A 72,089-nucleotide genomic window follows, 5' to 3' on the forward strand; every position below is an offset into this window, starting at 1 on the left:
ATTTTGCACAGGGAGTAGAATTAGCATTGTAGCTATGCGTGTCAAATTTGGTTGAAATCGGTTCAGATTTAGATATAGCTCCCATATATAGCTTTCGCCCGATTTACGCTCAAATGACCACAGAGGCCAATTTTTTGCTCCGATTTAGTTGAAATTTTGCACAGAAAGTATAATTAGCATTGTAGCTATGCGTGCCAAATTTGGTTGACATCGGTTCAGATTTAGATATAGCTCCCATATATAGCTTTCGTCCGATTTACACTCATATGACCACAGAGGCCAATTTTTTGCTCCGATTTAGTTGAAATTTTGCACAGAAAGTATAATTAGCATTGTAGCTATGCGTGCCAAATTTGGTTGATATCGGTTCAGATTTAGATATAGCTCCCATATAGAGCTTTCGTCCGATTTACACTCATATGACCACATAGGCCAAAGGCCAATTTTTTGCTCCGATTTAGTTGAAATTTTGCACAGGGAGTAGAATTAGCATTGTAGCTATGCGTGCCAAATTTGGTTGAAATCGGTTCAGATTTAGATATATCTCCCATATATAGCTTTCGCCCGATTTACTCTCATGTGACCGTAGAGGCCAATTTTTAACTCCGATTTAGTTGAAATTTTACACAGGGAGTAGAATTAGCATTGTAGCTATGCGTGCCAAATTTGGTTGAAATCGGTTCAGATTTATATATATATATATATATATATATATATATATATATATATATATATATATTATATATATATATATATATATATATATATATATATATATATATATATATATATATATATATATATATATATATATATATATATATATATATATATATATATATATATATATATATATATATATATATATATATATATATATATATATATATATATATATATAATATATATATATATATATATATATATATATATATATATATATATATATATATATATATATATATATATATATATATATATATATGTTTTTCTGATTTCGACAAAAATGGTCAAAATACCAACATTTTCCTTGTAAAATCGCCACTGCTTAGTCGAAAAGTTGTAAAAATGACTAATTTTCCTAAACTTCTAATGCATATATATCGAGCGATAAATCATAAATAAACTTTTGCGTAATTTTCTTAAAATTGCTCCAGATTTAAATGTTTCCCATATTTTTTTACTAACATTGTGTTCCATCCTAGTGCATTAGCCGACTTAAATTTTGAGTCTATAGATTTTGTAGAAGTCTATCAAATTCTGTCCAGATCGAGTGATATTTAAATGTATGTATTTGGTACAAACCTTTATATATAGCCCCAACACATTTGACGGATGTGATATGGTATCGAAAATTTAGATCTACAGAGTGGTGCAGGGTATAATATAGTCGGCCCCGCTCGACTTTAGACTTTCCTTACTTGTTATACCCACCACCATAGAATGGTGACGGGGGTATAATAAGTTTGTCATTCCGTTTGTAACACATCGAAATATCGATTTCCGACTATATAAAGTATATATATTCTTGATCAGGGAGAAATTCTAAGACGATATAACGATGTCCGTCTGTCCGTCTGTCTGTCTGTTGTAATCACGCTACAGTCTTCAATAATGAAGCAATCGTGCTGAAATTTTGCACAAACTCGTCTTTTGTCTGCAGGCAGGTCAAATTCGAAGATGGGCTATATCGTTCCAGGTTTTGATATAGTCCCCATATAAACCGACCTCCCGATTTGGGGTCTTGGGCTTATAGAAATCGTAGTTTTTATCCAATTTGCCTGAAATTGGACATCTAGAGGTATTTTATGACCATAAAGAGGTGTGCCAAAAATGGTGAGTATCGGTCCATGTTTTGGTATAGCCCCCATATAGACCGATCTCCCGATTTTACTTCTTGGGCTTATAGAAACCGCCGTTTTTATTCAATTTACCTGAAATTGGAAATCTAGAGGTATTGTAGGACCACAAATACGTGTGCCAAAAATTGTGAGTATCGGTCCATGTTTTGGTATGGTCCCCAAATAAAACGACCTCCCGATTTGGGGTCTTGGGCTTATAGAAACCGTAGTTTTTATCCAATTTGTCTGAAATTAAAAATCTAGAGGTATTTTAGAACCATAAAGAGGTGTGCCGAAAATTGTGAGTATCGGTCCATATTTTACTATAGCCCCAATATAGACCGATTTCCCGATTTTACTTCTTGGGCTTCTAGAATCCAAAGTTTTTATCCTATTTGCCTGAAATTGGAAATCTAGAGGTATTTTCGGGTCATAAAGAGATATGCCGAAAACGGTGAGTATCGGTCCATATTATAGTATAGCCCCCATAAGAACGATCTCCCGATTTAACTCCTTGGGTTTCTAGAAACCGTAGTTTTTATTTGATTTGCCTGAAATTGTAAATATTCTGGTATTTTAGGCTCACAAAAACGTGTATCGGATTAAGTTTTTATCGGTCCATTTGGTAATGTCTCCATATAGACCGACTTCATTTCTTGAGGGTGTAGGAGGCGCATTGATCATGAAAATTGCTTGAAACTCAATGTAAAATTTCCAGATTTTACTTCTACAGATTTAAGATTTTAAATCAAGACGTTATTTTATAATTTTCTTGTACATTTACAAGAGATGTTAATGATTCCTCTAAAACTCAACCAAAAATGGTTCTTATAAATCCAGAATCTGATATAGTCCTCATAGATGAAATCTTTAAATTTATCTTCGGGAAGTGTCCTCAAGTCCTCAAGCCCTTCTGAGATTTCAAAGGAAACCCTAATATTTTTCATGGTGGTGGGTATTTAAGGTTCGGCCCGGCCGAACTTACTGCTGTATATACTTGTTTTTTACTAACATTGTGTTCCACCCTAGTGCATTAGCCGACTTAAATTTTGAGTCTATAGATTTTGTAGAAGTATATCAAATTCTGTCCAGATCGAGTGATATTTAAATGTATGTATTTGGGACAAACCTTTATATATAGCCCCAACACATTTGACGGATGTGATATGGTATCGAAAATTTAGATCTACAAAGTGGTGCAGGGTATAATATAGTCGGCCCCGCCCGACTTTAGACTTTCCTTACTTGTTTTTATAGTACATTTTTTATTTCTATAGAAAGTTTTGTCAAAACTTCGTTTCTATATAGAACATTTTTGTCAAAATTGTGTTTTGTCAAATTTAGACGATTTGTAGACAAATTTCTCAAATTTTGTTTTCTATATTCATTCATAAAGACAAGGAATTCCAAACTCGCATATTCATGTCTCCAGCATTTGGAAGACGATCACCAGTCTCTTGGTGTTGTGGTTCGAAATCTGGATCGTATTGCAGCTTGCTGAATTATTATTACTGATTCTCTACAGCAAAGCCTTTTGCTTTATTTTTGTTTTCAAAATAATTTTCAAAAATGTATTGGGAATTTTTGTGAGGAATTTTAATTTAAATGTGGGACTTTTGGGGACGAAAACATCATAATTTGTTTTTTAATCATTAGGATCCATTTCAATACCATACCAATGTCGTAACCAAAAAAATATATTTTTTTTAGATGAAGATTAAACTACAATTGTATTTTGGATTTGATAAATATTCTGTTCTGGTTTATGAGTTTATATGCTCTGATCACTGATACCATTATATAATAGAAAAATATTTTTCCCATATTCCATAAATAAAATCTACACGTATGCATACCCACAAGAAATGCTATTTAATGCTCTTATCGGTAGTGCTGCATCCCAAATATTCTTAAAGGCAATTTCAGATAATAAAAACATGTTTGTTATTTAATAGACAAACACAAATACAATTTTGTATTAAAAATCATTTGAAACTTTCTTTGTGAAGATCAAGTGTTAAACTCATCCAAAGATAAGAATTTCATCAACATAAATTAGGAGAATTTAAAGATTTTTGATGAGAATAATAAATATGCTTTAAGTATTCTCAAAGAAAAGGTCACAACCTTTTCATATTTGTCATTAAGTCAATGACGATGAGCCCATACTGGTCTGTCTCATGTATTCGTACCATGTGCAATACGCGAAAAATAAAGTTTCCGATGGCAAAATATAAAATCTCCACATATTCTTGATCAAAATAAAGGGTGGTTAAAATTTCAAGGGCCGATGTTGATTTTGAATAAAACACAAACTATTTAGGAATTTATTGTAATTTTATTTTATTATGATATATTGGTATTACTCAATTATGTATGGAACAAAATATCGGCCAAATAGGCGCCGCGACCTCGGTGGCACACCTCCATCCGATGGTCAAAATTTTCGATGACGCTGAGGCATAATGGAGGTTCTATGCCATTAATGTGCCGAATTATCTCATCCTTTAGCTCTTAAATTGTTGCTGGCTTATCGACGTAACCTTTTCTTTCAAATAACCCCAAAGAAAAAAGTCCAACGGTGTCAAATCACATGATCTTGGTGGCCAATTGACATCGCCATTACGTGAGATAACACGGCCATTGAATTTGTTGCGCAAAAGAGCCATTGTTTCGTTAGCTGTGTGGCAAGTGGCACCGTCCTGCTGAAACCACATATCGTCCACATCCATATCTTCTAATTCGGGCCGTAAAAAGTTCGTTATCATCTCACGATAGCGAACACCATTCACAGTAACTGCCTGACCGGCCTCATTTTGGAAAAAATACGGCCCGATGATGCCGCCAGCCCATAAACCGCACCAAACAGTCACTCTTTGTGGGTGCATTGGTTTTTCGACAATCACTTTTGGATTCTCATTTGCCCAAATGCGACAATTCTGTTTATTGACGAATCCACTGAGGTGAAAATGTGCCTCATCACTGAAGATGATTTTCTTCGATAATTGATCATCCATATCATAATAAGTCTGGATAGCTTTAACACGTTGTTGGATTGTGTATCTCTCCATGGTTCAAATTGAGTAAGTCTGAAATAGAAAAATGTCAAATAAAATTCGGAAAAACAACTTGGCGTTTAGGTGTGGTTCACATTCAACATCGGCCCTTACAATTTAACCACCCTTATTGACAATTAAAAAATTTATTGAAGCTGAAAACTTCTTCAATTAAATAACTAATTGATACAATTAGCTTTTTAATCAAACTGGAAAAATTGAATCGATAAAGTCAATGATTGAAAATATTTAATAAAAGCAAGTATAAGCGGTCGTAAGTTCGGCCAGGTCTCCACCATGGATTGCGTAGAAACTTCTACCAATATTTTTCCAAAATTGGACCAAAATTCGTACCAGCGAAGCATTTTTCCAAATTAAATTAATATAATTTAAAAGTTTTTTCCAAAACTTTATTTCAATAGAAAATGTTGTCAAATTTTTATTTCTATTAATTTCTATAGAAAATTTTGTCGTAATTTAATTTCTATAGAAAATTTTGTCAAAATTTTATTTCTATAGAAAACTTTGTCAAAATTCTATTTCTATAGAAAATTTTGTCCAAATTTTATTTCTATAGACGATTTTGCCAAATTTTATTTCTGTAGAAAATTTTGTCATAATTTAATTTCTATAGAAAATTTGGTTTTTTTTTTGCAGATGAAATACGTATATAATTCAGTTCTTGACCGGTATGTATAGGGACCCAGCAAAAATTTTGGAAAATTGTGAAACCGGTCCCCTTTTATGCCAAAACACTATAAAGGCAAAAGAACATTATAACTAAGGACCTAAGAATTCAGGTAATGTTTAACAAAATCAACTTTTAATTGGACAAACATAAGTTCTAATTATTATGTTTACTTCAGGAAAACCAATTTAGCTTACCGTTTGCTGACTTATTGGAACTCTAGGCGCATCTACATATTAGAAGGAACATTCTGACATGGTTATTATGATAAGAAAGATAATTAATTATATAGTTTATTTCTTCATCCTTTAGTTGTTATTGATAGTAATTGTATGTGTAAGTTATATAAGAACAAAACACACAAATGACAAGATCCAAAATCTTCTGTCTACTGCAGAATTCACAAAAATAAAATATTGAATATGTTTTATAAGACAAGCATATTTTCTTTTATTTCAAATAAAACTAAATAAGATTTTGGAGCGCAATATATAAATTTTTGATTGAAATGTATTGCCAATTTCAATTAATTAGTTAATTGAATCAATCACATAGTTGATTGATTTTTGTCGCGAAATTAATTAAAATTTAAATTGATTCAATTAAAATATTGATTGAATTTTATGTCAAAAACCAATCACTGTTTTAATTGATTCAATCACACAATTAATTGATTCCGTGACAAAAGTCAATTAAATTTTTAATTGAAAATCGCGTTGGATTCCAATCAAAATGGGGGATTGATATTATCATTTTCGTGATTGAAATAAAGTAGAAAGTCGGGAGGGGCCAATTACATCATACCCTAAACCACCCCATCTGAATTAGTAAACATAAGCATTTGAGGGATAACATTGGTATAGATTTGAGAGATAAACCGCATTTCCACATTTAAAAACATTAAGGGGTACAGTTTTATGGGAGTTTCGTCACAATCTGAGCAGAAATGTCTGATATTATATATAGTTATACACACAAAAAATTATCACCAAAATTTTTTCAATTAAACACTTAATTGAATTTGGAAACGGATTCAATTAATATGTTTATTGATTCAATTAATTATTTAATTTATTTTCTATTTCCAGAACTTGCAAAGTATCATCAATATAATACCAAATATTACATTGCTTTCCCATTATTTTTATCTTTGATTGGTTCAAATTTTAATAGACGATTTTAATGTGTGGAAATTTTGGAAAGGAATTATTACTAAAATTAAATTACCGAGATCCTTAATACACCTTCTTATGCTAAAAGACTACAACTGCAAAAAAAAATTATAAATCTGCAACCTGGAACTAAGAATTGAACTTGATATTCTATGCAGGTAACGTTTAACAAAATTAACTTTTAATTGAACAAAATTAAATTCGAATTATTCTGTTTACTTTCAGAAAAACTAATTTAGCTTACAGGCTGCTGATTTATTGGAAATCTAGGCACATCAACATATTAGAAGGAACATGCTAACATGGTTATTATTATAAGGAAGATAATGATTTATATAATTTATTTTTTCACCCTATAGTTGTTATTGATAGTAGTTGTATTTGTAAGTTATGTTAGAACAAAACACAAATGACAAGAATCAAATTTATTTGTCTATTGCATAATTCAAAAAATAATAAAATATTAAATATGTTTTATAAGAAACACATATTTTCTTTTATTTCAAAAGAAAAAAAAAACTAAATACGATTTTGGGGTCGCAATATATATATTTTTGGATCGAAATTTATAGCCAATTTCAATTAATTATTTAATTGAATGAATCAAATAGTTGATTGAAATTAATTAAAATTTTAATTGATTCAATTAAAACTGTGATTGAATTTATGTTAAAAATCAATCACGTTTTTAATTGATTCAATCACACAATTAATTGATTCCGTGACAAAAGTCAATTAAATTTTTAATTGAAAATCGTGTTGGTTTTCAATCAAAATGGGTGATTGATACTATCATTTTCGTGATTGAAGACATTTCAATTAAAAAAATGATTGAATCCGCGATTTTCGTGATTGAAATCAAAAATTTTTTTTTTGTGTGTAGCTATAGTTGATTTTGCACCTACAGAGTTAGTATATAACTAATATTGAGTCCATTGTTAAAAAAGAGTAAATTGCTCAATTAATGTCAAAATTCGTAAAATACGGGCAATATTATTATGTAAGAGTTACATGTAAGTCTAAATATGATCGAATAATACATAAAAATTTGAAACTTGAGAAGCATTGTATAATAAATAAGAGTATTATGGCAAAATTTGGGAAATCGATCGATGTATATATATGGGAGCTATATATAAATCTGAACCGATTTGGATCATATTTTCCTGCTTTGGTTGAAACAGCTGAAGGTTACGTTGTGCTAAATTTGATTAAGATCAGTTAATAAATGAAGCCACTAAAAATTAAGATTATTAGGAACAAAATTTTCAAAATCGTGTGCTACATATATATGGGAGCTATATCTAAATCTGAACCGATGTGGATGATATTTCGCAGGTTTGGTTGAAGGTTACCGTTTGCTAAATTTGAGTAAGATCGATTAATAAATAAGGCTATTAAGACCAAATTTTCGAAAATCGGACGATACATATATATGAGAGCTATACTAAATCTGAACAGATTTCAATTTTACACACGTGAAGAGTGGTAAATTCGATTACTTTGTGGTAAATTTGACGCTGATCGCTTAGTAAATGAGCTCAATCTGACCCCATTTATCCAAATCGGGCGATAGATACACCCTCAAAAAAAATCGCTTCTTTAACATATGTTCCAAACATATTTTGCAGGAAGCACATATATTATTGGATACTGCCGAAACATTAATATGTTTGTTTTATGTGAACATATTATATGTTTGGAAGCATTTTGAGCCCAAAAATATTATATGCTTGGAAGAATTTTTCCCACAGACGATTGTTCTCATTGCCTAACATACCCGTAATTTTCACTTCCACGAAATATTTTAGTTCTTGGCACCTTTTTCTGTAATGTTGAAGAAATTATTCACTTTTATAATTTTTTTAAATTTTACCTTTCGCTTGCACGGAGAATCGAACCGAGGACCATACAGTTTGTAAGCCAACACACTATCCACTGGGCTACGTAGCTGTTATAGTCACCAGTATATAATTATCGTTATAAGTTACATTTATATAGCATAGTTTGCAGCGCCCACGAGCCCATGCAAACATAACATTATTTAACAGAAACATACATTTGTTTGCCACGTGGAGCAGTGGTTAGCATGTCTGCCTTGCATGCAAAGGGTCGTGGCTTCAATCCCTGCTCCGACCGAAACTTTTTTTTTTTTTTTTTTTTTAATTTGCACATTTATATTTATACTATATTAAATTTTTATAATGAAACTTCGATTTCATTCAAATTTTTGGTCTTATCATAAAACAGTTTTCCGAAACAACATACCAGCGGTTTCACAGAAATTGTTCTCTTTTGATTCTTTCGCTGTGTTATGTTGATATCTTTCGTCAAATCTCCCGGTTTCCATCTCTATTTCTTTCTCTATACTCTCTCTGTCGCTTTGGATAAAATATCACAACATATGTATGTTTAGTCGAAATTTGTATATTTATATATGTTTGCATTCACACATATGATTTTTATGAAACATTTATGCCCCAAACATAATATATTCCAACATATTAACATAGATGTCCCAAACATTTAGTGTTAGTTAAGAACATTACATGTTTGCACTTAAATATATTGTGTTTTAAAATAGTGCCCGAAACACACTTTGTTTATATCGGAACATATGAAAAACATATTTTTCTAAGAGTGTATACAGTGAATCCTCTGAAAGGTGCACACCCACAGTCCCCTAAATTTTGACCACCTTTGAGAGGTGTCCAAGTTTGAGAGGTTAATTTTAATGTGTTGATATAGCAAACGTCCCCAGACAACTGTCCATGTTTGGGGGGTTTCCGGTTTTCAGAGTGTCCAAGTTTTAAGAGGTTTCACTGTATATGGGAGCTATATCTAAATTTGATCCGATTTTTTGCAAATTCAATAGTTTTCGTTCTTGTGCCAAAAAAAACGCCATATACCAAATTTCGTCAAAATCGGTTAATAATTGCCCATGTTTAATTTATTTATGTTTCGATTAAGACTCAAACATCACAATATCTTTAAATCTAACATTGAAGTACAAATCTCATAAATAGTGCCCCCCCCACACTGCCCATTACATTCATTAAAAAATAACCATATTGGTAGTGAACATCGATTTTGTTAAGATAGATGGCATCATCGCAATCATTACCAATGGAGCAGTAGGCTTTTATTCTCTGCCCCCCACTGAGAGATAATTTTGATAAGAGTACCAAATAAAGCCGGTCTCAAAACAAAATTTCATGGCCGTTACTACACCGCCATAGCAACTCAACCGAGTACATTTTAATGCTACACAAATGATTTTTAGTCAGTCGTTAGGTGACCGTTAAACCGGCAAGATCGACTTTAATTCCTCCCTGTGGGAGAACGAGAACGGTTCGTAAGAAAAAGAAACGAAAATTCATACAAAAACAAAATCACGGGTTCGGCTGACGACAACAACAATAACAACAAATTTAGTGAACAACGAAAAATAAAGTTAATAAACAGCAGAGACATGAATCGTTCTACGATTTGTCTCTTGTTGGCCTTTATGCAAGTATTTGCATATGTTCGGGCAGAAGGGTAAGTTTTGTGCGTGCATGTAACAACAACAACAACAACACACTCCTCATTTACCTAGTAAACAATTAAGCTTAAATACTCAACGTCAATGCTTTGTTTGGGATTGGGATTTCCCCCACATTAAAAATTTCATGGAAAATCTGTAACAGATACTTTCACAAATACACATACAAATATAAATGTACTTACATATGTGTTTCTAAAAGACTACCAACCACAAAAATCCCCCACACCATTCTGAGACACTTAAGTGAATATTTAATTTCATTGAAAATTCTCTTGAGTCGTAGTAACTGATAAACACGGTAATTTATATAGTAAACAGTAAATTAAAATCACACCGTAATTGATTAATTAATTAATTAATATAGAAGTTGTCTTGAAAATGGCATCAATTATTCTATGGAAAACCAAATTTACCCAAGTGTCTTTTACGAATAAAAATGTGAAATTTACAATAATTTTTGCCTGCAATTTTAGTCAAATATAACATAAAATTTTTTGAAATCAAATGAAACGCTTTCATTAATGTGTGAATAAATTTAAAATTCATATACTAATAACAAATTGTTGAACAATTTAAACATATTGTGGTCAGGGTATAATAACTTTGATCTGCCAAAAAATGTGCCTACCAGAAATATTGATTTTAGACTCCATATATATATTTATACCGATCGACACTGAATCACCCCCTGAGTCGATCTAGCACTTGGTGACCGTCCGTCCGTCCGTTTGTCGATGTACTTGTTGTTTGCATGATTCCGGTCGCAATTATTCGCCGATTTTGATGAAATTTGGTATCATGAATTATTCAGCACGATTGCACTTTTGTCAAAATTTTATTTCTATACAAAATTTTCTCAAAATTTTACTTTTGTCAAAAATTTGTTTCTATAGAACATTTTCTCAAAATTGTATTTCTAGAAAAAATTTTCGCAAAATGTTATTTCTTTAGAAAATATTCTCAAAATTTTATTTCTATAGAAAATATTCTCAAAATTTTATTTCTATAGAAACTTTCCTCAAAATTATATATCTATTGAAAATTTTGTCTAAATTTTATTTCTATAGAAAATTTTGTCAAAATTTTATTTCTATAGAAAATTTTCTCAAAATTTTATTTCTATAGAAAACTTTATCAATATTTCATTGCTATAGAAAATTATTTCAAATTTTATTTCTATAGAAAATTATTTCAAATTTTATTTCTATAGAAAATTATGTCAAAATTTTATTTCGGTAGAAAATTTACCAAAATTGTATTACTATTGAAAATATTCTCAATATTTTATTTCTATAGAAAATTTTCTCAATATTTTATTTCTATAGAAAATATTCTCAAACTATTGTTACTATAGAATTTTTTTCAAAATTTTATTTTTATTGAAAAATTTTTCAAAATTTTATTTCTATATGAAATTTTATATCTATAGAAAATTTTGTCAAAATTTTATTTCTATAGGAAATTTTGTCAAAATTATATTTCTATAGATAATTTCGTCAAATTTTTATTACAGTAGAAAAATTTCTCAAAATTTTATTACTATAGAAAATTTTGCCAAAATTTTATTTCTATAGAAAATTTTATTAATATTTCATTACTATAGAAAACAATTTTTTTATTTTATTGCTATATAAAATTATTTCAAATTTTATTTCCACAGAAAAGTTTGCCAAAATTTTATTTCTGTAGAAAATTTACCAAAATTGTATTACTATTGAAAATTTTCTCAATATTTTATTTCTCTAGAAAATTTTCTCAATATTTTATATATATAGAAAATATTCTCAAAATATTATTAATATAGAAACTTGTTTCAAAATTTTAATTTTATTGAAAATTTTGTCAAAATTTTATTTCTATAGAAAATTTTGTCAAAATTTTATTTCGATAAAAAATTTTGTCATAATTTTATTTCTATAGAAAATGTTATCAAAATTTTATTTCTAAAGAAAATGTCCATAGAAAATTTTGTCAAAATTTTATTTCTCTAGAAATTTTTGTCAAATTTTTATTTCTGTAGAAAATTTTGTAACAAGTATAAACAGCCGTAAGTTCGGCCAGGCCGAATCTTATGTACCCTCCACCATGGATTGCGTAGAAACTTCTACGAAAGACTGTTATACACAATAGAATTACTTGGGTTGTGGTATCTTAAATCGTTTTCTAAATTGTGAGTTAGACCACACGTGGTATACATTAGACAAAAAGGTATGTAAGTCTACAAATAATTACGAATCGATATGGACTTTTGCACGGTGCGTATGGAGCCAGAATTGAAATATGGGGGTCGCTTTTATGGGGGCTATATACAATTATAAACTTGATATGGACCAATATTGTTTCTCTTAGAGGCTCCGCAAGCCAAATCTGGAGATCGGTTTATATGGGGGCTATATATAATTATGGACCGATGTGGACCAATTTTTGCGTGGTTGTTAAAGACCATATACTAACACAATGTACAAATTTCTGCCGGATCGGATGAAATTTGCTTCTCTTAGAGGCTCCGGAAGCCAAATCGGGGATCGGTTTATATGGGGGCTATATATAATTATAGAACGATGTGGACCAATTTTTGCATGGTTGTTAGAGACCATATACTAACACCCTGTACCAAATTTCAGCCTGATCGGATGAAATTTTCTTCTCTTAGAGGCTCCGCAAGCCAAATCTGGGGATCGGTTTATATGGGGGCTATATATAATTATGGACCGATGTGAACCAATTTTTGCATGGTTGTTAGAGACCACATACTAACACAATGTACCAAATTTCAGCAGGATCGGATGAAATTTGCTTCTCTTAGAGGCTTCGAAAGCCAAATCGGGGGATCGGTTTATATGGGGGCTATATATAATTATGGACCGATGTGGACCAATTTTTGCATGGTTGGTAGAGACCATATACTAACACCATGTACCAAATTTCAGCCGGATCGGATGAAATTTGCTTCTCTTAGAGGGTCTGCAAGCCAAATTTGGGGGTCCGTTTATATGGGGGCTATACGTAAAAGTGGACCGATATGACCCATTTACAATACCATCTGACCTACATCAATAACAACTACTTGTGCCAAGTTTCAAGTCGATAGCTTGTTTCGTTCGGAAGTTAGCGTGATTTCAACAGACGGACGGACGGACGGACGGACATGCTCAGATCGACTCCGAATTTCACCACGACCCAGAATATATATACTTTATGGGGTCTTAGAGCAATATTTCGACGTGTTACAAACGGAATGACAAATTTAATATACCCCCCATCCTATGGTGGAGGGTATACAAATGTTATTTCTATAGAAAATTATATAAAAATTTTATTTCTATAGAAAATATTATTTCTATAGAATTTTTTTTTAATTTTATTTTTATTGAATATTTTGTCAAAATTTTATTTCTATAGATAATTTTGTCAAAATTTTATTTCTATTGAAAATTTTGTCAAAATTTTATTTCTATTGAAAATTTTGTCAAAATTTTATTTCTATTGAAAATTTTGTCAAAATTTTATTTCTATAGAAAACTTTATCAATATTTCATTGCTATAGAAAATTATTTCAAATTTTAATAAATGTCAAAAGTTTTATTAACTCGATGCAATAGATAAAGTAGACGAGAGCAGTGATGCTCCATTAGAATAATAATTGTTTTGTGATCATTGGCTCATATATCAAATCGCCTCCGAAGAAGCAATTAAATGATAATTGCGAAATATTAGGAATGATGGATTAAAAATAAATAAAGGAAACTAAGATATCAAGCTTAATAAAATGATTGGCATTTATTAAAAAGAAAAAGATCGAATAAAACACCAAGAAACAAAAATTTCAAATTTTATTTCTACAGAAAATTATTTCAAATTTTATTTCTATAGAAAATTATGTCAAAATTTTATTTCTGTAGAAAATTTACCAAAATTGTGTTACTATTGAAAATGTTCTCAATATTTTATTTATACCGAAAATATTATCAAAATATTGTTACTAGAGAATTTTTTTTAAGTTTATTTTTATTGAAAATTTTTTCAAAATTTTATTTCTATATGAAATTTTATATCTATAGAAAATTTTGTCAAAATTTTATTTCTATAGAAAATTTTGTCAAAATTATATTTCTATAGAAATTTTAAAATTCAAAATTTTATTAATATAGAAAATTTTCTCAAAATTTTATTTCTTTTGAAAATTGTATCAATATTTCATTGCTATAGAAAATTATTTTTTTATTTTATTGCTATAGAAAATTTTTTCAATTTTTATTTCTATAGAAAATTTTGTCAAAATGTTATTTCTGTAGAAAATTTACCAAAATTGTATTACTATTGAAAATTTTGTCAAAATTTTATTTCGATAGAAAATTTTGTCATAATTTTATTTCTATAGAAAATGTTATCAAAATGTTATTTCTAAAGAAAATTTCCATAGAAAATTTTGTCAAAATTTTATTTCTCTAGAAATTTTGGTCAAATTTTTATTTCTATAGAAAATTTTGTAAAAATTTTATTTCTATAGAAAAGTATATAAAAATTTTATTTCTATAGAAAATTTTGTCAAAATATTATTTCTATAGAAAGTGTTTCAAAATTTTATTTTTATTGAATATTTTGTCAAAATTTTATTTCTATAAAAAATTTTGTCAAAATTTTATTTCTATAGAAAATTTTGTCAAAATATTATTTCAATAGAAAATTTTGTCAAAATTTTATTTGTATGGAAAATTTTGTCAAAATTTTATTTCCATAGAAAATTGTTTCTATAAAAGTTGGTGAAGTACCTCTTAGTTTGTTTGCAAAATCTACCAATCTACAGTAAAAAGTCTACCATTTTTATTAGAATTCTACCAATTGTGGCAACCGTGATTGTAACCCAAGTAATTCGATTGTGGATATCAGTCTTTAGTAGAAATTTCTAGGCAATCCATGGTGTACGGTACATAAGAGCCGGCCGTGTCGAACTTTACTTGCTTTGAATAAATATTTTGAATACAAATTAAAGTTATTTTTGTTTGTTTTGAAGTGGTTTTATTTTACAAGTTCATGGAAATTTGAACTAATGTTATTAAAAGTACTCAGGAAAAAACTATACATTAATTGCCTTATATTTTAATTTCTTAGAAACATAGAAAAATCTGAATAACAAAATTTAATATAAAATAATATATTTCCAAGAATTAGTTAATATTTTTCAGAATTTAGTTTTCTTTTAATTGCACAGTGTTTATGTAATGAAACTAAACCCACTTGAATTGTTTTTATCTTTTTCTAAATTTTTTAATTGTCTAAAATGTTTGTTCAAGTAAAAAAATAAGGAGTATAAAAAACTCTTTTTCATTGTAACATCACAAAAACCGGTAACCTTTTTTTAGCTGCCTGTCGGAAATCATATTTGTTTATTAAAAATACAAAACTTTTTTTTTCATTACCATAGAAGTTGTCTGTTAATTTATTTGTCAGTTTTAGTGACACAATCTGTGAGATGAGAGCCATATAACAACAAAAAATTTGCCAATAAAATAAACTGATAGGTGTGTCTGTATGTTTATAAGAAAAAAAAATACATTTTTGTTTTATTTAAATCAGGTTTTTATTTATATCATTAATTTTTTGATTTTGTGATACCTGCCGTTTATTTTGCCTCGAACATTTCATAAAAAATTTCATTATAACCGTTGGATAGCCTTCTGCGATATCATTTTTGTTTTATTTATCTGGACATCCACGTGAGTTTGCCACTTCAGATTGTCATTAATTATTTGACTTGTTGTTCTTTATTGACATTACTGGTACATGACTACCTATGAATATAGATATTCATATGAATTCTGTTAATTAGTAGTGAAATAAAAAGTGAAAATAAATAATAATTATAATTGGATTGGGGAAACCAAATTGCAATAAAAATTGCCATTGGGTAATAAATTTAAAACAAAAAACCCAGATTTAATTGAAGATATAGGCGTTGCAAGGCAAACTATCACGTTTTAATTTGAATATTGTTTCAAAGATATTAAACGTTTTTATACCCACCACCATAGGATGGGGGGTATATTAACTTTGTCATTCCGTTTGTAACACATCGAAATATTGCTCTAAGACCCCATAAAGTAAATATATTCTGGGTCGTGGTGAAATTCTGAGTCGATCTGAGCATGTCCGTCCGTCCGTCCGTCCGTCCGTCCGTCCGTCCGTCCGTCCGTCTGTTGAAATCACGCTAACTTCCGAACGAAACAAGCTATCGACTTGAAACTTGGCACAAGTAATTGTTATTGATGTAGGTCGGATGGTATTGCAAATGGGCCATATCGGTCCACTTTTACGTATAGCCCCCATATAAATGGACCCCAAAATTTGGCTTGCGAGGCCTCTAAGAGAAGCAAATTTCATCCGAACCGGCTGAAATTTGGTACATGGTGTAAGTATATGGTCTCTAACAACCATGCAAAAATTGGTCCACATCGGTCCATAATTATATATAGCCCCCATATAAACCGATCCCCCGATTTGGCTTGCGAGGCCCCTAAGAGAAGCAAATTTCATCCGATACGGCTGAAATTTGGTACATGGTGTTAGTATATGGTCTCGAACAACCATGCAAAAATTGATCCACATCGGTCCATAATTATATATAGCCCCCATATAAACCGATCCCCCGACTTGGCTTGCGAGGCCTCTAAGAGAAGCAAATTTCATCCGATCCGGCTGAAATTTGGTACATGGTGTCAGTATATGGTCTCTAACAACCATGCAAAAATTGGTCCACATCGGTCCATAATTATATATAGCCCCCATATAAACCGATCCCCCGATTTGGCTTGCGAGGCCTCTAAGAGAAGCAAATTTCATCCGATCCGGCTGAAATTTGGTACATGGTGTTAGTATATGGTCTCGAACAACCATGCAAAAATTGATCCACATCGGTCCATAATTATATATAGCCCCCATATAAACCGATCCCCCGACTTGGCTTGCGAGGCCTCTAAGAGAAGCAAATTTCATCCGATATGGCTTAAATTTGGTACGTGATGTTAGTATATGGTCTCTAACAACCATGCAAAAATTGGTCCATATCGGCTCATAATTATATATAGCCCCCATATAAACCGATCACCAGATTTGACCTCCGGAACCTCTTGGAAGACCAAAATTCATCTGATTCAGTTGAAATTTTGTACGTGGTGTTAATATATAGCCTCAAACTCCCATGCAAAAATTGGTCGATATCGGTCCATAATTATATATAGGCCCCATATAAACCGATCCCCAGATTTGACCTCCAGAGCCCCTTGGAAGAGCAAAATACTTCCCATTCGGTTGAAATTTGGTACGTGATGTTAGTATATGGTATTCAACAACCATGCAGGAATAAGAAGTTTTAAGATACCACAACCCAAGTAATTCGATTGTGGATGACAGTCTTTCGTAGAAGTTTCTACGCAATCCATGGTGGTGGGTACATAAGATTCGGCCTGGCCGAACTTGCGGCCGTATATACTTGTTATTAAGTAAAACGATATGTTTAACGGGGAAATCCGAACTCGGACTGTCATTGTTAAGAGTAAAATTTTTGTTTGATCGTCTAATGAATGTAGTGCAGTCTCAGTAGAAGGAGTGAATAAATATATTATTGTTTTGAGAGAAGCTAGATCTTAAGCTAGACCAGAGTCATAAAAAAAAATAACGGTAAGCTCCTTCGAAGAAGAGGATTTTCCCTTTTTAAATATAGTACTAATTTCGAGTGACTATTTTCGCGCGATAAACAACTTTTGTCCCCTTTTGTTTATCTGAAATACAGCACCACAAATTAGAGAAGGGTAGTATATAGGGTTGAGCTAAGATCTTTCTCCCTTTTTTTGAACTAGTTTCCCAAGTTTATTCTTAGATCCCCATTTTTACTTCTTGAACTTCTTTCTTTTTTTACTCAAATGTTTCGTATAAAACATTTTAAAATAATTGTAGTCATTAATTACTTCCAATATTCAAAGTGCCTGGGGATCATTTTATTGACGTCTTTGGCTAATCCTGATTTTCCAAAAATCAGTTAATTGCAGATTATCTTGAGACAATTAACTTTTGATAGACAAATCAGTCTTATACATGAAAAAAATAAATGCAAATGGTAAACAAAAAATGACTCGTGCCTACAATTAATATTGTATTTAGAATTCAGATGTTTGTCGTGACTGACTGATATTCACGTCTAATATGGTTGCCATACAACAAAACGTTCACATATTCTCACAAATTAATGGAGTTTAATTGTTATTTAATTTTATAATTTCTTTGAGAAGAAGAGTATTTTTTTTTAACTTGCATTTTATTACCATGAATTAAAATAATGGTAGGAAAAATTTTTGATTTTTTGTCGACTTTCTGTTATCCGTTATTTACTATAAAACTCGTATATACTTCGTAAATAAACTCAATATGCATCTTTCAACTCTACCAAATTCGTGGTTTGCATTCAGCTTACTTATTAATATAACTACACGCTTACAAAAAATCGCTTCTGTAACATATACTCCCAAACATATTTTGCTTCAAGCATATACATTTTTGGCTATTGCTCAAACATTTATATGTTTGATCTCTTCCAATATATAATATGTTTGAAAGCATATTGGTCTAAACAATATATGTTTGGGTAGTCAATTTCCAAACATTTTGTATTTTTGCATCCAAATTCAATAATGTTGTCTTCCAAAAAACAATATGTTATTATGTGAACATATAATATGGAAGCATTTTGCACCCAAAAATATTATATGCTTAAAAAAAATTCTCCCAAACAATATTGTGCTCAAAATTTTATTTATTTATTTATATATTTACAATCATAATGAATTATGAAAACAAACAGGTAATATAGGTGCTAACAACATAGGTTTTCGACCTGAATGCTCAAAATTTTGTTTCTGCCCAATTGTATATTCCCCCACATCTTTCTCACTTCCACGAGATTTTTTAGTTCTTAGCACCTTTTTCTGTAATACAAACATTGTAGAAGAAATTATTCAATTGTATGATTTTTTTTTTATTTTAATTTTACCTTTTGCCGGACGGGGATTCGAACAGCGGACCACACAGTTTGTAAGGATCAAAGAAGTAGCTGATCAATTGCCCAAGGAAAAATAAAATGTTAATTTTGTAATAACAAGCAACAACCACCAACTTAATTCAATATCGCTCCCTGTTAAATAGCGCTCCAAGCTACTAAACACATATATGTTAATAGGCTATTTCTAAATTAATATATGTTTGCATCTAAACATTTTATATTTACAAACATTTTATGTCCCAAACATAATATGTTCTAACATATTAACATATATGTCCCAAACATGTTATGCTAGTTTATGAACATTATATGCTTGCACTCAAAAATATTGTGTTTAAAAATTTGTGTTCCAAACATATAATGTTTATAGCCAAACATATGAAAAACAGTCTTTTTCATCCGTGTAGATACTACCAAATTTGTGTATAAAGGTTAGTTTTAGTAGATTTTAAAATATTACAAGTCATTGTGTCTAAATTAATTAATACCAAAATAAATAACTATGGGTGTAACAATACCATTTTATAGCGATCAAACAGACTATGATGAATTTGTTTACAAATACAATGCAGCACAAAAAAAAAAAAAACAAAACCTGAAATTCATTTAACAATTTCATAGAATTTTCAATATTAAATCTTGTAGTAATAAAATATACACAACAAAAGAGTAAAACAAAACCAAAAAACAAAACATTAAAAATAAACAATACTTGTCGCGAGTTGTGGTTGACGTTAGCGGGCATACGGCGCTTCATAACATATGTAAAGCCGCTAATAGCCAGACGAATAGTATTAGATGTTTAGATAAACCAAACAAAAAAGAAAAAAAAAACTCACACAAAAAGCAAAAGCCGCAAGCATTAAGAGCTACTGAGATTATTTTTCAAAACTTGTTGGTATACACTGAAAATAAAAATGGGATTTATCTTCTGAACTATGTTATTCTAGAAAAATATTTAATATCGCCGTCAGAAAAAAAGTCAACAAAATTGTCTATGGAAAATTAATTGATATGTTTCAAGAGCACCATGTTACGTTTTCACAGCGACCATGTAGCGTTTTTGTTGCAAAAATATTCTTTTTTCGTCAAACAACAAAAAAAAAACATGATTTCGACAAACATGCTACATGTTTTCTGTGAAAAAGTAACATTTTGCTCTTGGAACATGGTTGGTGTGATCATATTCCTTTTCTGCGTGTATATGTCTAACATCAGTGAATCTTACTTATGCTTTGTTCATGAGGTTCTAAAAACAGTGTCTAAAATGGTGTTTGTCTTCAATTTTATATACAACTAAAAACATTTTAACAATATTTTTACTTTCATGTTATTCCTTCAAAACATAAAATAGATAATAATGTATTAATAGTCATAAATTTTCTTCAATATGACAAAAAACATTAACTTGTATCATTTTATAAGTAGTAAAATATTTTAAAATAAAATTACATTTGTTATTGTGGTGGGTTCATGTGTTGTTTTTGTCTTTTATACCCACCACCATAGAATGGTGACGGGGGTATAATAAGTTTGTCATTCCGTTTGTAACACATCGAAATATCGTTTTCCGACTACACAAAGTATATATATTCCTGATCAGGGGAAATTCTAGTATGATATAACGATGTCCGTCTGTCTGGCTGTCTGTCTGTCTGTAATCACGCTACAGTCTTCAATAACGAAGCAATGCTGAAATTTTGTACAAACTCGTCTTTTGTCTGCAGGCAGGTCAAGTTCGAAGATGGGCTATATCGGTCCAGGGTTTGGTATAGTCCCCATATAAACCGACTTCCCGATTTGGGGTCTTGGACTTATAGAAATCGTAGTTTTTATCCAATTTGCCTAAAATTTGAAATCTAGAGGTATTTTATGACCATAAAGAGGTGTGCCGAAAATGGTCCGTATCGTTCCATGTTTTAGCCCCATATAGACCGATTTCCCGATTTTACATCTTGGGCTTCTAGAATCCGAAGTTTTTATCCAATTTGCCTGAAATTGGAAATCTAGAGGTATTTTCGGGCCATAAAGAGGTGTGCCGAAAACGGTGAGTATCGGTTCATATTTTAGTATAGCCCCCATAAGAGCGATCTCCCGATTTAACTCCTTAGGTTTCTAGAAACCGTAGTTTTTATCCGATTTGCCTGAAATTGTAAATATTCTCGTATTTAAGGCTCACAAAAACGTGTATCGGATTAAGTTTTTATCGGTCCATTTGGTAATGCCTCCATATAGACCAATTTCACTTCTTGTGAGTATAGAAGGCGCACTGATCATGAAAATTGCTTGAAACTCAATGTAATATTGCCAGATTTTACTTCTCGGGTTAAAATCTACAGATTTAAGATTTCAAATCAAGACGTTATTTTATAATTTTCTTGCACACTTACAAAAGATGTTAATGATTCATCTAAAACTCAAACAAAAATGGTTCTTATAAATCCAGAATCTGATATAGTCCTCATAGGTGAAATCTTTAAATTTATCTTCGGGAAGTGTCCTCAAGTCCTCAAGCCCTCCTGAAATTTCAAAGGAAGTCCTAATATTTGGTTCATGGTGGTGGGTATTTAAGATTCGGCCCGGCCGAACATACTGCTGTATATTTTTGTTTTTTTTTTTTTTTTTGGTGCGAAAATTAACTACAGCCATCAACGCGTAGTCGAGTATCATAAACCATGATTCATAGCCGATTGAAATTATTTTAATTTATTCTCTATATATATATTATAGTTAATTTTACTCATATAGTTTACATTGTATTTAGTTCAAGGTCAAATCTGGTTTCCAGCATAATTAATCAATGCTCTAATTTAATTTAAATGGCTCGCTTAACTAATTGAATAATTCAATACTTATATGATTAGCATTTAAAAATCTTAGAAAAAACAAGTGAAGAAAGTCTTAAGTCGGGCGGTGCCGACTATATTATACCCTGAACCACTTTGTAGATCCACATTTTCGTCATATCAAATCCGTCAAATGTGTTGGGTTGTATATATAAAGAATTCGGTTCCCCTATAAATGCATTCAAATCTGACTCGACCTGGACAAAATTTGTTAGACTTCCAAAAAACTGTAGACTTAAAATTTCAGTCTAATCCCCTGGGATGGAACACAATGTTAGTAAAAACAATTATATACGGCCGTAAGTTCGGTCAGGCCGAATATTATGTACCCTCCACCACGGATTGCGTAGAAACTTCTGCGAAAGACTGTCATCCACAATCGAATTACTTGGGTTGTGGTAATACTTACCAAGGCTCCAAAACAAAATCTCGGGATCGGTTTATATGGGGGCTATATATGATTATGGACTGATACGGACCATTTTCGGCATGGTTGTTAAATATCATATACTAACACCACGTACCAAATTTCAACCAGATCGGATGCATTTTGCTTCTCCAAAAGACACCGGAGGTGAAATCTGGGGATCGGTTTATATGGGAGCTATATATAATTATGGACTGATATGTACCAATTCCTGCATGGTTGTTGGATACCATATACTAACATCACGTACCAAATTTCAACCGAATCGGATGAATTTTGCTCTTCCAAGGGGCTCCGGAGGTCAAATCTGGGGATCGGTTTATATGGGGGCTATATATAATTATGGACCGATTTCGACCAATTTTTGCATGGGTGTTTGAGGCCATATATACACACCACGTACCAAATTTCAACTGATTCAGATGAATTTTGGTCTTCCAAGAGGCTCCGGAGGTCAAATCTGGGGATCGGACCAATTTTTTGCATAGTTGTTAGAGACCATATACTTACTCCATGTACCAAATTTCAGCCGGATCGGATGAAATTTGCTTCGATTAGAGGCTCCGCAAGCCAAATCTGGGGATCGGTTTATATGGGGGCTATATATAAATATGGACCGATGTGGACCAATTATGCTTGTTAGAGATCATATGCTAACACTATGTACCAAATTTCAGCCGGATCGGATGAAATATGCTTCTCTTAGACGCTTCGCAAGCCAAATCGGGGGATCGGTTTATATGGGGGCTATATATAAATATGGACCGATGTGGACCAATTTTTGCATGGTTGTTAGAGACCATATACTTATACCATGTACCAATTTTCAGCCGGATCGGATGAAATTTGCTTCTCTTAGAGGATTCGCAAGCCAAATCTGGGGGTCCGTTTATATGGGGGCTATACGTAAAAGTGGACCGATATGGCCCATTTGCAATACCATCTGACCTACATCAATAAGAATTACTTGTGCCAAGTTTCAAGTCGATAGCTTGTCGCATTCGGAAGTTAGCGTGATTTCAACAGACGGACGGACGGAAGGACATGCTTAGATCGACTCAGAATTTCACCACGACCCAGAATATATATAACTTATGGGGTCTTAGAGCAATATTTAGATGTGTTGGAAACGGAATGACAAATATAATATACCCCATCCTATGGTGGAGGGTATACAAATATGGAAAACATTTAAATCTGAAGCAATTTTTAGGCAACTTTGCAAAAGAGTATTTATGATTTCTCGGTCAATAGCTATGTAAAGGGTGGTTAAAATTTCAAGGGCCGATGTTGATTTTGAATAAAACACAAACTATTTAGGAAATTATTGTAATTTTATTTTATTATAATATATTAGTATTACTCAATTATGTATGAAACGAAATATCGGCCAAATGGGCGCCGCAACCTCGGTGGCACACCTTCATCCGATGGTCCAAATTTTCGATGACGCTGAGGCATAATGGAGGTTCCATGCCGTTAATGTGCCGAATTATCTCATCCTTTAGCTCTTGAATTGTTGCTGGCTTATCGACGTACACCTTTTCTTTCAAATAACCCCAAAGAAAAAAAGTCCAACGGTGCCAAATCACATGATCTTGGCGGCCAATTGACATCGCCATTACGTGAGATAACACGGCCATTGAATTTGTTGCGCAAAAGAGCCATTGTTTCGTTAGTTGTGTGGCAAGTGGCACCGTCCTGCTGAAACCACATATCGTCCACATCCATATCTTCCAATTCGGGCCATAAAAAGTTCGTTATCATCTCACGATAGCGAACCCCATTCACAGTAACTGCCTGACCTGCCTCATTTTGGAAAAAATACGGCCCGATGTTGCCGCCAGCCCATAAACTGCACCAAACAGTCACTCTTTGTGGGTGCATTGGTTTTTCGACAATCACTCTTGGATTCTCATTCGCCCAAATGCGGCAATTCTGTTTATTGACGAGTTTACTGAGGTGAAAATGTGCCTCATCACTGAAGATGATTTTCTTCGAAAATTGATCATCCACTGTTGCCATTTCTAGGAACCATACTGCCCATTCACGACGTCCATGGTTCAAATTGAGTAAGTCTGAAATAGAGAAATGTCAAATAAAATTCGGAAAAAAAACTTGGCGTTTAGGTGTGGTTCACATTCAACATCGGCCCTTAAAATTAACCAATTAAAATTTTAATTGAATTTTACCAAAAATGTCACTGGTTCTAACAATTTTTTCATCAATTGAAAAATTAATTACTTTTATTTATTGGATCAATTAATTTCGTGATTGAAGACAAAAACAATTTTTTTTTGTGTAGAACAAATTAAATTATATCTATTAAACACCATTTACACTAAAGGAACTTTTTGAAAATGAGATTAAATTGGATTAAATTAATTAATACTATATTAGCTTAATTTAATTACATAATAATTTATTATACTGAACTATCTTAAATTTTAAAAACTTTAGTTGCTAAATTTTATCTAAAATGCATTAATTAAGTTAATGTAAATTGTGTTGGACACAAATATTTATACTTAATTTATTTGATTAATTTCTTTACGACTAAAAAAAATTGGTTTATTTAGTAGACATTTAAATTAATTGTCTTAAATTATATTATTTTAAATGAGTATGATATAAATCTTATTTTAGTTTAAATAAACAAAATATTGCATATTTAAGGCAATGACTTAATTATTATTTTTATAATTTTGATTAATTAATTTATATAAAAATAGTATATAAAAATCAAAAAATAAATAAGTAATGTTAGATAAAATAAAATTAAATCAACTTTAATTCTAATTTTTAATTACGTATGGTAAATTAAATTATATATTATTTACTAAGCTCAGTTAAATTTCATTACTCAACATTATCTTATATTTTACATTAGTGGGGAAAATTTGTTTGACAAATTGTTTAAAAAATAATATAAAAAATTTATACTCTGATTAACGAAACATGTTGTGCTTGTGTTCATTTTGATTTTTCAAAAATTTTTCAAAGTGTAATTTGGACTTTTATGTTCACAAATAAGCTATATGATAGACATGTGTATTTTTTATAGTTTTTCAAAAATCAGCAATGCTTTTTGAACTCTGCCTTGAACTTGATGATGAGTACAAAAAAAAAAAAAAAACAAAACTGCAAAATTATTTATTACCGACTGATATTTTATGATTTTGGACAATGTTTTCATTGTTTGTTTTGAAAAAAAAACAGAAATTATGATATGAGCACCTCTCCTGTGTATCACATATAAAATAATTAGAACATAACGAATGAGCCATTCTTGTTTTTATGAATAATACATTAGCACACGGCCATCAATGAATGTCTGAATGGTAATTAAATTGAAAGCACTTGTTCTCCAATTGTTGCCATGAAACATCAAATAAAACAAAAAAATAAATTATATAATTTGTGATTTTGAATTAAAATCGTGTATGAATATTTTATATTGAAAACGTCCAAAATCCCCATTAGCCAGGAACAAAACAAAAACTGATACTCGTAGCATATGCCAAACGAATGTGCGTTTAATAGGCAAATATTAATTGACATTGGTGAAATTGCATTGCCTTGATTTAAGCACTTTTTTATGATGGGGCGAAAACTGATTGTGATAATTATTCAACGAAATCGTGATTTATAGATAATGGAATTAGTTTCTTTTTGTATGTTTTATTTGCAGCAATTTTGTATTCATAACTTGTTCATTCATTTTTAATGGGCTGTAATGAAAATAATTATTTGCAAATAATTATTATTTTAGTTGGTGATATTGAGAGTTATCATAAAATATGCAGTAAAATCTTACACTAAATAAAAATTACTTCAACAAAAAACGATAAATTATACATAAACATTTATTATTGAAAAAATACCAATCGCTGGAATAATATTAGGTGTAGTAAAAAGAAATCCATTACCCAGAAAAAAGAGTAGTTTGGATCTCCAACTTGCGATAGGGATGTAGGGCAAATTTGGATCATCTCCAATGAATTTTACACAAAAAAAGTAAACTATTTTATAGGAATAATGAACTAACTCCTGCGAAAATTCAAAATAAATTGCACTCCACATCTTGAGATTTCCACAAAGCGTTGTTAAAACCAGGAATGCTCTAATGCATTTTTAATCGGCAGTTCACGCAATGACACCCTCTCAAAGAAGAAAAAATTATCTAAATATAAAGAAACAAGTATATACAGCAGTAAGTTTGGCCTGGCCGAATCTTAAATACCCACCACCATGAATCAAATATAATAGTTTCCTTTGAAATGTCAGGGGGATTTGATGACAGATGTTCTCCCAAACAGAGCAGTTCAACTAGTACATTTCTCGAAGATAAATTTAAAGAATTTACCTATGAACACTATATCAGATTCTGAATTTATAAGAACCATTTTTGTTTGAGTTTTAGAAGAATCATTAACATCTTTTGTAAGTGTGCAAGAAAATGATGAAATAACGCCTTTATTTGAAATCTAGAATCTGTAGATTTTCAACCCCATTATTTAAATGATTACGAGAAGTAAAATGTGGAAATTTCACATTCAGTTTCAAACAATTTTCATGATCAGTGCGCCTTCTATACCCTCAAGAAGTGAAATCGCTCTATATGTAGACCTTACCAAAATCCTATACACGTTTTTGTGAGTCTAAAATTCCATTATATTTACAATTTCAGGCAAATCGGATAAAAACTACGGTTTCTAGGAGTAAAATTGGGAGTTGAGTCTGTGTAGGGGGCCTATACTAAAACATTGACCGATTTTTTCGGCGCACCTCTTTATGGTTCTAAAATAATTCTAGATTTCAAATTTTATGCAAATTGGATAAAAACTACGATGTTTATTAGCCCATGAATTTGGAGGTCCGTCTATATGGGGGATATACCAAAACATCGACCAATACTCACCGATACTCACCATTTTTGGCACACCTCTTTATGGTCCTAAAATACCTCTAGATTTCCAATTTCAGGCAAATTGGATAAAAGCGAATTCTTTAAGCCCAAGAACGATATTCCCCATTTGTGGCACACCTCTTTATGGTCCTAAAATACCTCTAGATTTTAAATTTCAGGCAAATTGGATAAAATCTACGGTTTCTATAAGCCCAAGAAGTAACATCAGCAGATCGGTCTATATGGGGGCTATACCAAAACATGGACCGATAGTCATCATTTTTGAAGCATCTCTGTATGGTTCTAAAATACCACTAGATTTCCAATTCCAGGCTAATTGCATAAAACATACTGATTTTAGAAGCTTAAGAAGTAAAATCGGGAGATCAGTCTATATAGGGGCTATACCAAAACATGGACCGATATTCACCATTTTTGACGCACCTCTTTTTATACCCTCCACCATAGGATGGGGGTATATTAACTTTGTCATTCCGTTTGTAACACATCGAAATATTGCTCTAAGACCCCATAAAGTATATATATTCTGGGTCGTGGTGAAATTCTGAGTCGATCTGAGCATGTCCGTCCGTCCGTCTGTTGAAATCACGCTAACTTCCGAACGAAACAAGCTATCGACTTGAAACTTGGCACAAGTAGTTGCTATTGATGTAGGTCAGATGGTATTGCAAATGGGCCATATCGGTCCACTTTTTCGTATAGCCCCCATATAAACGGACCCCCAAATTTGGCTTGCGAGGCCACTAAGAGAAGCAAATTTCATCCGATCCGGCTGAAATTTGGTACATGGTGTTAGTATATGGTCTCTAACAACCATGCAAAAATTGGTCCATATCGGTCCATAATTATATATAGCCCCCATATAAACCGATCCCCCGATTTGGCTTGCGGAGCCTCTAGGAGAAGCAAATTTCATCCGATCCGGCTGAAATTTGGTACATGGTGTTAGTATATGGTCTCTGACAACCATGCAAAAATTGGTTCACATCGGTCCATAATTATATATAGCCCCCATATAAACCGATCCCCCGATTTGGCTTGCGGAGACTCTTAGAAGACCAAAATTCATCTGATTCAGTTGAAATTTGGCACGTGATGTTAATATATGGCCTCAAACACCCATGCAAAAATTGGTCGATATCGGTCCATAATTATATATAGGCCTCATATAAACCGTTCCCCAGATTTGACCTCCGGAGCACCTTGGAAGAGCAAAATTCTTTCCATTCGGTTGAAATTTGGTACGTGATGTTAGTATAGGGTATCCAACAACCATGCAGGAATTGGTTCCTATCAGTCCATAATAATATATAGCTCCCATATAAACCGATCCCCAGATTTGACTTCCGGTGCCTTTTGGAGAATCAAAATTCATCCGATCTGGTTGAAATTTGGTACGTGGTGGTAGCATATGATATTTAACTACCATGTGAGTTGACAGTGACAGTCTTTCGTAGAAGTTTCTACGCAATCCATGGTGGAGGGTACATAAGATTCGGCCTGGCCGAACTTACGGCCGTATATACTTGTTGGTTCTAAAATACCACTAGATTTCCACTTACAGGCTAATTGGATAAGATCTACTACATTTCAATTTCAGGCAAATTGGATATAAGCGAATTCTATAAGCCCAAGAAGTAAAATCAGGAGATCTGTTTATATGGGGGCTATACCAAAACATGGACCGATACTCACCATTTTTGGCACACCTCTTTATGGTTCTAAAATACCATTAGACTTCCAATTTCAGGCTAATAGGATAAAACCTACTGATTTTAGAAGCCTAAGAAGTAAAATCGGGAGATCAGTCTATATATGGGCTATACCAAAACATGGACCGAATCGGAACATTTTCGACACATCTCTTTATGGTCCTAAGATACGTCTATATTTCTAATTTTCGGCAAATTGGATAAAAACTACGGATTCTAGAAGCCCAAGAAATAAAGTCGGGAGATCGGTCTATATTGGGGCTACACCCAAATATGGAGCAATAGGCACCATTTGCGACACACCTATTTGTGATCTTAAAATACCCCTAGATTTTTCAATTTCAAGCAAATCGGCAAGAAAATATAGTCTCTAAACGCCCAAGAAGTAAAATCGAGAGATCGGTCTATATGGGGGTTATACCAAAAAATGGACCGACACACATGGAGCGATTTGGGAGCCACCGTGGTGCAATGGTTAGCATGCCGGCCTTGCATACACAAGGTCGTGGGTTCGATTCCTGCTTCGACCGAACAACAAAAAGTTTTTCAGAGGTGGATTATCCAACCTCTGTAATGCTGGTGACATTTCTGAGGGTTTCAAAGCTTCTCTAAGTGGTTTCACTGCAATGTGGAACGCCGTTCGGACTCGGTTATAAAGAGGAGGTCCCTTGTCCTTGAGCTTAACATCGGGCAGCACTCAGTGATAAGAGAGAAGTTCACCAATGTGGTGTCACAATGGACTGAATAGTCTAAGTGAGCCTGATACATCGGGCTGCCACTTAACCTAACCTAACCATGGATCGATACGGATCATTTTCGACACACTACTTTATGGTCCTAAAATACCTCTAGATTTTCGATTTCAGGCAAATCGTAGAGAAAATACAGTTTCTAGACGCCCAAGAAGCAAAATCGGGACATCGGTCTATATGGGGGCTATACTAACACATGGACCGATTGGCACCATTTTTGGCACACCTTTTTATGGTCCTGAAGTACCTCTAGATTTTCAATTTCAGGCAAATTGGATAAAAACTAGGGTGTTTATGAGCCCTAGACCCCAAATCGGGAAATTGGTTTATATGGGGATTATATCCAAACTTGGATCGATATAGCCCATCTTCGAACTTGACTTGCCTGCAAACAAAAAACGAATCTGTGCCAAATTTCAGGACGATAGCTCCATTATTGAAGGCTGTAACGTGATTACAATAGACAGACAGACAGACGGACATGCTTATATCGTCTTAGAATTTCTTCCTGATCAAGAATATATATACTTTATATAGTCGGAAATCGATATTTCGATGCGTTACAAACGGAATGACAAACTTATTATACCCCCATCACCATTCTATGGTGGTGGGTATAAAAATCATTGGCGACAAATAAACTTACAAAAAGTACAATTTCATTAGGCTGTGAAAAAATTCGAAAAAAATAACAAAATTTACAAACAAAAAATATTTTTTTGCGTTAGTTTAACTACGGATTTTTTTCAGTATAGTGTTATAGAAAAAATGCATTGTAAACCCATGGAAAAAAAGTTTTTTTTTTGGTTTTTGAGGTTCAACGTTTATCACAAAAAATCTATCCGTTTGTTCCAAACTATCTGTATTACAGCGAAACGCAAAAGGTAAACGATGGTAGAGTGTCGAAAATTTCGTTTAAGATGAAAGATTTTGTTTTGCGTGGGCAATTTAAATTGAATTTTAATAAAATTTTATAGATCTAAGATTAAAAGCTAAATATCACCCTTAAAAAGTGTTCATTTAAAAAAGCCGTAGGTTACGTTAGGTATAATGGCAACCCGTTATTTTAGGCTAACTTCGACCATTTACAGGTCATATCTCTTTCCTGAAATCGAAGCCGACGGCTTGGTTCGTTAAGATGGTACCCTACTGGATGTGGCATGGTTTGGGCGGTTTACCTCTCTGCACATTATCAGTGGTTTGTGGTTGAGGAGAACGCAGTGTTGCCTCACTAACAACATTTTGGATTCATGTTGCAGTCTGTTCTGTATTTTGCACCGCCTGAAGATTTTTCCATTGGATATCACTAATATTAGGAGTCCAAACTGGAGCTCGGGTAATCGATAAGGGGACGACCAATAGACACATAGGCCTTTTGTAACGACTCTGTATCTTTTCCTCAAGTGCTACCAGCCTTCAGGATCAAGTTTCTACCCCAAACGTTTTTAGCTACGATTTGCGCATGCGGAACCAAAATGTTTTTGGGAAGACAGTTGTATTGGATTTCCACATCCTACCCAGTTCCCCAAATTGAACGATACAATAATTAGACTAACATTGGTAAAGCGTTCATTTGGATATCACTAATACTAAGAGTCCAAACTGGGACTCGGATAATCGATAAGGGGACGACCAATAGACACATAGGCCTTTTGTAACGACTCTGTATCTTTTCCTCAAGTGCTACCAGCCTTCAGGATCTTGTTTCTACTCCCAACGTTTTTAGCTACCATTTGCGCATGCGGAACCAAAATGTTTTGGGAAGACAGTTGCATTGGATTTCCACATCCTACCCAGTTCCCCAAATTGGACGATCCAATAATTAGACTAACATTGGTAAAGCGTTCATTTATTTGCTGAGGACAAGCTTAAAAAAAAAAAAAAAAAAAAAAAAACTGATCAAAAAATTCTTTCAGACAGGTTGGGTTTTTTAAAATCTCGTTCTTGGCAAATAAAATAACACTTTACCAATTTAGTTCAATAATTGAAATGAAGATTATGTACGTTTAATTAATGAAATTCGTCATTAATATTATGCAAATTGCTTGTCCTAAAATTCAGGTTGCATAGTTTTTATACCCTCCATCATAGGATGGGGGTATATTAACTTTGTCATTCCGTTTGTAACACATCGAAATATTGCTCTAAGACCCCATAAAGTATATATATATTCTGGGTCGGGGTGAAATTCTGAGTCGATCTAAGCATGTCCGTCCGTCCGTCTGTTGAAATCATGCTAACTTCCGAACGAAACAAGCTATCGACTTGAAACTTGGCACAAGTAGTTGCTATCGATGTAGGTCGGATGATATTGAAAATGGGTCTTATCGGTCCACTTTTACGTATAGCCCCCATATAAAGGGACCCTCAGATTTGGCTTGTGGAGCTTCTAACAGAAGCATATTTCCGGCTGAAATTTGGTACATGGTGTTGGTATATGGTCTCTAACAACCATGCAAAAATTGGTCCACATAGGATCATAATTATATATAGCCCCCATATAAACCGATCCCCAGATTTGGCTTGTGGAGCCTTTAAGAGAAGCATATTTCATCCGATCCGCCTGAAATTTGGTACATGATATTGGTATATGGTCTCTAACAACCATGCAAAAATTGGTCCACATCGGTCCATAATTATATATAGCCCCCATATAAACCGATCCCCAGATTTGGCTTGCGGAGTCTCAAAGAGAAGCAAATTTCATCCGATCCGGTTGAAATTTGGTACATGATGTTGGTATATGGTCTCTAACAACCATGCAAAAATTGGTCCACATCGGTCCATAATTATATATAGACCCCATATAAACCGATCTCCAGATTTGGCTATCGAAGCCTCAAAGAGAAGCAAATTGCATCCGATCCGGCTGAAATTTGGTACATGATGTTGGTATATGGTCTCTAACAACCATGCAAAAATTGGTCCACATCGGTCCATAATTATATATGGACCCCATATAAACCGATCTCCAGATTTGGCTTGCGAAGCCTCAAAGAGAAGCAAATTGCAGCCGAAATTTGGTACGTCGTGTTAATATATGGCCTCAAACACCCATGCAAAAATTGGTCGATATCGGTCCATAATTATATATAGGCCCCATATAAACCGATCCCCAGATTTGACCTCCGGAGCCCCTTGGAAGAGCAAAATTCATCCGATTCGGTTGAAATTTGGTACGCGATGTTAGTATATGGTCTCTAACAACCATGCAAACATTGGTCCACATCGGTTCATAAATACATATAGCCCCCATATAAACCGATCCCCCGATTTGGCTTGCGGAGCCTCTAAGAGAAGCAAGTTTCTTCCGATCCGGCTGAAATTTGGTACATGGTGTTAATATATGGTCTCACACAACCATGCAAAAATTGGTCCACATCGGTCCATAATTATATATAGCCCCCATATAAACCGATCCCCCGATTTGGCTTGCGGAGCCTCTAAGAGAAGCAAATTTCATCCGATCCAGCTGAAATTTGGTATATGGTATTAGTATATGTTCTCTAACAACTATGCAAAAATTGGTTCACATCGGTCCATAATTATATATAGCCCCCATATAAACCGATTACCAGATTTGACCTCCGGAGACTCTTGGAAGACCAAAATGCACCTGATTCAGTTGAAATTTGTTACGTCGTATTAATATATGGCATCAAACACCCATGCAAACATTGGTCGATATCGGTCCATAATTATATATAGGCCCCATATAAACCGATCCCCAGATTTGACCAACCATGTCAAAAGTGGTCCATATCAGTCCATAATCATATATAGCCCCCATATAAACCGATCCTATGGTGGAGGGTATATAAGATTCGGCCTGGCCGAACTTACGGCCGTATATACTTTTTCATATTAGCTCTGTATATTTTTGTCAGTATATATTGAAATATAATTTAATTGAAATCGGATGTCCCAGAACACATTTTTATGGCATCTTTAATTTTGAATTTGGATACAAACTAAAATGCTTATGTCAAATCAACATTTCGATATCAAATGACCACTATATATTAAAACAGATAAGTTTCATCAATAAATATAAAAGATTTCCATGCTTCACTTATACTATAAATCCTGAGGATTCTTCTATTTTCTCTTGAGAAAAGTGGAAGTAAATGAATACAAGCATTTTATCAAATTCGACCTAATAATCTAACTAAGCTCTTTTTTAATCACTCCCTCTCTCTCTCTCTTTTATTTTACAGCAAATACACTGTTATTGCTCCAGGCACCATTCATTCGAATGACAAATACACAGCTGCCGTAGCTGTTCATCATGTCGATCATCCTTGCCAAATTAAGGTAGGCATTACTGGTCCTTCGTACAATGAGACCAAGGTTGTTGAAGTCAAAAGCTCCGAAATCAAAAATGTCGACTTTGATGTTCCCGTTTTGGAGAAAGGTGATTACAATCTCACTGCCGAGGGTGTTAATTGCTTTGATGGCTTCAAGAATACCACCAAGCTGTTCTATGCCAAATTCGATCCCTATGTTCGCATACAAACTGATAAGGGCCTTTATAAGCCAGGCGATGAAGTGAAATATCGCATTGTATTTTTGGATAAGGATTTGAAGCCAGCTACTGTGGATAAGAGTGCCACCGTTTGGTTTGAGGATGGCAAAAGGAATCGTGTCAAGGAAATCAAAGATTTGACTGTGACCAAGGGTGTGTATACGGGAACATTCCAAATATCCGAATTCCCTGTTATGGGACATTGGCATATGGGCATTTCGAGTTCGGGTGGTTTTGGTCGCAGCGTCATGTTTGATGTGGAGAAATATGTCCTGCCCAAATTCATTGTGAAAGCTGATGCAACCGACAATGTGTCTGTTAAGGATGGAGAAATGCAAGTTGTTGTACGTGCCAAGTAAGTAGAAAACTTTAAAATTTTTTTGATACGTAGTTCAAATATAAGCATAATTAGGCCAAAAAAAGGTGGCATATTTTGAATAGTATTCTAAGTGTTAGTATAAGTATATTCAAGAATATACTCAAATAGAAAATATCTTAATTAATTTCAACGTTTTTATTTTTATCCCCTAGTTATACCTATGGCAAACCTTTGAATGGCAAGGCTACTGTTATCCTTACTTTGGGCTCTCAATACTACTCGTATTTTGGTCATGATTCCAAGGAAGAAAAGAAAACTCCACCCACCCTTATCAAGACAACTGATATGGTTCAGGGTAAAGCTAAAATCGATCTGAATGTCAAGGAATTGGAAGCCTTCTTGCATAGTAAAGACTATTCGACATATGCCAGTATTGTGGCCACGGTTGAAGAAGAGTTTACCGGAGTGAAAATCAATGCCACTGACAGTACACAAATTTATCCCTATCGCTATTCCATGCATTGTGCTGAATTTGATATGTGCCATTCATTCGAGGCGGATAAGGAAAAGGAAGTGATTATCAAATTGAGTTTGGTTGATGGTACACATTTAGCTGATACCAAGACACCAGTGGAATTGGTCTATACTGAGGTATTGAGCAAGAATGATTACTACACACCAATGCCTAGACATGGTGAGAAGGTAGAGGAAGTGACAACAACACAAGCCCCACCAGTGGCTGAAAATCGTACCTTCACCTTTAAGGCCCATATGAATGAGACAGGTTTTGCCATCTTTAGAGTATCATTGCCCGATTTGAAGGAATATGAGGGATATTCTCATTATTATAATATGGAAGCCCATTATCGTGATGAGAAACGTGATGTAAGCAATGCCTATCAATATCGTGAACCTAAACATGTAGAGAATCCCGATAAGTATGAAGAACCCAAGGAATATTTCAAAATCAAGGATAAATACTATAATGAAAGGTACGTAAATACAAAGGGGAAATGCCTTCTTTAGGAGGGAAATTTGTAGACAGATGAAATTCCAAAGATCGTTTGTACAAAATTTTGTTTCTTAGAAAAGAAAACGTTTCTTTCAGTATAAGCTTAAGAATTAAAGGAAAAGAGAGAGAGAGAGCGAAAGATTTGAGGATCGCGAACCAATTACGTTAGGATGAATCGGTTGCTGCTATCGGAAGTTCGGCAGCGGTCGGGGCCACTCGATTTACTTCAAGCTTCGGGTGATTCATGCTATCGACTTGAAAAACCCGCATTCTTATGCCGCTGGTACCCACAACCCAACGAGAATTTCCTAAATATACTCTATTTATGTTGGGTGTCGAAAACCACTTCCTTCTTATGTTAATTGTACCTTTCCCAACTAAAAGTAACTGGCTTCGAAAATTCGTTTCGTTTCCCTCTCAATCCGGTCGTTTAGTGCTTCTAAGGGTAGAGTAGATCGTATGGTATCGTTTCTTATTCTATCTCGTCTCGTTTTTCCGACAGCTTGTCGTGGATATTTCATTTCCGTAGCTTGGATTCTGCTTTGGTTTTCGTTATGTGGGTCCACGATTCGCTTCCCTATTTAAAAGTGGGAATATATGTCGAATTATAGTCTGTTACTTCCGTTTGATACTTCTCGTTTACTAATAAAGTTCTTATTCAGTAAATGATAGCTATTAGAAGTGGCCGCAATTTTCATGTTTAGGTCTTTGTCCCATTTCCCATCTTCGATTAACGTTACCCCAAAGTAACGAAATTGTTACATTGGTGTTTGGCCTACACTTATATGTTGTCTCTTTTTGTATATGCCTATTATCATCGTCTCGGATTTATCTGTTCATTCCGCTATAAAAAATATATTTATATTGTGTTGTAGATTTGTAGATTTTTGTATAGGAGGATACTAAGATTTCTTTTTCTTGTTTGTTTTAGACCCAAACTTTTCAAAGAGGATCATTTCACCATTAACTCCAGCAAACCTTTGTCCTATTTCGATTATAATATTGTGGGTCGTGGCAATATCTTGAAGAGTGGTCATGTTGAGTTGGCCGATAAACCCAAGGTTTATAATCTTACCTTGACTCCAGATATTATGTATGCTCCTCATTTCTCCTTATATGTATACTACGTTGATGAGCATGGTGAATATCATTATGCTGAAGAAACTTTCTATGTGGAATATGAATTGCAAAATAAGGTGAGCAATTGATTCAAAGAATATCTCTAGAAATGTTGTTTTATCATTATAATCTCTCCTCACAGATCAATATAACTGCTGCTGAACAAGTAAAACCTGGTGAAGAAGTTGCTTTGAAAATTAAAACTGCTCCCCATTCCTTTGTGGCTCTAACTGCTGTGGATCAAAGTGTCCTGTTGTTGAGGTCCAATAATGATTTAAGACATTCGGAATTCGGTTGGACTGTGGGTTCCTATAGCACTCGTACACCTGATCAAGGTGGATATTCCCATTATCCTGGCTCGAGCAGTGGTTGTGTTACTTTGACCAATGGCGATTATTTCTACAACTGGACTAAGCCGGATTACATGATGATAAGTGAGTTGGCAGGAACTTCTGGGCACAGTATGATGTGGAAGTCTTACAAAAAGAAGGTACATAGAACAAGTTTTAGCTCCTTTTTCAGGTTTAGAACGTGGTGGTGTTGAATATGATTCTGTTAATGTTAAGGTTGGTTCCGGTGTTCGTTCAGGCACTCCTATGGCGGCAGCTGCACCTGGTCATTCAGCTGGTTATGGAGGTAGCAGTGGTAGTGGTGGTGCTGGTATTCAAGTTCGCAAAGATTTCTCTGAAACTTGGCTATTCGATAACATTGAAAAGTAAATAGAAGTTTTTTTGTTGAATTAGAAAATATGTAGAATATCCTTAACATTCTTGATTCTTTGCAGTACTGAAAAGGAAGAGTTTACTTGGTCCAAAAAGATTCCCGATACCATTACCTCTTGGGTAGTTTCTGCCTTTGCAATGAACAGTGAAAAGGGTTTGGCTGTTACTGAGGATAAAACCAAGATCACTACATTCCAGCCATTCTTTATCTCCATACGCTTGCCCTATTCTGTGAAACGAGGTAAGATTTTGTCATAATACGAGGGTGATTTGATAATTACTTGGTCTATACGAAACATTTTGTGAAAGTGACGGGTAAAATTCAGCTTTTAGCTTTTTATAGACCATTCTGACCACTATGAGGGTGTAACATAGGATTGGGAGTAGAAAACGGAAAAGTTGATTTTTCTAAATCAAAAAATCGATTACGAGCGTGACTTGATAATTACGGTGCCTATAAAAAACATTTTCCAAAAGTGACAATCTAAATGCCGAGAACGCGATGTATAGCTGTTTATAGACCATTCCGACCACAATGACGGTGTAGACTTTCGAGTGGAGAATCAAAATGTGGACATTTTCATAATGTAGAAAAGTAGATTATTTTTCTTTTAAGCTAAGAGTGCTACTGTGGTGGGTTATCGGCACCGGATTGATCCGATGGATCCAACTCATAGGCCTGAGGTTGTCACATCAGTGTACATGCTATTTCGTCCGCATTTATGCTTTCGAGGAGATGCTGCCCTGGAAATTCCTACGTTGGTTTCTGGTCCGAGGCGGGATAGTGGAAAACCCTTAGATATGGTTCAGTTCAGTCTGCCGAAATCAGAATCATCACCACTCCCGCGAGTGATAGAGCGAGAAAAGAGTCCTTGGTCATATCCGTGGTATACGACCCAGCAATACACCGCAATTCACCCCAGCCGAAGTTACCAATGTCATGCTCAGTAATGCTGGTGACATTTCTGAGTGTTTCAAAGCTTCTCTAAGTGGTTTCAATGCAATGTGGAATGCCATTCGGACTCGGCTACAAAAAGGGGGTCCCTCAACATTGAGCTTAATATAGAATCGGGCAGCACTCAGTGATACGAGAGAAGTTCACCACTGTGGTATCACAAAGGACTGAATAGTCTAAGTGAGCCTGAAATATCGGGCTGCCGCTATACCTAACCTAACCTAATCTACCAATGTCATCAACAGCGCACAAACATCCAAGGCACTGGGCCTTCACGGAATTTCTATACTAAGGCTGCTGCATCTGGGGAAGTTTCCAATGTCATCAACAACGCAAAACCATCCAAGGAGCTGGGCCCCGACTACAGCATTTGCCAAAACTGGGAGTGGAGTACTGCACCGTACTCTTTTTATTTGTTATTATGCCATTCCTGGAAATGGGTAGGGTGGTTCCACTACTGAAGTCAGGCACAGACTCGAGCAAGGTTGAATCGTACTGATCTCTTTTCTCTCGCCTGTAGCCAAGGTATTCGAGACACTACACCTCCCCAGCATTCTGAAGAATTTTCCAACTGCCAACAATCAACAACGGAAAAAGCTTTGGATACCATTACAGCATACATAAATAGAGGACTCAACCAGCTAAAGCAATGCCACAGGACGGTTCTTGTTTCGCTTGACCTATCGAAGGCATTCGGTAGGTCAATTATCGGAAGTACTTCCTTACTGGAAGGAGCCAAACTTTGGGTTCTTAATTTCTGTGAATGCGCCTCTCGTGGGTGGAATTTAGAGATATGAAGTCAAGACTTAGTAGAGCGAAACATGGAGTTCCCTTATTCCACCCCCTACTGACGGCATTGTAATTGTATCATATGGAAACGACTGTACAATCTTGGCATCCGGATTTTCTTGCTAGAAATTTAAGGATATCTGCCACCAAATCCTTAGCCGCATCATTCACTGCATAGACAGCAGAATTGCGTAGGTAGTTGAATGTCAGAGTCGATGGCGTAAGATTCTCGGAGTTACATTCGAAAGTCATTCTAAATCTCCTACCCATGCCACTGCAACTTGTGATAAGCTCTGCGGTAGAAAGAAGGTCCTCAAGCGGTTTGTTGACTACCCATAACGGCAATTGGCCGTTCAGTGGTAGGTTAGGTTAGGTGGCAGCCCGATGTATCAGGCTCACATAGACTATTCAGTCCATTGTGATACCACATTGGTGAACTTCTCTCTTATCACTGAGTGCCATATTCCATGTTAAGCTCAATGACAAGGGACCTCCTTTTTATAGCCGAGTCCGAACGGCGTTCCACATTGCAGTGAAACCACTTAGAGAAGCTTTGAAACCCTCAGAAATGTCACCAGCATTACTGAGGTGGGATAATCCACCGCTGAAAAACTTTCTGGTGTCGGTCGAAGCAGGAATCGAACCCACGACCTTGTGTATGCAAAGCGGACATGCTAACCATTGCACCACGGTGGCTCCCTCCGTTCAGTGGTAAACTATGCAGTGCCAGTGTGGACACCTCTAACAAGTGACACGCAGTGAAATAACATACAATCATAGATGAACACCCCAGGATCATCTTTATGTAGAGACCAAGATTATCCCCACAATTACATGTTTTCAAAGCAGCATTTCCTGGGTTGTGGTCGAGGTAACCTTCCAAATCACTACATTGTGGATAGCCTATAGCTGAAGTAGTGAGAAGCTACAAGGTTAATACTTTTCTCGAAGTTTGACCACCGCACTTAGACCCGAAAGAAAGGGACCTCCCGCGATAGATCGGGGTAGTTTTGACCCATCTAAAATCAGTCAAGTGCAGCAGCCTTAAAACTTGCCTATCATTAATTGGTACCAGCGTAGCTGACATGTCTCCCATCTGTAACCAAGGACCAGATTGAGGACTAGGTTTGACTTTGTCATTCAGAATTGACTATAAATAAGACATCCCTCGCCATTAATATAAATCGCGGCATAGTAACAGCGATATCACAATTCGCTTTATAGTATAAATTAATCAGAGTTAATGAGCTCCCAACATAACCTAATCTATCGTAACCAACCACTTAGTAATTATCTCATCACACTCGTAAATCCTCTCTTAATGGTGCCTTTACATATTTTCTTAATTAAATTACAGGTGAAGTGATCAATGTTCCCGCTTTGGTATTCAATTATTTGAGCAAAGATTTAGATGTTGAAGTCACTCTGGATAACTCAGCTATGGAATTTGAATTCACTGAAGTCAATAATGAAATTTCAAGCGATGTTGTACGCAGCAAGAGCGTTCGTGTACCTGCTAATGGAGCAGCTGGTGTCTCCTTTATGATTCGTCCTAAGGTTTTGGGTAATGTTATGCTTAAGTATACTGCTGTTTCACCCGTTGCTGGCGATGCCATTCACAAATCCATGAAAGTGGTTCCAGAAGGCATTACCAAATATGCCAATCGTGCTTACTTTGTTAATTTGAAAAATGAACCAGAACAAAAGACCTCCTTTGAATTGGAATTGCCTGAGGACATTGTCCCCGATTCGCAACATGTTGAGGTTGGCGTCGTAGGTGATATATTGGGTCCCGTTGTTAATAATTTGGATAGATTAGTACGTTTACCTACTGGTTGTGGTGAACAAACTATGTCTTCTCTTTTGCCCAATTACTTGGTTATGAAATATTTGGAGGTATATACGATTCGTATAAAACAATTCGGAGATTTTTAATTTGTGCTGAATTTCTAGAATTCCAAACGTCTTACTCCTACAATGGAAACCAAATTACGCTATAACATGGAAACTGGTTACCAACATATGCTCAACTATCGCCATCATGATGGATCTTTCAGTTCATTTGGATCCCCTAGAGATTTAGAGAAGCATTACAATGGTTCCACCTGGTTAACTGCCTATGTGGTACGCTCTTTGCAACAATTGAAGGACTATGTTAAGGTTGACCAAAAGATCGTCGATGAAGGCTTGGAGTACTTGATCAAGCAGCAAGCTGAAAATGGTTCCTTCACCGAGAAAGGTGGTTACTTCTATATCTCTCAAGCCAATCATGTTTCATTGACCAGTAGTGTAGTATTGGCCTTCATGGAAAATCAGGTAGGAGAAAGAACTTAATGAAAATGTCTTATGATCTGCAATACCTCGTTTTTTCTCTCCCCAGACTATTGCTGAACAGTATGCCAATGAAATCCAAAAGGCTTTGTCTTATATTGCCAAACATGAGGACGCTTCTAAATCTCTACATGCCCAAGCTATTGCTGCCTACACTTTGAATAAGGCCAAACACTCAGCTGCCCCCGAAAAACTTTCTCACTTATCTAGCTTGGCTAAGACCGATGGTGATCGTAAATGGTGGTCTTCCACTGATCGCACTGTACAACCCAGATGGTGGTTGTATGTCTACAGCAGTGATGTTGAGATCAGTTCCTATATCCTATTGACTCTCTTGAATCAACCTAATGTCAATGTTGATGATGTCTTCCCCATTATCAGATGGTTGGTGGCTCAACGTAATAGCTATGGTGGTTTCTCATCAACTCAAGATACTGTTGTTGGCCTTCAGGCCCTGATACAATTTGCCAAATTGGCTGATTATCAACCTGCTAAAATGGTTGTTGATATTGCTTCGAAGGGTGGTGCTAAGGATAAGCACGAAAGTGTTACCCTAAATGAAGAGAATGGTATTCTATATCACAACTTTGAGGTAAGTGTTACATCAATATGTTTTGAAGATATCCTTTATGATTGTAAGAGCATTTTCGATTAGTATCCAAATTCGCTTATTATTCAATTCTATGTAGAAGACCTGGGTACAAATTTCAATGGTAAAAATATCTGAAGCCTATTACGGAATGTGAATCCATTGCCAATTTTAATTTATAGTGAAGTTTTAGTCGTGTATATCCTTGGTTTCCATTCAAATAGATTTTAGGATATGTTCTTGGTTCCATATGAACGACTAATGGGAAACTTTACCCCTTGGGTTTGTTCTGTAAACTACTTTTTACCTGGGTGGAATTTGGATTACCGTCAACATGTTACGCCTTCCACGATACAATTTCTTGGCTGCTCTTTCCAGAAATTTATCAATCTTAGAGTTATCCAATTGTTGTACAGAACCATAAAGTTCGATAGTCCTCAGTATTTGAGCTCTAAATTTGCTTTTTGCAATTTGGTTAGAACTTCTGCCCTTATTATGCCTCTGTTCCGATCACTGGTCATGCAGCGATCTTTTCAGGTAAGGGCTGTAAAGCTTTGGAATTCGCTTGTTGCATATGAGCTTCGAAATTTCTCTTTGTCATGTGGCGGATTCAAAGAAACAATTCTAACTAAGCTTTGATATAATTGAACTCTATTGGCTCACATTTGGTCATCCTTGTCTTTGGAAATAAGCAATATTTTACCAATTAAAACATTTTGTCTTTATTCGTGTTAAAAGTTGTTATAATATTGACATATTTTTTTAAGATTTTTCTTTAGTTAAGTTAGTTTAGTGTCATTTGTAGTACTTGTAATCATTTAGGCCCGGTGATGTTTCTGGATTATAAATAAATAAATGAAATGGAAAATGGAAGAAAGAGGCTTATCCTGTGGGAATTTGGTGGGGTCTTACGATCCTGTATCGAACTCAATTGATGCTCTTGGGCAGAAAATGGATTAAAAAGTGACCTTAAAATTTCCATAAAAACTTATAATGAAACGCTCAACTTGGAAGTCCTACTACACCCATCGTATAGCCCTAACATTTTTCCTTGCGATTGCCACCGGTTTCGATCGATCTCGCATGACCTTGCTGATCAGCATTTTCGTTCTTATGAGGAATTAAAATCAATTGGTTCGATTTCCCAAAGCAAGTCGTTTTGTCAGCCGGGAGCTCTATCAAAATACGGACCGAAACACACAATATTCGGCACACCTATTTGTGGATATAACGTACCTCTAGTTATCAAATTTTTGACAAATTGGATACAAATTGTGAGAAAAACTAGAAATGAAATTGGGAGATCGCTTAATATGTGGGCTATACCATGAACCGATACACACCTGTTTGTGGACCCCAAGTACACCTAGAAGCAAATTTCAACCGTGTCGGATAAAATTTGTTCCTCTATGAGGCTGCAGAAATAAAATTTGGCGTTTGTTTTTATGGAAGCTATATAATTCGGGACCGACATGGGCCAATTTTTTGCATGGTTAGTAGAAAGTATATGCTGACATCACGTAACAAATTTCAACCGGATCGGATGAAATTTGCTTCCCAGGAGGTTCAAAAGGTACAACCGGGAAATCCGTTTATATATGACCTATAATAATTATGGAGGGCTATAATAGTGATTAGAGGTCATAAAGTGATATCACGTATCAAATTGGATCGAATGAAATTTCAACTTCCAAAAAATCTGGCACTCGGTTTATATGGACGCCACCCTACGGGAAATGGATCAACCACACAACCGGTACAGGACTAGTTCTTGGTGTGTAAGGACCAGTCCCAGTTCTGGTCAAAACGTATGGATGAGACCGATCACTTCTACATGGGTTTGTCATTGACGGGGTAAATTTACATTTTAGGACGCATCTTGGACTCCCAAAGGACACGTCCTGGGACAATTTAGCAGGAGAACCCCATAGACAGGTCCTCAGGAACCAGTCTCGGACAAACTCTTAGAAATCTGTTTCCATTTGAAATTTCACTAAATGTGAAAATGCTTGATATTAAAATCTTAATGGATCTAAGATTTTAATATCAAACGAGTACGGAAATAAATAAATTACAAATATTTAAAAATTGCAACTAATTGGAGCACGGGTACCAGTTCTGTGATAGGTCCGTCAGTGGCAATTTGCACCAATTTCCCATAGGGTATATATAATTATGGATCGATATGAATCAATCTTTGGTTAAAGCATATACTGAGATCACGCACCCAATTTCCACTGCGTCGGATGAAATATGGACTTCCAGGAGGCTCAAGAAATATAATCTGGGGTTCGCTATACAGATGTAGACCAATTTTTGCCTTATGGTTAAAAATAAAACTTGCACCTTCAGGAAGCTCCGGCAGTTAAATCTGTGGAACTTTTTATATGGGCGCTATATATATAATTGTGGACAGATATGGACCAGTTTTTGTACGATTGTTAGAAGCCAAAGAGTAACACCACGTACTCAATTTCAATCTGATCGGATGAAATTTACTACTACAGTAGTTTCAAGCGAAACCCTAACCTCTCTCTCCGAGATGCCGCAAATAAGCTGGGTGTATCGTCTACAACCGTGCATCGAGCCAAAAAACGAGCCGGACTATCGACTTACAAGAAGGTAGTGACTCCAAATCGCGATGATAAACAAAATACGACGGCCAAAGCACGATCCCGGAGGCTGTACACGACGATGCTGACGAAGTTTGACTGCGTGGTAATGGACGACGAAACCGACTACAAGCAGCTTCCGGGACAGGAGTTTTATACGACAAAAGGAAGGGGAAAGGTAGCAGATATTTTCAAGCACATAAAACTGTCAAAGTTCGCAAAGAAATATCTGGTTTGGCAAGCCATCTGTACCTGTGGCTTGAAAAGCAGCATTTTCATAGCTCCCGGGACTGTCAACCAAGAAATAATAATAAAATAAAATAATAATTGAATAAACGTCTGCTGCATTTCTTAAAGAAACACGGTTGTTCCGTACTGTTTTGGTCGGATTTGGCATCTTGCCATTACGGTAAAAAGGCCATGGAGTGGTACGCCGCCAACAACGTGCTGGCGGTTCCCAAGGACAAGAACCTTCCCAACACGCCAGAGCTCCGCCCAATTGAGAAATACTGGGCTATTGTCAAGCGGAACTTAAAGAAGACCAAAAAACCTGCTAAGGACGAGCAGCAGTTCAAGGCAAACTGGCTTTCTGCGGCGAAGAAGGCGGACAAGGTGGCTGTACAAAATCTGATGGCAGGTGTCAAGCGTGAGGCCCGGCAATTCGGATTTGAAAAAGCGAATGCCTAACTGAATATTTTTCCTGAATTTTATACTAATTGAACTTGAAAAAGAAATTTAATTTGATTTTTTAAATAAACGATTTACACGCGTTTTCCCTTGGCCAAATTTTGACCGCATCACCCTTTAAAAGCGGTCCGATACAGCCCAGTCCTACATCAATAACAATTACTTGTGGCAAGTCGATAGCTAATTTCATTCGAGCCACCGTGGTGCAATGGTTAGCATGCCCGCCTTGCATACACAAGGTCGTGGATTCGATTCCTGCTTCGACCGAACACCAAAAAGCTTTTCAGCGGTGGATTATCCCACCTCAGTAATGCTGGTGACATTTCTGAGGGTTTCAAAGCTTCTCTAAGTGGTTTCACTGCAATGTGGAACGCCGTTCGGACTCGGCTATAAAAAGGAGGTCCCTTGGTATTGAACTTAACATGGAATCGGGCAGCACTCGGTGATAAGAGAGAAGTTCACCAATGTGGTATCACAATGGACTGAATAGTCTAAGTGAGCCTGATACATCGGGCTGCCTCCTAACCTAACCTAAATTCAATCGAAAGTTTGCGTGATTTCAACAGAAGGACTTACGAAGGGACGGGCATCGCTGGATTAAGGGAACTAATATTTTGATGTGTTAAAATGGAAAAACAAAGTTTATCAATCCCCGAGATGTTATAAAAATTGTTTCTCAAATTCTGTTCACAATACCGTCTGTTAAACTCAAAGTCCAAGGTCTTTCAATTTCTCTCCCAACTGCTGGTCACAAATGGCAGACTTTTTATATCCTAAACCACAATGGGGTCAGAGTATAATAACTTTGATCTGCCAAAAAACGATCAACTCCTGAGTCGATCTAGCCCTTGGTGTTCGTCGGTCCGTCTGTCCGTGTATTTGTTGTTCGCAGGATTCCGGTAGCAATTATTAACTGATTTTGATAAAAATTCGTATTTGGCATTTCTATGACACAAGGACGAATGCTATTGAATTTGGGAAAAAAATCAGATCAAATTTAGATATACACTGCACTGTAGCTCCATATGTATCCCCCGATTCCGATAAATGCGTTTCTTTACTAACCGGATTTTCTTTACAGATGCCCGATAAAACTAAATCGATTGATTACACAGCCAAGGGTACTGGTACCGCTATGGTTCAAATTGCCTACCAATACAATGTTCTAGAAAAGGATGCCAAGCCAAGTTTCGTTATTACCACTACTAAACACAGTTCCGCCTTGAAATCCCTTTTGATGGTTGAAGTCTGTGCCGAATATCAAGGTGAGGGTGATGCCTCAAATATGGCTGTTTTCGAAATCAATACACCATCAGGATATGTGGTCGAAGAGGATAGTTTGGCAGCTATCAATGCTATGCCTCATGTTAGTGTAAGTATGAAAATTAACAAAAAACAATCACATTTTAGCTATAATTTAAAATTTTAATTTCAATTATTTTTAAATGTTTTTTGCAGAACACTGAATTGAAGAATGCCGATTCCCTTTTGGTTGTCTATTTCGATCATTTGTATAAGAATCAAAAATCCTGTGTTCTCCTTGAAGCCCTAAAATCGCATGCTGTGGCCATGCAGAAACCAGCTTCGATTGTTTTATACGATTACTATGATACCAGTAAGAAGGCTACTGACTTCTATGAGGTCGAATCCAAACTCTGTGACATCTGTGAGGGTGAAGAAGAATGCAGTAAATGCAAATAGGAAGAGAGATGCCATTTAGATTCCTTAGAACTAAGCAAATCTTTTTCTCAAAAAGCTTTAAGAGATTTTGTCCATTTGTATTTTTGCCTGACCTCATGAGTTTTCTATATATTTTTACGATTTTTTTTATAAGACGAAGAATTTAAATTAAATAAACTCAAAAAATAATAATAATAAAGTCATGTCCTGATGTTTGTTATTTGCTCTGTTCCTCAAATCCTTAAGCAATTAAAACTTGCCAACCAGACATACAGACATACAGAGAGTGAGAGAGAGAGAAGCGTGATAGGGGATATACCAAACTTTTTGTGGAAATTCATTCATAAGATATGGTAATGGGAAATATTTCCTTTTTGTTTGTTTTATTTGGGGTGTGGGTAAAGGCGTTGCTCATTAAATGTCGCCTTTTGCTGATCCAATTCCCTTACCATTGTCGGAGAAAAAACAACCAAACCAAAAATCCATAAAACAATGGCCCTCCAGCGGGCAGTTTTTGTTAAGTTTCCTGCGGTTTTCTTACATCATATCCTTACTCTAGGAGTCCAGAGTTCTAATAAAATTAGCTTGAATGTAGATACTTGGAATTTTTATCTTGAATGCTTTTTGTACATATGCTTAATATGACTGAGACTAGGTCTCTTCCACAGGCAATACGGGACCATTTAAATTTATATGTAAATTATAATGTAATTTCAGCCAAAGACCAAAGAAAGTTTGGTGTTACATGCATAAGAGACTGTGGGAAAATGTCACCTCTCCCTCAGCAATCTAGAATAATATTTGAAGTTGCCATGGTAATGTTGGCAAAAGAAAATGACCAAATTAAAGGTGGTTTTCTTAGATGTCTTACAAGATGTTGGACCTTTATCTTCTCAATTAAATTAGGATAATGTGTCCATTGTAAACTAGATTTTATACGATGTAAGATTACGACATTATCCATGTATTAGTTGGAAAAGTAGTAATTAAATGCTCATTTAGCTTTTTTGTATATAAAGTGTCAGATTAGAAATACGGAAAACTCACATAGATCAGATCCTACTAGGCTAAGGTAAAAGCTAAAGTAAGGAGCATTTTAAACGATTAAGGAATTAAAATAGAAAAGATAGAGAAAATTATGTTAACCGTCGCTTGAGAATATATCTTGAAGTATTTATTGAATTTTAATTCTTAAGCAATTGAAATTTTCTCCATGATGACCATATTGACATGCCTTCACCTATGGCAGAAAGTCTAGATAATTTGATTAACGGGAAACCACAAGTAAGATAATCAGAAGATGTAATTCCTTACTTTTATACAGTTATATACGGCCAAAAATTCGGTCAGGCCAAATTGTATGTGCCCTCCATCATGGATTTCGTGAAGATTTCTACTAAAGATCAGTACGTACCTGGTTTGTGGTACCAATTTCCGATGGCAAGTAATTTTAAAACGTCTTAACATTGTATTCTAAATTGTAAGTAAGCCTGCGTGGAGGTCTAAGGTAAGTAGAGATTCCGACAGTCAAATCTGGGGACAGGTTTATACGGGAGCTATATATATTTAGATACCGATATGAACCAATTTGCCAATATGCACCACATTGCAACGGGACCTTATGATATTTACTCTTCCAAGAGTTTCCGTAGGTGAAATCTGGGTATGGATTTATATGGGGACTATACCAAAAATTGATATCTCCGGGGAGCAACCATGTGTATATGTACATCGAAAATTTTCATTGCCTACTTTCAGGCTGTCTACCTATTCAACTGAAATTGCTTTATTATGAAATGGAGCAGCTACACGCAAAAATTATTCTTTCCTCCAAAACGAAATTTTAGATAAACACAGTTCGTTTCTAATTTGCTTTTCGCTGTAAGGAAGTTTATTTGGAAGAAAAGTATATACTGTTTGTAATAAACGTTTACTCTTTTCCAGGATGTAAAAACAATATCATAAAGACTAACTCAAAAAACAATCTTTTCTGGCTAATTGCATTTTCCCTCACATCTTTCTCACTTCAACGAGGTTTTTTAGTTATTTGCGCCTTTTTCTGTAATACCTACAATGTAGAAGAAATTATACGATTTTATAAAATTTTAAAATTTTACCTATCACCTGGACGGTGAATCGAACCGCGGACCATGCAATTTGTAAGCCAGAACACTGAGCTGCGTAGCTGTTATTGTCATCAATAGCTAACTATCCATATAAGTTATATTAATATAGCATAGCTTGCGGCGTCCACGAGCCGATTAAACAAACTGTATTTAACAGAAACAAACATTTAGTTGGGCACCGTGGAGTAGTGGTTGCTACGTCCGCCTTGCATGCCAAGAGTCGTGGGTTCGAGCCCTGCTTCGTCCGAACTTTTTTTTACATATATTCCAGATATGTTCGGAAAATTCCGAAAAAATATTCAACATTAAATACTACTATATTAAATTTTTACTATGAACTGTAAAATGTGTCTTATAAAAGACTTAAAGTCAGAAAAGAACAGTGGTTGATATAAACGAAATGGACTGGTGTTGTTGGTCCAAAAATAATTTTTTTATTGAAAAAATAAAAATTTTGTAACAAAAGAATTTTTTTGATGGTAAAAGTTTAAAATTTTCGAAGAAATTCAAAAAACTCTAACAAAAGAAAAACGTTTTCCGTACATGTTTTCCAAACGTTTTTTCCTTTGCGTGTACTCACAAATATAGAATTTGACTCGTTAACTGGATTTTTGAAGGATCCAATCACATCAGTAATATTCATTGCAGTTGGGTTCAAAACGAAAAAATATTATAGCATATTGTTACGCCTTAACGCAAGCCAGAAAGTCCACATCATTTGATTAACTGGAAACTCCACGTCAGAGAGTCAGCGTTACCGTTGAGAATTTCAAAAACAGTGGCTCAAAAAGTGTCATTGGATATAAAAGGAGGCATATGTTTTTTATACCCTCCACCATAGGTTGGGGGTATATTAACTTTGTCATTCAGTTTGTAACCCATCGAAATATTGCTCTAAGACCCCATAAAGTATATATATTCTGGGTCGTGGTGAGTCGATCTAAGCATGTCCGTCTGTTGAAATCACGCTAACTTCCTAACGAAATAAGCTATCGACTTGAAACTTGGCACAAGTAGTTGTTATTGATGTAGGTCAGATGGTATTGCAAATGGGCCATATCCGTCCGGCTGAAATTTGGTACATGGTGTTAGTATATGGTCTCTAACAACCAAACAAAAATTGGTCCACATAGGTCCATAATTATATATAGCCCCCATATAAACCGATCCCCAGATTTGACCTCCGGTGCCTCTTGGAAGACCAAAATTAATCTGAATCAGTTGAAATTTGGTACGTGGTGTTTATATATGGCCTCAAACACCCATGCAAAAATTGGGCGAAATCGGTCCATAATTATATATAGCCCCCATATAAACCGATCCCCAGATTTGACCTCCGGAGCCCCTTGGAAGAGCAAAATTCATCCTATTCGGTTGAAATTTGGTATGTGATGTTAGTATATAGTATCCAACATCCATGCAGGAATTGGTTCATATCAGTCCATAATTATATATAGCCCTCATATAAACCGACCCCCAGATTGGAACTCCGGATCCTCTTGGAGGAGCAAAATTCATCCGATTCGGTTGAAATTTGGTACCTGGTGTACGTATATAGTCTCTAATAATCATGCAAATATTGGTCCATATCAGTCCATAATTATATATACACGCAAAGAAAAAAAACGTTTGGAAAACGTGTACCGAAAACGTTTTTCTTTTGTTAGAGTTTTTTGAATTGCTTCGAAAATTTTAAACTTTTATCACCAAAAAAATTCGTTTGTTACAAAATTTTTATTTTTTCAATAAAAAAAGTTATTTTTGAAACAACAACGCAGTCCATTTCGTTTATATCAAACACTGTTCTTTTCTGACTTTAGGTCTTTAATAAGACACATTTTACAGTTCAAAATTTAATATAGTACAATGTAATGTTGAACATTTTTTCGGAATCTTCCGAATATATCTGGAATATATTAAATAAAAAAAAAACAAAAGCAAAAAAAACTTTGGCCGAAGCAGGGATCGAACCCACGACCCTTGACATGAGAGTCGGACGTAGCTACCACTGCTCCACGGTGCCAAACTAAATGTTTGTTTCTGTTAAATAAACTTTGTTTATTCGGTTCGTGGGCGCCGCAAGCTATGCTATATAAATATAACTTATATGCATATTTATCTATTGATGACCATAACAGGTACATAGCTCAGTGGTTAGTGTGTTGGCTTACAATGTGCATGGTCCGCGGTTCGATTCTCCGTCCAGGCGAAAGGTAAAAAAATTTTAAAAATTTATAAAATCGTATAATTTCTTCTACATTGTTGGTATTACAAGAAAAGGTGTTAAGAACTAAAAATCCTCGTGGATGTGAGAAAGATGTGAGGGACAATGCAATTAGCAAGAAAATAATGTTTTTTTTTTGAGCTAGTCTTTATGAAATTGTTTTTACATCCTGGAAAAGAATAAACGTTTATCACAAAAAGTATATACTGAGAAACGAACTTTGTTTGTCTAAAATTTCGTTTGGGAGGAAAGAATTATTTTTTTGCGTGTAGCACCCATATAAACCGATCCCCAGATTTGAGCCTCTTGAAGGAGCAAAATTCATCCGATCTGGTTAAAACTTGGTACGTGGTGCAAGTATATGGTCTCTAACAACCATGCAAAAACTGGTCCATATCGGTGCATATTTATATATAGTCACATCAGGGTTGGCTTGTCGCAAACTGTGACTTTTACGACATACGTTTACGACGGTATAATACGTATGTCGCAAAAGTCGTAAACCTAGTGTAGAAAACCTAATTTGGAATTAAAGAAATTGTGAATAATTTTTAATTTAATTTAGTTAAGTCCCCGATAAAAGATATGCAAAAAATGCTTTATATTGTATTTATTCTAAACTCTACTAGATTTCTCTCATTCTCTCATTCACAACTTCAAACTATTCTTGGTTTTCGTGATCCAAGCGTGGTCCAATGACTAACTAGAATTTTGAAAATTTTTAATTAGTATGGAAATTGGCTCTAATAAGCCAACATGTGATTTTATAAAATTCTCTTATTATGTAAGGCTTAAGTAGTTTTCCTTCTTTCCAGTTTCTGCAGTAATTTGTGAAAGATTGACCATGAGCGAGTACCGACCGTCGCTTTTACTGCACCATCGAGTAGTTTATAGTAATTTTGGCTTGGAGTTTCGAATTGAAATAACTATATTCGCAAGTGTTTTAACTCGTTAAGATTTTTATGAATTGAAACTTCTTTGCATATATCATCATCTTGCATATCATTCGCTGCCTATTTGAAGGGTCTAAAGTATTTTGAGTTTGCGACGTTTGCTACTTTTTCTACATTTACGACGTTTACAACTTTGCGACAGTCGCAAACATTAAAAAGTTTGATACAGACCATCTCTGGTCCCCATATAAACCGATCCCCAGTTTTAAACTACCGAGCCTCTTGAAGGAGCAAAATTCATCCAATCCGGTTAAAACTTGGTACGTGGTGCTAGTATATGGTATCTAACAACCATGCAAAAACTGGTCCATATCGGTCCATAATCATATATAGCCCCCATATAAACCGATCCCCAGATTTGAATTTTTGTTTCAATATTATTGCTTTTACTTTTTTTATTGATTTTCCTTTTTTTGTGAAACTTACTTGTTCAAACCTAAAATGTTCACATAAAATAGCCTAATTGCGTACTTTTAATACTTGTCCAAAAGGACTGTATAGGAAATGGAGGAAAAATCGATAGGGGATCCCGGATTGCGCTTTAAAAGAAATGTTTGTCGAACAACTTCCAATTTTTTTGCTGGGTAATTAAGTCAATAATTGAAATTTTTTAAATGTTTAATGAAAAATATATCGATACAATTAACTTTTTAATCAAACTCGAAAGACTAAGGCTATGGTCATACTAGGCAAATATTTGACCCAAATGAGAGTCAAACATTTATCAGAACCATTTTCGAAATATCTGGATGCGGTTTTTGGAAAATATTCCTACAGCGATGTTAGATATCCCATATGAGCGACGGTTTCATATTTGATTTCTGTCAAATATTTGCCCAGTGTGACCATGGCATAAGTCAGTTAAAAAATGTAATGGAAATTGTTTTAGTTTTTTATTTAGAATTTATTTCAAACAATCAATCTTTCAGTCAAACTAAAAACACAAAGCAAGTTAAGAAAGTTATTGGAAATAGTTACGTTTTTAATAAAAAAAATTATTGTGTTTTGAAATCAACATCAATTACATTTTTTGTTGAATGAATTAAATTGAAATTTGCCCATAATTTAGCCTCTATAATGTCCTAGCGGCGCTGAGGCATTACGTGGTGTACGTATTTTTGTAAATAAATAAAAAAATCAATTAATTTTTTAATCGAGTACTATTTTATGCCCAATTAAAATTGTGATTGATACTATCATTAAATGGATCAATTAATTTCGTGATTGAATCAAAAAAAAAATTCTGTGTGCAATCTAATTATTAGCCTATATCGGTCCAAAATAAGATATTCAGTAGAGACATATCCAAAAATAGGAATTCAGTGGCCTTGCCTAACAAAAACTAGATAAATGGGTGAAAAACTAATTGCCAAGTAGCTGTTGATATCAATGCTTTTGCCAAATAGAGAATCTTTCAACAGAATGAATTACTTCTTAAATTTTTCTCTCTTCTTAGTTTATTTTCCATTCACAACTCTTAAAGTTCAATGTCTGTCTCAAATATTTCAATTTCCGTATATTTCACTATTTATTATCGTTAGGAAGAAGTCATTGTGCGAGAAGCCGTCATAACATACGTTATAGTCGACGATGTGCCAGGAAGCACCTCCTTTCACCCTGGTTGCCTTGCATGAGGGAGCATGACAGAAAATATTAACACTAATAATGCAAAGTGTCAATAGTTGTCACAAATTGTGTTGACTTCTAATGCTGTTGTTTCTCATAACAACATAAGCGAGGAAGTATTACCAGAGGTGCGACAATATGGGGTTATCCATTAGTAAAGAAAAGTTCACAAAGCCATTGACAATATTGGTCAGTTGAAGAAGTCTTTTCGTACTATCTCAATAGATGTCATTGGAGTTGTCTCCAGTGTCCAGAGCTACCAATCACATTGTGTCATAGAATATGGTGTTTTAAGTTGTTAGTAAAAAATATGGGAAGTATTTTTAAATCTAAAACAATTTTTAGGTAACCTCACAAAGTTACATTAATGGTTTATCGGCCGATAATATGTATTGGAGTTATAGAAAAATTGAGTAATTTTTATAATTTTTCGGCTTAGCATTCGACTGGCGATTTTACATCTGAGTATTTTGGTCAATTTTACCCAAATCTGAAAATGATAAATATGGGGACCTTGACTAAATCTGAGCCGATTTTGACCAAATTTGGAACATATTGCTTAAATGTTGATAGTACTCTCTGTACAAAATTAAAATTCACTCAAGTAAATCAGAGTGAATTTTTCAATTACGGTGGTTATATGTAGTTGATCGCTTTACCGTACGGTACATATATCGCGAAAGATGTAAATGGGAACTATATCTCAATCTGAAGCGATTTCATCCCGATTGTGGGCATATGAGTGTAAATTGGGCGAAAGATATATACGGGAGCTATATCTAAAACTGAACCGATTAAGAATGTTAATTCTACTTCATGCGTATCGGAGTAAAACTCTGGCTACTGGGGCCATAAAAGAGAACATCAGGCGAAAGATATATATGAGAGCTATATCCATAACTGAACCGATTTCTTCCAAAATCAATGTGTCTGACCCAAAACACCTACTTGTTTCAAATTTGAAGTCGATTGGACTAAAACTGCGACCTAGACTTTGATCACAAAAATGTGTTCACAGACAGACGGGCATGGCTAGATCGACTCAGAAGCACGATCGTGCCAAAAATAATTTACCAAAGTTCTAAGAAAAATTAACCAAAAATCAACCAAATTTAATATGAACTTATTTTAAAGAAATGTTGTCAACATTTTTTTTTTCTATAGAAAAGTTTTCCAAAATTTAATTTCTGAACAAATTTTGTCAAAATTTTAGTTATATAGAAAACTTTGCAAAACTTCATTTCTATAGAAAATTTTGCCAAAATTTTATTTCTTCAGAATATTTTGGCAACATTTTATTTCTTTAGAAAATTTTGCCAAAATATTATTTTTTCAGAAAATTTTGCCAAAATTTTATTTCTTTAGAAAATTTTGCCAAAATTTTATTTCATTAGAAAATTTTGCCAATATGTTATTTCTTTCGAAAATTTTGCCAAAATGTTATTTCTTTAGAATTTTGTAAAATTTTATTTCTTTAGAAAATTTTGCCAAAATTTTATTTCAATAGAAAATTTTATCAAAATATAATTTTTTATTTTATAAAAAATTTATTTCTGTAGGAAATTTTTATCAAAATATTATTTCTATAAAAATTGAGGTACCTCTTAGTTGGAGAGGAATATTTTACAAAATCTCCCAAACATCAATCTACCAAACTGTAGACTTTGATCACAAAAATGTGTTCACGGACAGGCGGGCATGGCTAGATCGACTCAGAGGCACGATCGTGCCAAAAATAATTTACCAAAATTCTAAGAAAAAAAATACCAAAAATCTACCATATTTAATATAAACTTATTTTAAAGATTTGTTGTCAACATTTTTTTCTATAGAAAAGTTTTCCAAAATGTCTATAGCAAACTTTGCAAAACTTTATTTTTATTGAAAATTTTGCCAAAATTTTATTTCTTCAGAAAAATTTTCCAACATTTTATTTCTTTAGAAAATTTCGCCAAATTTTTTTTTTCAATAGAGAATTATATCAAAGTTTTATTTCTTTAGAAAATTTTGTCAAAATTTTGTTTCTATTGAAAATTTTGCAAAATTTTATTTCTATTGAAAATTTTGCAAAATTGTATTTCTATAGAAAACTTTGCAAAACTTTATTTCTATAGAAAACTTTGCAAACTTTATTTCTTTGGAAAATTTAGTCAAAATTTTGTTTCTGTACAAAATTTTGTTAAAATTTTATTTCTATGGAAAATTTGGCCAAAATTGTATTTCTATAGAAAATTTTGCAAAATTGTATTTCTATAGAAAACTTTGCAAAACTTTATTTCTATAGAAAATTTTGCCAACATATTATTTCTTCAGAAAATTTTCCCAACATATTATTTCTTTAGAAAATTTTTCCAAAATTTTATTTCAATAGAAAATTTTATCAAAATATAATTTTTTATTTTATAAAAAATTTATTTCTGTAGGAAATTTTTATCAAAATATTATTTCTATAAAAATTGAGGTACCTCTTACTTGGAGAGGATAATTTTACAAAATCTACCAAAACATCAATCTACCAAACTGTAGACTTTGATCACAAAAATGTGTTCACGGATAGACGGACATGGCTAGATCGACTCAGATGCACGATCGTGCCAAAAATAATTTACCAAAATTCTAAGAAAAAAATACCAAAAATCTACCATATTTAATATAAACTTATTTTAAAAATTTGTTGTCAACATTTTTTTCTATAGAAAAGTTTTCCAAAATTTTATTTCTATAGAAAACTTTGCAAAACTTTATTTTTATTGAAAATTTTGCCAAAATTTTATTTCTTCAGAAAAATTTTCCAACATTTTATTTCTTTAGAAAATTTCGCCAAATTTTTTTTTTTCAATAGAGAATTATATCAAAGTTTTATTTCTTTAGAAAATTTTGTCAAAATTTTGTTTCTATTGAAAATTTTGCAAAATTTTATTTCTATTGAAAATTTTGCAAAATTGTATTTCTATAGAAAACTTTGCAAAACTTTATTTCTATAGAAAACTTTGCAAACTTTATGTCTTTGGAAAATTTAGTCAAAATTTTGTTTCTGTACAAAATTTTGTTAAAATTTTATTTCTATGGAAAATTTGGCCAAAATTGTATTTCTATAGAAAATTTTGCAAAATTGTATTTCTATAGAAAACTTTGCAAAACTTTATTCCTAAAGAAATTTTTGTAAAATTTTATTTCTTCAGAAAATTTTGCCAACATATTATTTCTGTAGAAAATTTTGGCAAAATTTTATTTCAATAGAAAATTTTATCAAAATATTATTTATTTATTTTTATTTTATAAAAAATTTATTTCTGTGGGAAATTTTTATCAAAATATTATTTCTATAAAACTTGAGGTACCTCTTAGTTGGATAGGAATATTTTACAAAATCTACCAAAACATCAATCTACCAAATTGATGTTTTGGTAGATCTCCCGATTTTACTTCTTGGGCTTCTAGAATCTGTAGTTTTTCCCAATTTGCCTGAAATTGGAAATCTAGAGGAATTTTGGGACCATAAAGAGGTGTGTCGAAAATAGTTCGCTTCGGTCCATGTTTTGGTATAGCCCCCATATAGACTGATCTCTCGATTTTACTTATTGGGCTTCTGGAATTCGTAGTTTTTACCAAATTTGTCTGAAATTAGAAATTTAGAGGGATTTTGGGACCATAAAGAGGTGTGTCGAAAATAGTTCGCTTCGGTCCATGTTTTGGTATAGCCCCCATATAGACCGATCTCCCGATTTTACTTCTTGGTTTTCTAGAATCCGTAGTTTTTATCCAATTTGCCTGAAATTAGAAATCTAGAGGTATGTTAGTACCATAAAGATGTGTGTCGAAAATCGTTCGTATGGGTACATGTTTTGGTATAGCCCCCATATAGACTGATCTCTCGATTTTACTTATTGGGCTTCTGGAATTCGTAGTTTTTATCCAACTCCCAGCAAAAAAAGCGTCGCCAAAAAAGTAATGAAAATGTTCTTTTTGGATCCGGAAGTGGTGCAAAATTGACGCAGAAGCGATGAATTTAACATGGGCTTGTCATAGGACGGAAGTCATCCATTTCAACAGACGGTGCACTGAATTTGCATCACTTCTTTAGGTGTAATCCGAATTCAATGTACCATTTAAGAATTCATATTAAACTTTTTTTTAACCAATTTGAAACAAAAAAAATTAAAATTGCACATTAAAAATATGAAAAAAGCATGTTATAAAAAATTTAACGAAAAGAACTTCCTGTGTAGTTAAAATAAAGAACATCATTGGGAGTACATCTTCTGGAAGTGCTTTTAAAGTTGTGCCTTTGGAAGAACTTTCAAATTTTTTTGCTGGGCTTGTCTGGAATTGGAATTCTAGACGTATTTGAGGACCCTTAAGAGGTGTGTCGAAAATGGTGAGTATTGGTCCATGTTTTGGTATAGCCGCCATATAGGCCCACCTCCCGAATTTATTTCTAGGACTTCTAGAAACCGGCCGACCACAAAAAGTCAGCCGAAAATGGTATGTGTCGACCCATGTTTTGGACCGATCTCCAGATTTAATTCCTTGGGCTTTTAGGAACCGTAGTTTTTTCCGATTTGCTCGAAATTGTAAATGTATTGGTATTTTAGACCCTCAAAAATCAACATCGCATTTATTGTTACCGGTTTATTCCAAAAATATTTTGCTCCAGAATGAAATTTTACATAAACGAAATTCCCCTTTCGTATAAAGTATTTTCATTAAAAGCGATTTTTTAAAAGCAATTCAACGATTGTCTCTAAAATTTGTGTCAAAAGAAAACTTTGCTTGTCTAAAATTTCGTTCCTCAGAAAAGAAAACTCTTCTTTCAGTGTATTGCAGGCGCGCTGATCATAAAAATTGCTTTAAACTGAAGGTACAGTTTCCAGATTTTACTCTTCGTAATCTTTTAAATAATGGCGGAAAAAATCTACAGATTTAAGATTTCAAATCACGGCGTTATTTCATCACTTACACGATATGTTTATGATTTCTCTAAAACTCAAACAAAACTCAAACAAAATCCAGAATCTGATCTAGTCTTCATAGGTAGAATCTTTAACTTTATTTTCGGGAAGCGTACTGGTTGAACTAATGTGCTTGGGAGAATATTTGTTATCAAATCCCCTGAAATTCTATATATTATCATGTAACCCGCTACGACGAAGAGTTTTCAAAGTAAACTATTATATTTGATTCATGGTGGTGGGTATTTAAGATTCGGCCCGGCCGAACTTACTGCTGTATATACTTGTTTATAATACCCGTTGTCATCTTTGTTCTTAACGTAAATTTGTTTAGCGAGAATAAAAAATTTTTAAATGAAATCTTCGTTGGTCTAAAATTTCGTTTCCCCGAAGAGAAATAAATCATACGTTCTTTCAATGGAATACCCCATATATAGAAAATGTTCGATTGTATACCATCGAAAAACATAAGTTCTCACTCATTTATTCATAACTATATCTTACTAGCCATTGGGCTACCAAATGGTAATGAGAAATCACACTCTGGGCCATATACGAAATCAGCTTACCCAGCCCCTGATTGCTTTCTTGCCATGGTCTGATATAGTGACTTACTTATGTGAGTGGTACATACTCGTATATGACACACATTAAACACACACTCATTCATGACTGGGGGTTACTGGGCGTACGTGTGTATGTGAATCTGTATGTGTCAAATATGTATGAGCATGAGTATGTTAAGATTATTATCTGCCACATAAATTCAATGGACCTCTCAACCCCCACTAAAATAGAATGCAAAGAAATTCTTGTGGTATTGTGTGATGGTAAATTCTAGACAATCTTCTTGAGTCTCTTACAAGACTGATGTGGGTGTGTATGATCGGCTTAGGACAAAAACTCTTATTGCAAAATTGATCCTTTTGTGTTTTTGTGTAAAGATGATTATTCAACGATGTCCCAATTAGATGAGATTCTTCTTCTTTTTCTGGACGACGATTGTAGTCAGTGTTGCCAGTATTGGGGATTTTTCCCCAAATTGGGGGTATTTATTCGAGGATGGGGACAACATTTTTGACTTGGGGACTTGGGGATTTGGTGGGGAATTTCCACAAACTTGGGGATTTTTGTTGGGAATTCTGATCAGTATAACAAATTAGGTTTTGAGTTATGGTTTATATGAAATTCTTTACTTCTACATGCTTAAAAAGGGGCTCAAAGAAGTACAGAGAATCTTCAAAATATGAAAAAAATTACATTCCAAGAGCTACTTTACAATTTACTCTGTTTCTAAGAAATTATTTACTATTGTGAAATTATTTCGTAAGGACTTGGGTCGAAGTGTTGGCCCCTCACCTGCATACATCACTGATTTGGAAAATATATATAAAACATATAATAGAGTTCATATGGGGGCAACAATGCCTTTTGGTCGATCACCCAATTTTATTTCTTAGCTATTCAGAACTATTTGATTCATAACTCCTATTTTTTTTTCTCTGATGAGGGATTGTATCAGATAATATTTTGAGCACCCGTCTAATTTTTTGGATTTTGAAATCGTAATCTTATTGTAACTCGCAAACTGGTATAAAAAAAATTCATATTTTTAAAATTTTTAGATTATGACTGATTATGATTATGATTATGACTCATTCAAAATCATTTTGATGTTTTCGTCGGTAACCACCTCTTTCGGGCGTCCACTGCGTTCACCGTCCTCCGTGCTCATTTCACCACGCTTGAATTTTGCATACCAATCAATTATTGTTGATTTCCATGGGGCAGAATCCGGAAACTGATTATCAAGCCAAGTTTTTGCTTCCACCTTATTTTTTCCCTTCAGAAAACAGTATTTTTATCAAAACACGAAATTCCTTTTTTTCCATTTTTTTCACAATAACAAAAGTTGATTCACAAAAGACGCTCTATCTCACAAACTAATTGACTTACAGACGTCAAATTTTGACACGAATCATTTGAAGGTTGGTACTATATAAAAATAATATGCATTTAATACTAGCGACGCCATCTATGTGTCAGACCGGGAACTTATCAGCCAACCTGTTAGCTGTTATAGTCACCAGTAGAAAATTATCGTTATACGTTACATTTATATAGCATAGTTTGCAGCGCCCACGAGCCCATGCAAACATAATATTATTTAGCAGAAACGTACATTTGTTGGCCACGTAGAGCAGTGGTTAGCATGTCTGCCTTGCATGCAAAGGGTCGTGGGTTCAATCCCTGCTCCGACCGAACCATTTTTTTTTTTTAATTTACACATTTATATTTATACTATATTAAATTTTTAAAATGAAACTTCGAAATGTGGGTTATTAAAGATTTACAGTCAGAAAAGAACAGTGCTTGATATAAACGAAATGGAAAGCTTTTGGATAAAATATTATTTTTTATTGCAAAAATAACAATTTTGTAACAAAAAACTATTTTTGGTATAAAAGTCTGAAATTTTGGAAGGAATTTAAAAATTCTAACAAAAGAAGAACGTCGAGTCGAGTATAAACATACATGAAGATCTCTTTGTAATTATTGTATATATTCCACCGTTTTTTAAGTTCCTTTTCCTGAATATTTTGACTTACTCCTCGTACTTTCCGATTTCTTTTAACGAACCACGAAAAAATTGTGCCCATAATGCCAAAATGATAAACAAAACACATGTCCACACCTATTTAAAATGCTGCTCTCAAGGCGAAAACACGTGCTGTGTTTTTTTCAAATGTCTATTCTCTTTGTTCCGAATGTTTATTCTCTTCACTCCGAATATTCATTCTAATATTCAAATTAAATAATATTTAGACTTAAGCATATCAAATTTTTGGCCTTATCATAAAACAGTTTTCCGAAACAACATACAAGCGGTTTCACAGAAATTGCTCTCTTTTCATTCTCTCGCTGTGTTATGTTGATATCTTTCGTCAACCCTCCCGGTTTCCATCTCTGTTTCTTTCTCTATACTTTCTCTCTGTCGCTCTCTGAATGAAATATCACAACATATATATGTTTACTCGAAATTTCTAAATTTATATATGTTTACATTCACACATATTATTTTTATGAAACATTCATGCCCCAAACATAATATATTGTAACATATTAGCATAGGTGTCCCAAATATTTAGTGTTAGTTTAGAAACATTACATGTTTGCACTTAAATATATTTTGTTTAAAAATTGTGCCCGAAACACATTTTGTTTATGTCGGAACATATGAAAAACATATTTTTCTAACAGTGCATATAAACGGACCTCCAGATTTGGCTTGCGGAGCCTCTAAGAGAAGCATATTTCATCCGATCCGGCTGAAATTTAGTACATCGTGTTGGTATATGGTCTCTAAGAACCATGCAAAAATTGGTCCATATCGGTTCATTATTATATATAGGCCCCATATAAACCGATCCCCAATCACAGAAAAATCACGATTGCCACTCGAGCCAAAAATAATCTACCAAAATGTTATTGCCATAGAAAATTTTGTCAACATTTTATATTTCTATAGAAAATTTTGTCAACATTTTATGTCTTTAGGAAATTTTGTCAAAAATTTATTTCTACATCGTGTTGGTATATGGTCTCTAAGAACCATGCAAAAATAAGTCCATATCGGTTCATAATTATATATAGCCCCCATATAAACCGATCACCAGATTTGGTTTGCGGAGCCTCAAAGAGAAGCAAATTTCATCCGATCCGGCTGATGTTTTGTACATGGTGTTGGTATATGGTATTTAACAACCATGCAAAAATTGCTCCACATCGGTCCATATAAACCGATCCCCAATCACAAAAAAATCACGATTGCCACTCGATCCAAAAATAATCTACCAAAATTTTATTGCCATAGAAAAGTTTGTCAACATTTTATATTACTATAGAAATTTTTGTCTTTAGGAAATTTTGTCAAAAATTTATTTCTATAGAAAATTTTGTCAAAATTTTATTTCTATAGAAAATTTTGTCAGAATTTTATTTCTGTAGAAAATTATGTCAAAATGTTATTTCTATAGAAAATTTATGAAGCATTTCATAGTTGGAGAAGAATTTTTTTTTCAACATCTTCCAAAACATCAAGAATTCTACCAATCTACACGGACGAAAAAGACTGTTTTTCATATGTTTGGGTGTAAAAATTATATGTTTGAAACTCAATTTTTTTAACACAATATTTTTAAGTGCAAGCATATAATGTTCATAAACTAGCATAACATGTTTATGAAATAATGTTAATATGTTAGAACATATTATATTTGGGAGATAAAATGTTTGTAAATATAAAATGCTTCGATGCAAACATATTTTAATTTAGAAATAGCCTATAAACATAGATGTGTTTAGAAAGAGAGACCTAGACAGTATGCTGCAAGTAAAATAATGGAAGTAACCAATTGGCGCCTTAAAATTATATATATATACACAAAGAAAATTTCATTAAATTTTTTTTTCTACCAATGTATGCCTAAGGTGAAATATAATATGTTTGAACAATACAAACAATATATTATTTGGTCCAATCCTGAAAATATATATGCTTGAAGCAAAATGTGTTTGGGGCATATGTTACAGAAGCTATTTTTTGTGTGGGTGTACACCAAATAGTAAAAAATCTGCTATTTTTGGTAGACTCGTCTTTATAATTGTAATTGTTTCTTCCCTATAACATATATACCGTTCAAGAACTGAATATATTTAATCGACCTTTCCGTTGTCTATTATTTATCCCGCATAGACTACCCAGCAAAAAGAGCGTCGCCAAAAAAGTAGTGAAAATGTTCTTTTGGGCTTGTCATAGGACGGATGTTTACCATTTCCACAGCCGTTGCACTCAATATGCACAACTTCTTTAGATGTGATTCGAATTCAGTGTTTTGGATGTAAACTAAAAAAATTTGTGGTATTTTGACAAATAATTCACAAATTTTTTTATGATTTTTAATGCAATCTAACGCTTGTCTGAAACCCTTGACTTTAAATATTTTCAAAATTTCACAATTTTTCTAGAATGAATTTAGAATTTCGACAACATTTAAATAATTTATACCATTTCATTAATCCTTACCCTGTTTTTAGCATTTTTGAAACAAAAAATGTTAAAATTGCCTTTTAAAAGTATGAAAACAGCGAGTTATAAAAAAATTAATTAAAAGAACTTCCTGAGTAGTTAAAATAAAAAACATCTCCGGAAGGACATTTTTGGAAGTGCTTTTAAAGTTGTGCCTTTAGAAGTACTTCCAAATTTTTTTGCTGGGTAACTTACAATTTAGAAGATGATGTTAGGAAGTTTTAAGATGCCCTGCCATCGGTCGCAACCCAAGTAATTTAATTGTGGATGACCGTCTTTAGTAGAAGTTTCTACACAATCCATGGTGGAGGGTACATAAGATTCGGCCTGGCCGCACATACGGCCATATATTTGTTTTATTTTATTTATAATTATATAATTTTGTTACTTACTGCTATCCTATTGTTAAAGGTTATATATCATCCATATAGCGCTTACCTAAAAAAAGACAATCATTTGATAACTCAGTTTGAATTAATATTAAAAATATGTAAGCAAAATCTAAAGTAGGGCAAAACCAACTAAAGGGTGATTTTTTAAGAGCAATAAATATAAAAAACATATAAAAATAAATAATCTTACAATGTTATTGGTAAATGAAAGTATTTTCGTTGTGAATTAACCGCTATTTCTCACATGACTTCCCTCGTTACATTTCTCGTGGGTTTTTTTTTCATTTTTTTATTTTTACTGAATTTGTTTCCACAGAAATCGAATGAGGACCTATTTGGCGATGCCATTTCATTGTTATTCCATTTTTTTTTTTTACTTTGGGCAGTTTTTTCCTTTTACCACCCGAGGAGTTGTGTCCTTTCTGATATCCTCATAAGTAAGTGTTGCATAGAGTACTTGCTCTTGTCCTTGTCCTTTTTTTTTGGTTTTTGCTTTGTTACTTACTTAAGAATATTGGCGGTAAACATAGCTTCTGGCTGCGTTTGTAACACATCTTATTATCAATCAAAATGTCGCAGTACAAATATGCAATAGAACCAGCATATACGGCCTAAAATGCGGCCGGACCGAATCGTTAATACCAACTTAAATGGAACACATATACAATTTTTCTTTGGAAAAAACATAGGAAGTTCTTCTAAAAGCACTTTCAAAAATACCGCCCAAAGAAGTTCTACCCAGGAATTTCTTTTGATTCAACTTTGTACAACTCGCTTTTTTCATATTTTTAAGTAACAAATTTAAATTTTGTTCTTTATATGTTAGTCTGATAACAATGCAGGCTGGTTCTCCGTCATCATTAATTACTTTACATATTATCATTATAATTGTAATACGAGCTTATTGGCCATAAAGATTAAGGAATTGATTGATAATGAAACTATTGAAAATCAAATGCCAGATACCAATCCTACAAGCCTAACTAGACATATGTTTCTTTGTTGGCCAATGCAAGTTTCCATAGTCTTTAGTATAGATCTGGCTGAGTGAGTTGATTCAATTTGGGATAAGTTCCATTTCTAATTTGCTAAGGAAATTACATACGAGAATTATTCCTTTCAAATTGAACCCTTTTTCACCACCACTGCGCATCATTTTCTCACATAGCTACAATTCCTTAATCTTATTTTTATACCCTTTGAAGAATATACTTATCTGTATATTTTATACCTTTTGGCGATGTTTAATGGTGAACTAAGGTTCGTAAAGACACTGAATATTTGCAATGACGAGGAACTTAGGTTCATGCAAATTACCAGTGCTTTGTTGTTGAGTGGAACTTAGGTTCCAATAGCGAAAATAAATAAGTGATGGGAACACTAGAAAATTCCCAAATTGCTTTAACCAAAATATTCCCGGCAACCCAAAATGAAAAAGGTGGGAGTTCGTGTCACTTACATTTATTGAGAATGATATATGGGAGAGATGAGACGAGAGGCAACGATGTGTTCTGGTTGACAGTCAAGCGGCAAGAAGAAGGAGATTTCCTGTTTTACATGACAGGAACCCTCTTATAAATTAAGAGCGGATAAAAAAGATAAAAGGAGTTGCCAATCGTCATTACAAATTCTTAATTCAGTGTTGTATTGTTCTTAATTCATTGCTTTACAAACTAGACGTAAATTCAATACAATTCAATACAATTCAATTCAATACAATTCAGTTCATTACAATTTAGTTCATCACAATTCAAATTCATTACAATTCAATTCAATAGCAAAATTTTAATGGAATTTCGGTTCAAGATGCAAAAGACCAAACTGCGTTCGACATCCTCCCCCGCCTTGACCGAGATAAAGGGCAAGATTCTTCATACAATCGCCTGGGTGAGTCGCTGTAAAGTTTTGAGGGCAATGTGCACCATGTCCAGTTGACGAGAATCCCGGTTACTGTGCGATAAGACACATCGGTCAGCACGGTTATCACGGTGTGAGAGCCGATGGTTAGCATGGCATCGTGTGCTTTCTGGAATCATTGGCCGCTGGAAGATTCGCCGATACTCTTTGTTGTGTCTTCGAGCTGGAGAACGTCGTCTTTTGCTTACTGAACTGTCGTGATGGGTGACGCCTCCGACGGAAGTTGCTCTTTCCAACAGATGTGACACATCAGCAGGAACACGACCCCTTTCCATTTGGTCCAACGTTAGCCGTTCCACGGGGTGAAGGTGAAGAAGGGTGTGATGTTCTCCGCCACATTTTTTGCACGCTGTTTCGGAAGGGCACTCGTAAGATTTATGTGATCTCGCAAGGCAATTCATGCAATATCCGTGCCGTCTCGTTTCACGACGTCTCTCGCCGATGTCCATATTTAAAAACCGTCTACAAAACCGTAAAGCGTGGAACCGTTCGCAAATTTGGCATTGGTGAATTTGTGGGTTTCTAGGAGCCCTATGGAAAAAAAAAATAAAAGAAAAACCAAAAAGAAACAACGCATGTTAGAATTTATTATTATTATTTTTTCAAGCACCCTGTGGTCCAGCTTGACGTGAGGATGATAAATAGTTAGGGTGAGATTCATGAGAAAAGTGAGAATGCTTATAATTAAGTGGAGGTGGAATTTGAGATAAATTGCAGAGGAACTAGTCGAGTTATGTCCCGGGTAGTAATTCCGCTAGAGGTTTTAATTTCTGCTACTCTTACGTATCCATCTCGTCCTGGAAAGGTTTTTGTGATCCGCCCGAGCTTCCATTCACAAGGCGGAAGTTGATCGTCTCTAATAACAACCATCTGATCAACTTTGAGATTCTCATGAGGCGAGGGCCATTTGTATCTTCTTTGAAGTTCCTTAAGATATTCATCTTTCCATCGTCGGGCGAATTTATGTTGTAAAGACTTCAGCCTTTCCCATCTATCATTTAACTGTAGATCGTCAGAAACAATTTCGGGCATAGCTACCAGCGGAGCTCCTCGTAGCAAGTGACCTGGCGTTAAGGCATTCAATTCTAAAGGATCATCAGTCATTGGAGATAGTGGTCGGGAGTTCAAAACGGCTTCAATTCGAGTTAGGAGAGTCGTTAGTTCTTCAAACGTATACTTAGTATTTTGAGCAATCTTTTTAAAGTGGATTTTGAATGATTTAACGCCGGCTTCCCATAATCCTCCGATATGGGGTGCATTAGGTGGGATAAATTCCCATCGGAAATTTTGAAAAGCATATCTCTTTGAGGTATCATCAGCGATTTCCTTATGAAATTGTTGAAATTCATATTGTAGCCTTCTCTCAGCACTAATAAAGTTCGTACCGTTGTCGGACATAATTTTGTTGGGAAGGCCCCTTCGGCTTACGAACCTAGTAAATGCTGCTAAAAAGGAATCTGCAGAAAGGCTTGAGCAAAGTTCGAGATGAATGGCTCTCGTGCTGAAACATACAAATACGCACACATAGCTTTTTTGATATATCGCATTTCTTAAAGTTGACGTCTTTACGGCAAATGGGCCAGCGAAATCCAGCCCCGTAAAAGTGAATGGTAACGAAAAGGAGCTCCGCTCTGGGGGAAGAGCGGCCATCATTTGTGTTTGGATCTTACTTTTATAAAGTGTACAGGTTTTGCATCTCCGAATGCATTTTTTGATTGCTGAGCGCAGTCTGGATATATAATATTCTTCACGTAGACTTCTCATTAAGAGGTTATTTTCTGCATGCAGCAATAGAACATGAGTAAACTCAATTAACAGTTGAGCATAGCAAGATTGAACTGGGATAATGATAGGATGACTCTCACTATATCTGAGATCACCATGGGTGATTCGCCCACTAACTCGAATAATTCCATTATCATCCAAAAATGGATTTAAAGGAAAAAGGGGACTTTTCCTGGACAGAGATTTCGAGTTTCTAAGTGCTGTGTATTCGCGATTGAAGTATGTTTGTTGAGTTAATACAATTAATTTATGTTTAACATATCTAAATTCGTCATGAGTAATGTACACTGAAATGTAAGTTTTCATTCGTCGAGATCGTTTGAGAAAACGATATACATATGCCAGCACTCTAATGGCTCTATCCCATTTGGAAAATCTTTTTAGTATTTCATCTTCCTCACATATATGAAATACCTCTACCCGTCGCATTTCAGGTGGACTTTCATACACAATTGTAGGCTTAGGCCATTCCTCCGGGGGACGTTGAAGCCAAGTTGGTCCGTTCCACCAAAGAGAACAATTTGACAAATCTTCAGGGCTACAGCCTCTTGACCCCAGATCAGCCGGATTATCAGCTGAACGAACATGACTCCATGGACAATTTCCTACATTTCGAACTACCTTTGCAACACGATTTGCAACGTACGTTTTCCATGTAATAGGAGGCTTTCCCAGCCAACCGAGAGTAATGGATGAATCACACCATAAAAAGAGTTGGGATTGTTCAAAACCTAGATTCGAAAGCACATGCTTGGCTAAACGAGACAACAACACTGCTCCACAGAGCTCAAGTCGCGGAAGGCTTACGGGATCAATAGGTGCTACTTTTGTTTTCGATATCAATAATTGCGTGTATATGCTTTCACCACAGTCAACTCGTAAATATACAGCGGCGCAATAAGCCCTCTCGGATGCATCACAAAACCCATGCACTTGAGAAGTGTAAAAAGGAGAAAATTTCACCCATCGGGGAACTTTTATAAGAGATATTTGTTTCATGTTCTCCAAAAATGTTTGCCATTTTCTAAAAGTGGCAGGTCTCACAGCTTCATCCCACTGTGTACCTTCAATCCACAACTGTTGTAGCAATATCTTTGCCTGTACAATTACTGGTGCCACCCATCCCACAGGATCAAACAGTTTTGAAACGGCAGAGAGAATTTGCCGCTTAGTTACTGAATCCTCAGTGGGAGCCAAATCAACTTGGTATGTAAAAGTGTCACTCATAGCATTCCATTGAATTCCGAGTGTTTTTGTACCACTTGTTTCATAAAATTTTAAAAAATCAGAATCCAATATATTGTCTTTGGGAACAGAGTCAAGAATTTCTGCACAATTAGAGGTAACTTTCTTTAATGGAAACCCTGCCGACTTCAACATAGCAAATAGTTGAGAAAGAGACTCAATTGCCGTAGAGGTGTCGTGAGCACCAGATAATATGTCATCCACGTATGTTTCATTAAGAAGAACATCAGAAGCTAGCGGAAATTTCGAACGGGAGTCGCGTGCTAGTTGAATCAATGTTCTTATAGCCAGATAAGGAGCGCAATTTACCCCGAAGGTTACAGTGTTGAGAGTATAATCTTTTATCATTGAGCCTGGGGACGGCCTGAACAATATTCGTTGATATTGAATATCGTCTTTGTGTACTAGAATCTGACGATACATTTTCTCAATATCACCGCAAAAAACATATTTATAGAGACGCCATCTAAGAATTATTGTTGTCAAATCCAATTGGAGAGTGGGACCAACATGCAAAACGTCATTTAGTGATCTACCAGACTCTGTACGCTTCGAGGCGTTAAATACTACTCTGACCTTAGTGCTTCGCCGTTCAGGCTTAATAACAGCATGATGTGGTAAATAGAAAGAATAAAACGAGCCATTTGAAGAGATTTCCCTAGGTGATGTGTGCGACATATGTTTCAAAGTCAAATATTCATTAAGGACATTATTATATTCGAGAGCTATTTCGGGATTTTTCGACGTAGATTTCTCCATTCTAATGTATTGACCCAAAGCCATCTGCCTGGAAGAACCAAGTGGCGAATGACTATGAAAATCCTCCTTGAAAGGAAGTCGAACAACATAGCGCCCTTCAGAATTTCGAAAAGTGGTTCTAGTGAAAAGATCCTCACAATATTGATCATCTGCGGTAGAGCAAACTTCAGATGTAAGCTCCTCTTGATCCCAAAATTGTTTAAGCTGTCGACTTAACATGTCGTTCGAGACCTCTGTAGTCTGTAGAGAAAATGACGAAATCGTACAAACTGATATTGGACCACTGATCACCCACCCAAATATAGTGGACTGAGCCACCAGAGAACCGCATATGCTTTTGACCCCTTCCAGCAGTAGATGAGGAATCACATTACTTCCCAAAAGTAAATCTACGTGGCCCGGAGAGAAAAAGTTGGGATCGGCTAATTCTAGCCCGTTTAAATCGGCAAAATTCGTTGGTTTCGGAATAGAAAAACCTGGTAAAAGACGTGTTATTCTCGGAACCACTATAGTTTTAATGTCAATCACCTTATCATGCGACTCGGAAAACAAAGATAGAGCACACAAAGAATTAGAATTCGCAACTACTTGACCACCTAGTCCTCTGATTTCAAACTTCCTTGTTTCAGTAGGGAGCATCAACTTCTGTTGTAAACCTTTAGATATAAACGATTTTTCTGAGCCCTGATCGAGGAAAGCCCTTGCCTTAAATGTATCACCCCGATGGCGTATAATAACAACGGCAGTAGGCAAGAGTGTATTCTCGCAGTCTTCTGTTTTCTGAGAAGAAAAATGAGAAGTAGTCCTTTGAATGTTATCATTTTCCATATTACCCGAGTTGGACGTACTTTCATCGGAATGTCCCTGAAGAGAAGCCTGTTCCTGTGAACTAGTCGACACCTGGCAATTAGTAATGTTGGACCTAGTGATTCCTTTCGGCTTAGCATTTGGAAAATGCAATAACGTATGGTGGTTTCTTTTACAAACCAAACAACCCATTTTATTTTTACACTCCTTCCTTGAATGTTTATCAGATAAGCAATTAAGACACATATTATTCTCTGAGACAAACTGTGAACGATCGTTTGGAGACAGATCCTTAAATTTTTGACAATTTTTGAGCCAATGATTATTCTCGCAAAATTTGCATTTAACCTGAGGTACCGTGCCAGTATTGAAAGAATTTACATCCGCTGATATTCGAGAGCTTGTCTTAGAACCGTGAATCCTATCCAACCTTTCCACTACTTCATACCTATCAGCCAAGAATGAATCCATTTCAGACCATGTCGGTAACTCCTTATGCGATTTCAGGGATTGTTCCCAGAGAGATAGTGTTTCGTGTGGCAACTTAGTCGAACACAAATATACCAATATAGGGTCCCAATCGTTGGTAGAAATATTTTGAGCTCTCAGAGCAGCCAGACAATCGTTTATAGTAGTTTGAATTTTCTGTAATGAATCGCTGGTTTCTGAGTGGATATTCTTTAAACTTAAAAGAATTTTTAACTGATTGTCAACCAATACCCTTTTATTTTCGTACCTAGATCTTAATGCCTCCCAGGCTATCGGAAAATTATCTCCACATAGCGTATACTTCCTAACAATAGCTGCCGCCTGTCCTTTAACCTTCAGACGAAGATGATACAACTTCTGAA

At 34.4% G+C, this 72,089-nt stretch overlaps 2 protein-coding genes across 4 annotated transcripts in view; one reads left to right on the forward strand and one right to left on the reverse strand.

The window, feature by feature from the left end:
• Positions 1-10,057: 10,057 nt before the first annotated feature.
• On the forward strand, positions 10,058-47,562 carry Tep4 (Thioester-containing protein 4). Of its 3 annotated transcripts, none has more exons than XM_075293998.1 (12): positions 10,058-10,297; positions 34,241-34,903; positions 35,080-35,859; positions 36,811-37,075; positions 37,141-37,488; positions 37,565-37,713; positions 37,783-37,961; positions 40,822-41,360; positions 41,418-41,780; positions 41,845-42,387; positions 46,765-47,055; positions 47,142-47,562. In XM_075293998.1, exons 1-12 carry the CDS (start codon positions 10,230-10,232, stop codon positions 47,382-47,384), a joined length of 4,431 nt encoding a protein of 1,476 aa, XP_075150113.1. In that variant the 5' UTR covers positions 10,058-10,229; the 3' UTR covers positions 47,385-47,562. The 3 variants fall into 3 exon arrangements, with proteins under 3 accessions (XP_075150113.1, XP_075150112.1, XP_075150114.1); XM_075293997.1 differs by having other exon boundaries at positions 37,141-37,432; positions 37,509-37,713; XM_075293999.1 differs by having other exon boundaries at positions 37,141-37,432; positions 37,521-37,713.
• Positions 47,563-66,170: 18,608 nt separating this feature from the next.
• The window catches only part of LOC142224227 (uncharacterized), a 10,980-nt gene continuing 5,061 nt past the window's right edge, over positions 66,171-72,089 (reverse strand). The window contains exon 2 of the mRNA XM_075294000.1: positions 66,171-67,173. Within this exon, the coding sequence (XP_075150115.1) occupies positions 66,597-67,173 (577 nt within the window). The 3' untranslated portion in view covers positions 66,171-66,596. The remainder of the gene's footprint in view (positions 67,174-72,089) is intronic.

Source organism: Haematobia irritans, chromosome 2, assembly GCF_050003625.1.
Source record: "Haematobia irritans isolate KBUSLIRL chromosome 2, ASM5000362v1, whole genome shotgun sequence".
Classification (NCBI taxonomy): domain Eukaryota; kingdom Metazoa; phylum Arthropoda; class Insecta; order Diptera; family Muscidae; genus Haematobia; species Haematobia irritans.

Bases quoted from the DNA above. Each gene is read 5' to 3' on its own strand.
- Tep4 (XM_075293998.1), top strand. From the start codon at position 10,230: ATGAATCGTTCTACGATTTGTCTCTTGTTGGCCTTTATGCAAGTATTT. The intron at 41,361-41,417 runs GTATATACGATT...CTGAATTTCTAG, and splicing joins TGGTTATGAAATATTTGGAG to AATTCCAAACGTCTTACTCC. The intron at 41,781-41,844 runs GTAGGAGAAAGA...TTCTCTCCCCAG, and splicing joins TGGCCTTCATGGAAAATCAG to ACTATTGCTGAACAGTATGC.